Here is a 72,089-nt window from a genome sequence, read left to right on the forward strand (position 1 = left end):
AGTTGTGCGAGAGCACTGAAGGGATAGGGGAGTGAATGAGTTGAGTTGAGTAGAGAGGGTGGAGTTGAGAGCATCAATTTGGTCATCAAGAGTGGGTAGAGTGGGTAAGGAGGCAAGGTGGGGTGTGATGCTCTGAGAGAGATGGATGGGGTCAAGAAAGCAGAGGTCTCTGTGGAGAGTAATGCAGATTTACGGGGAGGGGGCGTGTGAGAGAGGAGGCAGGTAAGAAGGCTATGGTTAGAGAGAGGGATTTCAGAATTGGTGAGGGTGGAGGTAGTGCAGGGTGGAGGTTAGAGATGATGAGATCGAGAGTGTGACCAAGTTGGTGAGTGGGCAAGGTAGAGTGAAGCAGGAGGTTGGTGGAGCCAAGGAGTGATACAAGTGGGCGGCAGATGAAATCACTGGATGAGCCCACTGTTGGGTAGGGACTGTCTCTATATGTTGCCAATTTGTACTTTCCAAGCGCTTAGCACAGTGCTCTGCACATAGTAAGCGCTCAATAAATACGATTGGTGATGATCCTTGCGGATGTTGAAGTCTCTGAGGATCAAAGGGGGCATGAAAAAAGAGAGAAGGAAGGTGAGAAAGGGGTCAAATAAACCCAAAACTAATCCTAACCTGAAAATTAAATTTAACCTTAGCCCTAGGCCTTACTCCAGCCCAAATCTTAACCCTAAGCCTAGCTGAAACCCAAACCTTAACCCTAACCCTAGCCTAAAACCTGCCACTAATATTAACCCTAACTCTAATCCTAGCCCTAATCCTAAACCAAATCCCAACCCTAACCTTAACCTATCCCCAACTCCGACCCTAATGGTAGCCCTAACTCTAACCCTAACTCTAACCCTAAACCCAACTCTAAACCTAACTGTAAAAATAACCCCAACTTCAATCCTAACCCTAGCTTTAGGTTTAACCCTAGCCCTAAACCTAGTCCTAACACTACTCCTAATCATAACCCTAATGCTAACCCTAACCCTAACCTTAACTCGCACACTAACCCTAACCCTTATCCTAATTCTAACCCTAACACCAATTCTATACTTCACTCTTGCCACAGCCCTAACTGAATCCCCAACTCTAGCCCTTACCTTAACCCTAACCCTAAAACCAACCTTAACATTAACTCTAATCTTAAACTTAGCCTCAGGCCTAACCCTAGCCCCAGCCATAACGCTAACCCTAACCTAAACACTAACCCCAACCCTATCCACAACAATAACCTAACCATAACCCTAACCTAAACTCTAACACTAACCCTAACTTTACCTCTAGCCCTAGCACTAAGCCTAACCTCAACCCTAACCCTAGACCTAACACTAGCACTAACATTAGCCCTAGGCATAACCGAAACCATAACAATAAATTTATCAGAAACCATAACTCTAACCTTAACCCTAATCCTAGCCCTAATCCGAACTCAACCCTATCACAACCCCTAGCCTTAACCTAAACCTATTACTAACCCTATCCCGAAACCTAACCCTTATCCTAAACCCAAACCTTACATTAACACAAACGAACTCTGGCTAATCTAACTAATCAAACTCTTACCCTAACCTTTACTTTAAATGGAATCAAAAGACTAACCCCAGCCCTAACCCTAAACCAAACCCTAGGCCTAGCCTTCACCATAATCATGACCCTAACCCTAATCCTAACCCTAGGCGTACCTCTAACCCAAACCCTGGCCTTAACCCTAGCCATAGCACTAAACCTAATCCTAAAAGTAACCCTAACACTAAACCTCACCATTATCGTAACCTTAACCCTAACCCTAAGATTATCTCTAATGCTAATCCTAACCCTAGCCCTGGCATAGTCTGAACCCTAACCTTAACTATAACCGCAGGCCTACCACTAACTCTAATCCTAACCATAAATTCAAACCTAGTTCTAACTTTAACCTTAACCTAGCCTTAACCCTAGACCATTAGACCCTAGACCATAGACTAACGCTAACCATAGCCCTTACCTAACCTTCACACTAGCCATAACCCTAACCCTAACCTAGCCTTAAACCTAGTCCTAGCTCTAACCCTGACCCTACCCTAACCACAAAGCCTTTCCCTAAACGTAGCTGCAAGAAAAGCCCTTGCCCTAAACCTAGCCCTATCCATAAACCTAACCCTAAGCCCAACGCTATCCAAAAACCTAACCCAAGTCTTAGCCACAACCCTAACATTAACCCTAAACCGAAAGCTAATCCTAAATTAAAACTTAACCCTATGCTAAGCCCTGGCCCTAACCCTAACACTAACCCTAACCCCAACACTCACCCTAAACCTAGCCCTAGCTGTAACCCTAACCTTAACCGTAAACCTAATCCAAAACTTAACCTTAACCCTAAATCTCACCATAACCCTATCACTAACCCTAATCCTGATTCTGAACTTTTTCTAGCCCTAACTCTAACATTAACCCTAGCCATACGCCTAGTACTAACTCTAACACTAACTTTGCCACTACACCTAGCCTTGAGCCTAACTTTATGCCTAGCCCTAACCCTAACACTAACCCTGAACCTATCCCTAACACTAACCTACCCCTTAACCTAATCTAACCCTAACCATAACCACAAACCTAGCCCCAACCCTAATGTGAATCGTAAAACCTACGGTACCTCTTACCCTATCCAAAGCCCTAGTGCTAACCCTAACCATAGCCATAACCCTAATCTTAACCCAAATTCTAACCCTAATCCTTACAAAAATCTTACCCTAGGCCTTACCCTAGCCCTAACACTAACCCCAAGGCTAATCCTAAATGTGAAACTAACTCTAACCCTAACTCAGTCCTAGGCCTAGCTCTCAGCCTAGACATAACACTCATATCAGGTGCGATCTCCCTAAAATCTCCTTGCCCCTCCTTAGTCCCTACCCCCACCTTGCCCCCTCTTCAACTCTCCCATCTTTCTCAGCAGTATCTCTAGAGGAGATCTCCTGCCTCCTCTTAAAAACCACTCCTACACATCCAACCCCATTTTCCTTCGCACCTTATCAAAACACTTGCCCCCGCCCTTGTTCCCTCCCTAACAGCCATCTTCAACTGTTGCTTTCCAAAGGCGTCTTCCCCATTGCTTTCAAACACGCCCACGTTCTCCATATCTTAACCTTCTCTTAAGCCACAGCCCCCTCCAGTTATTGTCCTGTCTCCCTCCTACCATTCCTCTCCAAATTTCTTGAGCAAGTTGTCTACATCTCCTGTCTCAAATTCCTCTCCTTGATCCCCTCACAATCTGGCTTCCATCCCCTTTACTCTACAGAAACTGCCCTCGCAATGGTCACAAATGATCTCCTTCTTGCCAAATACAATGGCTTCTACTCCATGCTAAACCTTCTGGAACTCTCAGATGCCTTCGACACTGTCGACCACCGCCTTCTTCTGAAAACATTATAACCTTGGCTTCACTGATATTATCCTCTCCTGGTTCTCTTCTTATCTCTCTGGCCATTCATACTCAGTCTCCTTCATGTGATCCTCTTCTATCTCCTACCCCCTAACTTGTAAGGGTCCCTCAAAGTTCAGTTCTGGGTCCCCTTCTATTCTTCATCTACACCCACTCCCTTGGAGAACTAATTCACTCCCATGGCTCAAATACCACTTCTCTTTGGATGATACCCATCTCCAGCCCGGATCTCTCTCCCTCTCTTCAGCCTCATATTTCCTCTTACCTTCAAGACACCTCTACTTCTATGCCTTCCAGTCACCTTAACATGTTCAAAATAGAACTCCTTATCTTCCCCCTGAAACCATCCTATGACTTTCTCACCACTGTAGACAGGCAGCACGAACATTCATCCTGTCTCACAAGCCCATAATCTTGGTGTTATCCTTGACACACCGCGCGGCCTTGCTGCTCCCGGAAGGACCCTCTCCTAAGAGCACCGCCATAGACGCCGGGGACTCCGTTCCCGAGAGGCCCGCCCGCCCGCCCGCCATCACACCGCGTGGCCCCCGCTGCTCCCGGCAGGATCCTCTCCTCAGAGAGCCGCCATAGACGCCCCCCGGTCCAGTCCTGACTGACTCTCCCCCCCCGCCCCACAACCCCGGGAAAGAGGCCCTTGTTAGCACCAAGTTACATTAACGACAACCTCATTCACACCTACTCAGCCCTCCCATGCTAGTTCGCTGTTCGCTCCTCTCCCCAAGTATCTCTGCTCCCTGACCCCCCTTAACAGGTCCATCCTACTCCAGCACATAATAGTTTGTATCTGCTCTCTGTGACATCATTATATGCCAATTTTATTATTGCCACAGCATATTAATTGTTTAACTACACCCTGTGATGCCATCGCCTTCTTATATCATTGCTACTGTTTTATTGCTTCTGCATCTCTATTGTTAACCTCCCGCTGTACTGCCACTCTCCCTGCTGACCCACCATGAACTTTCAGGTCCCTTGCTCCCAACTGCCATTCCCATTCCTCACCTTCCCCTTCCCCTCACCCACCCAGCTTTTTCCCTCCCTCTCCCCCACCAAGACCACGCCCCCTCACCCCCTACGAAGAATCCTTCTGTACCAGCGCAGGTCCTCCGCTCCTCCCTCCCAGCCCCCTCACTCCCCTCCTCCCCGCCCCCACCCCACCCCAGTTCTCCTTTCCCATTGCCACCCCTCTTTCCACTCTCCCCGCCCAGGCCCCCGCCAACTCATCCCAATCCAAACCCTCCCCACCCCTCGCACCCTTCCCCCTCCCTCCCCTACCTCGACAGATGCTGTCAAGTGTGGCCTCTGGAACCCCTGCTCCGTTTTAAGTAAGATCCCTTTCATCATGGACCTATTCCTTTCCAGCTCTCTACTCCTCCTCGCCCTAACTGAAACATGGCTGTCTCCGGACGACACGGTCTCTTCTGCTGCTCTCTCCAGTGGAGGCCTCTTCTTCTCCCACTCACCCAGACTCACCGGAAAAGGAGGAGGTGTCAGTTTCCTTCTCGCCCCCCAATGTCGCTTTCGCACTATCCCTCTTCCCCCTTCCCTTTCCTTCCCTTCCTTTGAAGACCACATTATTCACCTCTACCACCCCCTCCAGATTATTGTAGCCGTCATCTACCGCCCTCCCGGCCCCACCTCCAACTTCTTTAACGACTTTGCCCCTTCCTCACCTTCCTTCTCTCCTTCTCCATGCCCACTCTGATCCTCGGAGACTTCAACATCCACATGGATATCCCTGATGACTCCTCTGCCGCCCGCCTTCTATCTCTCCTCGACGCTGCCAACCTCTTCCTCCACCCCACCTCACCCACTCACCAGCTTGGTCATACCCTCGACCTCATCATCTCCTATCGCTGCACTGTGTCCACCCTCACCAACTCTGAAATCCCTCTCTCTGATCATAATCTTCTCACCTGCCTCCTCACTTACACTCCTTTCCCCTATAAATCCATATTACTCCCTCACAGAGGTCTCCGCTCTCTTGACCCCACCCATCTTTCGGAGCGCCTCACACCCCACCTCGCCGCCCTTTCCTCTCTACCCAGTCTTGATGATCAGATTACTGCTCTCAACTCTACCCTTTCTACTCAGCTAGACTCACTCGCTCCCCTTTCCCTTCGGCGCTCTCGTACCACTAACCCACAGCCCTGGATCACTGCCACTGTCCGCCTCCTTCGGTCTTATGCTCGAGCTGCCGAACGCTGCTGCCGAAAGTCTAAACACCATGCCAACCGCGTTCACTTCAAGTTTATCCTTTCCTGCCTTAACTCAGCCCTCTCCTCTGCCAGACAAAGCTATTCCTCCTCCTTTATTGACACCCATGCCCATCGCCCCCGCCAGCTCTTCCGTACATTCAACTCCCTTCTCAGGCCCCCGGTTCCTCCCCCTCCTCCTTCCCTCACCCCCAACGATCTGGCCTCCTACTTCATTGACAAAATTAAATCCATCAGGTCCGACCTCCCCAAAGTCACTTCCCCCCCTTCTCCAACCCCCCGGCTCTCAATACTCTCTGCTACTCTCCCATCTTTCCCAGCAGTATCCTCAGAGGAGCTCTCCTCCCTCCTCTCAAGTGCTACTCCGGCCACCTGTGCTTCTGACCCCATTTCCTCTCATCTCATGAAATCTCTCGCTCCATCCCTTCTCCCCTCCTTAACTTCCATCTTCAACTGCTCACTCTCCACTGGTTCCTTCCCCTCTGCCTTCAAACATGCCCACGTCTCTCCCATCCTAAAAAAAACCCTCTCTTGACCCCACCTCACCTTCTAGTTATCGCCCCATATCCCTCCTACCATTCCTTTCTAAACTCCTTGAACGAGTTGTCTACACTCGCTGCCTCGAATTCCTCAACAACAACACTCTCCTCGACCCCCTCCAGTCTGGCTTCTGTCCCCTACATTCCACGGAAACTGCCCTCTCAAAGGTCACCAATGACCTCCTGCTTGCCAAATCCAACGGCTCATACTCTGTCCTAACCTCCTCGACCTCTCAGCTGCCTTCGACACTGTGGACCACCCCCTTCTCCTCAACACGCTATCTGACCTTGGCTTCACAGACTCCGTCCTCTCCTGGTTCTCCTCTTATCACTCCGGTCATTCATTCTCAGTCTCTTTTGCAGGCTCCTCCTCCCCCTCCCATCCCCTTACTGTGGGGGTTCCCCAAGGTTCAGTGCTTGGTCCCCTTCTGTTCTCGATCTACACGCACTCCCTTGGTGACCTCATTCGCTCCCACGGCTTCAACTATCATCTCTACGCTGATGACACCCAGATCTACATCTCTGCCCCTGCTCTCTCCCCCTCTTTCCAGGCTCGCATCTCCTTCTGCCTTCAGGACATCTCCATCTGGATGTCTGCCCGCCACCTAAAACTCAACATGTCCAATATTGAACTCCTTGTCTTCCCTCCCAAACCCTGCCTTCTCCCTGACTTTCCCATCTCTGTTGACGGCACTACCATCCTTCCCGTCTCACAAGCCCGCAACCTTGGTGTCATCCTCGACTCTGCTCTCTCGTTCACCCCTCACATCCAAGCCGTCACCAAAACCTGCCGGTCTCAGCTCCGCAACATTGCCAAGATCCGCCCTTTCCTCTCCATCCAAACCGCTACCCTGCTCGTTCAAGCTCTCATCCTATCCCGTCTGGACTACTGCATCAGCCTTCTCTCTGATCTCCCATCCTCGTGTCTCTGCCCACTTCAATCCATACTTCATGCTGCTGCCCGGATTGTCTTTGTCCAGAAACGCTCTGGGCATGTTACTCCCCTCCTCAAAAATCTCTAATGGCTACCAATCAGTCTGCGCATCAGGCAGAAACTCCTCACCCTGGGCTTCAAGGCTCTCCATCACCTCGCCCCTTCCTACCTCACCTCCCTTCTCTCCTTTTACAGCCCAGCCCGCACCCTCCACTCCTCGGCCGCTAATCTCCTCACCGTACCTCGTTCTCACCTGTCCCGCCATCGATCCCGGCCCACGTTCTCCCCCGGGCCTGGAATGCCCTCCCTCCCCACATCTGCCAAGCTAGCTCACTTCCTCCCTTCAAGGCCCTACTGAGAGCTCACCTCCTCCAGGAGGCCTTCTCAGACTGAGCCCCTTCCTTCCTCTCCCCCTCGTCCCCCTCTCCATCCCCCCATCTTACCTCCTTCCCTTCGCCACAGCACCTGTATATATGTATATATGTTTGTACATATTTATTACTCTATTTATTTATTTTACTTGTACATATCTATTCTATTTATTTTATTTTGTTAATATGTTTTGTTTTGTTGTCTGTCTCCCCCTTCTAGACTGTGAGCCCACTGTTGGGTAGGGACTGTCTCTATATGTTGCCAACTTGTACTTCCCAAGCGCTTAGTACCGTGCTCTGCACACAGTAAGCGCTCAATAAATATGATTGATTGATTGATTGATTGATTGATTGACCTCTCTCTCATTCAACCCACATATTCAATCCATCGCTAAATCCTGTTGGTCCCACCTTCAGAGCATTCCTAAAATCCACTCTTTCCTCTCCATCCAAACTCTTACCACGTTAATACAATCACTCATCTTATCCCGCTTGTATTACTGTTTTGGCCTCCTTGCTGACCTCCCAGCCTCCTGCCTTTCCCCACTCTATTCCATATTTCATTCTGCTGTCCAGGTCATTTTATTTAAAAAAAACGTTGAGAACATGTCTCCCTACTCCTCAAGAAATTCCAGTGATTGCCCATCCACCTCTGCATCAAACAAAAACTCCTCAACATTGGCTTTAAAACACTCCATTGCCTTGCTCCCTCCTACCTCACCCCGATAATCTACTACAACCCAGCCCACACACTTCTCTCCTCAAATGCTAACCTTCTCACTGTGCCTCAATCTCATCTATCTTGCTGCCAGCCCCTTGCCCACATCCTCCTTATAGTCTGGAATGCACTCGCTCCTCAAATCCTATAGACAATTACTCCACCATCCTCTCTCCACTCTTCCCCCGCATTCAAACCCACATCTCCTCCAAGAGGTCTTCCCTAAGCTCTCCTTTCCTATTCTCCCACTCCCTTTTTTTATCACCCTGACTTGCTCTCTTTGTTCATCCCCTCTCAGCCCCACTGCACTTATGTTCTTATCTTTAATTTATTTACTTACATTAATGCCTGTCTCCCCTACTCTGTCCCCTGTAAACTCACTGTGGGCAGGGATTGTGTCTGTTTCTTGTTGTATTGTACTCTCCCAAGCACTTAATATAGTGCTCTACATACAGTAAGAACTCAATAAATATGATTGATTGAATGAATGAATGAATGATAGGGTTAGAGTTAGAGTTAGGGCTAATCCCAAAGCAGGGGTTAGGGTAAGGCCTAGGGGTAAGGTTAGGAGTAGGGCTAAGTTTAGGCTTAAGGTTAGGGACGGGGCTAGGCTTAAATCTATGGTTAGGGTTTGCATTAGGGTTAAGGTCACTGTTACGGGTAGGATTAGGATTAGGGCTAGGACTAAGGTAATGATTATGGCTAGTGTTAAATTTAGGGTTAGGGATAGGGATAGGTCTAGGGCTAGGTTTAGGGTTGTAGTTCTAGTTGGGGTTAGGGATAGGATTAATGTTAGATTTGGGGATAGGGCTAATAGTTGGGGTTGAAGTTAGGGCTATGGCTTTGACTAGGTCAGGGTTAGGTTTAGGGTTATGGATAGGGTTTGGCCTAGGGTTAGAGTTAGGGGTAGGTTTAGAGTTAGCACTAAGGCTAGGTTTAGGATTAGGATTAGGGCTAGATTTAGGGCTAGGATGAGTGTTTGGGTTAGGATTATTGTTCGGATTAGGATTACAGCCAGGTCTAGGTCTAGGGTTAGATTTAGGGTAATATATAGGCTTTGCTTTATGGTTAGGATTAGGTATAGAGTTAGTTTTAGGATTGTGTTTAAGGTTAGTGCAAGGGCTAGAGTTAGGGTTATGGATATGACTAGGCCTAGGGTTAGGTTTAGGGTTAGGGTTATGGTTAAAGTTGTGTTTAGGTTTAGGATTAGGGTTAGGTTTGGATTTAGGTAAAGCGTTAAGGCTGAGGCTCCTGTGAGGGTAGGGATAGGGTTAGGTTTAGGGTTAAGGGTAGATCTATGGCTAGAGTTACAATTAGACTTGGCGTTAGGGTTATGGAGAGAATTAATGTTAGTTAGGTTTGGGGTAAGGGTTAGGATTAGAGTTAGGGTTAGTATTAGGCATAGAGCTCCAGTAAGGGTTAAGGGATAGGTTTATGGTTAGGGTTATGAATAGGGCTAGGGTTAGGGTTAAGGTTGTGTCTAGGGCTATGGTTAGTCTTAGGGTTAGGGCTAGGAAAGGGCTAGGTTCAGGTTTAAGGCTGGAATTAAGGTTAGAGTTAGGTTTAGGGCTAAGGCTAGACCTAGGGCTAAGCTTATGTTTAGAGTTAGGGTTAGTTAGCTTTAGGGTTAGGGTTAGAGCAGGGGCTGTGGCTTCTATAAGGGTTAGGGTAAGGTCTAGGAGTAGGGTTGTGTTTAGGGCTGGGTTAGTATTAGGGGTAGGTTTATGGCTAGTCTAGGGCTAAATTTAGGTTTGGAGAGAGATTAAGGATTAGGTTTAGGTATAGGGTTAGGGGTAGAGTTAGGGATGTGATGAGGGATAACTTTATGGCTAGGGTTATGGCTAGTCTAGGGCTAGGCTTAGATTTACAGTGAGATTTAGGATTAGGTTTAGGTATAGGGTTAGGGGTAGGAATATGATGAGGGATAACTTTATGGCTAGGGTTAGGGCTAGGCTTTGGGTTATGCCTAGAGCTAAGACTAGGTCTAGTGGTAACATTAGGTCTAGGGTTAGGTTTAGGGTCAGGGTTAGTGTTTAGGTGTAGGTTTATGGTTAGGGTTAGATTTAAGGCTAGGGTTAAGGTCAGGGTTAGGAGTAATCTTTGGGTTACAGTAGGATTAGGGTTAGGCTCTGCCACTTGTCACCTGTGTGACCTTGGGCAAGCCACTTAACTTCTCTGTGCCTCAGTTACCTCATCTGTAAAATGGGGATGAAGACTGTGAGCCCCACGTGGGACAACCTGATCACCTTGTATCTCCCCCCAGCACTTAGAACAGTGCTTTGCACATAGTAAGTGCTTAACAAATACCATTATTATTATTATTATTGTTATTTAAGCCTAGGATTAGGTATAGGGCTAGGGTTCGAGTTAGGTTTAAGGCCAAGGTAAAGGGTTAGGGTTAGTCTTAGCTTTGGAACTACATTTATTGGTAATGTTATGGCTAGAGTCGTGTCATGGCTGAAGCAGCATGGCTTAGTGGAAAGATCACGGGTTTAGGAGTCAGAGGTCAGGGGCTCTAATCCTGGCTCCACCACTTATCAGCTGTGTGACTTTGGGCAAGTCACTTAGCTTCTCTGTGCCTCAGTAACCTCACCTGGAAAATGGGGATTAAGACCATGAGCTCCATGTGGGACAACCTGATTACCTTGTATCCCTCCCAGTGCTTAGAACAGTGCTTGGCACATAGTAAGCGCTTAACAAATACCAACATTATTATTATTAGAGTTAGGGTTGGGAATAGGGTTAGGGTTAGTGTTAGGGACAGGATTGGGGTCAGAGTTAAGGTTAGGACTAACTCTAGACCTTAGGCTAGGGTAAAGGTTAGGGTTAGTGGTGAGTTTAGGATTAGGGCTAGGTTTAGGTTTAGGATAAGAGTTTGGGTTAGCATTAGGGTAATGGCCAGGGCTAGGGCTATAGCTAGAGTTGTAGCTAGGATTGGGTTAGGGTTAGCAATAGAGCTAGGAACTTTTTCTGGACCATGTAGAAAGCTCCCAGTGCAGAAGATAGCAGTAGTGTTCTGTAGCGGGTAGATGCACGACACAGATCACTTTTCTGGGTATTGCAGCCTATCTAAACAAATAAAACAGGTACAATCGGCCCAAAGGAGGGGAATGCCAGCAAAGGATGGCTCAGGCTATGCCTTGAGTGGTGAAGCTCTCTGACCAAAGAACTATAAAAGCTATCTTGCGTGGCAGACAAGTTCACTAGGAATCTTCACTCCTTACTATGGGCAGTGAAGATGGAAGAAGGAACATATTTGTTACATCGTTAACTCCCCCAGTAGACACGTTCTGGTCTGGAGTGCTATGGCATAGCAATGTCATGACAGTGGGGTCATTTTGTCTTTAACAGGTCATTTAAGCAGAGCTCTGGGGGCACTTCATATTTTGCCTCGTCCTTGTCTCCCTTCTTACTCGTTGTGCCCAACTTTGGTGGAATACAACTGGCAAGGACAAGAGAGTGTGACTAGAATACTATCAGCAACTTTTTTGTGCAGATTCTCAGTCAGGAAGTCTTGATGACTGAAATGAGGCTCATCCACCATATATGACGGAAGACTCCATGATTGCAATTCACCAAATGGGTTCCTGACATTCAGTATGGCCCTCTAGACTGTGATCTCACTGTGGGCAGGGATTGTCACTGTTTATTGTTGCATTTTACTTTCCCCAGCACTTAGTACAGTGCTCTGCACACAGCAAGTGCTTAATAAATAGGATTGAATGAGTATGATTGAATGAATCTTAGGATACCGAACCGAATTTTCCATCCTTGAAAAGTAGGACCAAGGCTGCCATATCTGCAATTGAGTAAACACAGAATTCACAGCCCTAGAAGGTGTATTTCTTATACCTTCTGTTCCAGATTCTTCTTCTTCAAATGATGTCATTTCCAATCCATAGCGACTCCGTGGACACACCCTTTCCAGAACGGCCCATCTTCTGCCAAAAGGTCTTTCTGGTTTATGTGTCCATAGAGTTTTCTTGGTAAAGATACAGAAGTGGTTTGCCACTGCCTTCTTCCACGCAGTTAAAAACTTAAATCTCTGCCACTGTCTTTGATCAACATTTTTCCACCGTTGACTCAGGTGAAATGAATTTGTCTGATGCTTCAGCTTAGACCTTTCCATTGTGGGTATCTCTATATGGCACAGCTCTAAGCTTCATCAGAATAAACAAACTCACCTTCCCCGATAAGATATCAATTCATAGGAGAGTGTTCCAGATTAGAAGGAACATACTGAGCTCAGGGGAGAATTATTCTAGGCATCAGTGTTTCCCAGTATGTAGATGATAGTTTGTATGGGACTCACATCTCAGCAATTGCATACCATTTTTTTGTACTGGGACATGGTCTTCTTCTCAATATCGTTACAGTTTAGGTTCACATGCTGCTGAAGGAAAACCAAGGAGATGTCAGCTTTGCCACTGGTCCAAGTAGCCGGCCTCTTCCCACAAAATAATAATAGTAACGATGTCATTTGTTAAGCACTTACTATGTGCAAAGCACTGTTCTAAGCGCTGGGGGGATACAAGGTGATCAGGTTGTCCCATGTGGGGCTCACAGTCTTCATCCCCATTTTCCAGATGAGGTAACTGAGGCTCAGAGACGTTAAGTGACTTTTCCAAGGTCACACAGCAGTCATGTGGTGGAGCTGGGATTAGAACCCATGACCTCTGACTCCCAAGCCCGGGCTCTTTCCACTGAGCCATGCTGCCTCAGAAACCTGCGCTGAGGATCCTTTATCTCTCTGGATAACTTTACCAGTAAAGTTATCTTAAATCTTCTCTCTCTCTCTTTCTTTCTCTCTCTCTCTCATTTCTCTCTCTCTCACTTTATACATATTTAGGTAGATGGACAGATAAAGATTCAGATAAATGTTCTCCATTCGTGATCAGTTAATAGTTCCCTTAAAAAAACAATGTTCATTTTGTATTTCTTCTTAAATATTGCAAAGTTCAAATTCATTATTTACGGTGCAGTCTGTGTAAAATAAAGCAAATGGACTAATAGTACCTATTACAAGACAAGAGTTGTTTTGGTTCAACTGTTATTTTCCCTATAATTAGGGGGCACTTCTATGACTGATTTTGGTGTGAAATCATACTTCTAATATACATGCAACTTCCAGCAACATCAGTGTCCTTTTTCATCAGCTCCCTGATCCACTCCTTTCTCTCCAACCAAATATTCATTCATTCATTCAATCGTATTTACTGAGTGCTCACTGTGTGCAGAGCACTGTACTAAGCGCTTGGAAAGTACAAGTGGCAACATGTAGAGACTGTCCCTACCTAACAATGGGCTCACAGTCTAGAAGGGGGGAGACAGACAACAAAACAAAACATGTAAACAGGTGTCGAAATCGTCAGAACAAATAGAATTAAGGCTGTATGCACATCATTAACAAAATGAATAGCATAGTAAATATGTACAAGTAAAATAGAATAATAAATCTGTACAAATATATACAAGTGTTGTGGGGAGGGGAAAGAAGTAGGGCCGGGGGGATGGGGAGGAGGAGAGGAAAAGGGGGGCTCAGTCTGGGAAGGCCTCCTGGAGAAGGTGAGCTCTCAGTAGGGCTTTGAAGGGAGGAAGAGAGCTAACTTGACAGATGTGTGGAGGGAGGGCATTCCAGGCCAGGGGGAGGATGGGACAGGCGAGAACTAGGTACAGTGAGGAGGTTAGCGGCAGAGGAGTGGAGGGGGCGGGTTGGGCTGGAGAAGGAGAGAAAGGAGACGAGGTGGGAGGGGGCGAGGTGATGGACAGCCTTGAAGCCGAGAGTGAGGAGTTTTTGCCTGATTCGTAGTTTGACAGACAGCCACTGGAGATTTTTGAGGAGGGGAGTAACATGCCCAGGGTGTTTCTGCACACAGATAATCCGGGCAGCAGAGTGAAGTACAGGTTGAAGTATAGACTGAAATAGTTATCACGCTGGTTCAAGATCCACCTATCCCTGGGAAGACCTCCTAACTTATCTCCCTGCTGCCAGTCTTTCTTCCTACTTCACTTCGTACAACACACCGCTGGCCGGATGACTTTCCTGGAGCATTGTTTGACAAATATCTCTCCACTCTTCAAAACCTGTAGTGGCTATCCACATTTCTCCAAATCAAGCAAAAACTCTCACCATCCTACAAATGGCATCGCTTCCCCAGCTTCCTTTCTCCTACTTTACTTCACTCCTACCTCACCATATTGTTCTCCTACAACAACCCAGCTGGTACGGTTTGTTCCTCTAATGACAACTTACTCACTGTACCTCCATCTCATCTACCTCCCTGCTGACCTCTTGCCCAAATAATAATAATTATAATAATGGCATTTATTAAGCACTTACTATATGCAAAGCACTGTTCTAAGCACTTACTATTTGCAAAGCACTGTTCTAAGCACTGGGAATCAATCAATCAATCCTATTTCTTGAGCGCTTACTGTGTGCAGAGCACTGTACTAAGCGCTTGGGAAGTACAAGTTGGCAACATATAGAGACAGTCCCTACCCAACAGTGGACTCACAGTCTAGAAGAGGGAGACAGAGAATAAAACAAAACATATTAACAAAATAAATAGAATAGATATATACAAGTAAAATAAATAGAGTAATAAATACGTACAAACATATATACATATATACAGGTGCTGTGGGGAAGGGAAGGAGGTAAGGCGGGGGGATGGAGAGGGGGCTGAGGGGGAGAAGAAGGAGGGAGCTCAGTCTGGGAAGGCCTCCTCGAGGAGGTGAGCTCTCAGTAGGGCCTTGAAGGGAGGAAGAGAGCTAGCTTGGCGGATGTGGGGAGGGAGGGCATTCCAGGCCCGGGGGATGACGTGGGCCGGGGGTCGACGGCGGGACAGGCGAGAACGAGGCACGGTAAGGAGATTAGCGGCAGAGGAGCGGAGGGTGTGGGCTGGGCTGGAGAAGGAGAGAAGGGAGGTGAGGTAGGAGGGGGCGAGGTGATGGATGAGCCTTGAAGCCGTGAGTGAGGAGTTTCTGCCTGATGCGTAGGTTGATTGGTAGCCACTGGAGATTTTTGAGGAGGGGAGTAACATGCCCAGAGCATTTCTGGACAAAGACAATCTGGGCAGCGCCGTGAAGTATGGATTGAAGTGGGGAGAGACAAGAGGATGGGAGATCGGAGAGGAGGCTGATACAGTAGTCCAGCTGGGATAGGATGAGAGCTTGAACAAGCAGGGTAGCGGTTTGGATGGAGAGGAAAGGGCGGATCTTGGCAATGTTGTGGACCTGAGACCGGCAAGTATTGGTGATGGCTTGGATTTGAGGGGTGAACGAGAAAGCGGAGTCGACGATGACACCAAGGTTGCGGGCTTGTGAGATGGGAAGGATGGTAGTGCCGTCAACAGTGATGGAAAAGTCAGGGAGAGGGCAGGGTTTGGGAGGGAAGACAAGGAGTTCAGTCTTGGACATGTTGAGTTTTAGGTGGCGGGCAGACATCCAGATGGACATGTCCTGAAGGCAGGAGGAGATGCGAGCCTGGAGGGAGGGGGAGAGAGCAGGGGCAGAGATGTAGATTTGGGTGTCATCAGCGTAGAGATGATAATTGAAGCCGTGGGAGTGAATGAGTTCACCAAGTGAGTGAGTGTAGATCGAGAACAGGAAGGGACCAAGAACCGATCCTTGAGGAACCCCCACAGTAAGGGAACAGGAGGGGGAGGAGGAGCCTGCAAAAGAGACTGAGAATGAACGACCAGAGAGATAAGAGGAGAACCACGAAGGTTACGAGGTGATCAGGTTGTCCCACAAGGGGCTCACAGTCAATCCCCATTTTACAGATGAGGTGACTGAGGCATAGAGAAGTGAAGTGACTTGCCCAAAGTCACACAGCTGACAAGTGGCAGAGCCGGGATTAGAACCCATGACCTCTGACTCCAAAGCCCGGGCTCTTTCCACTGAGCCACACTGCTTCTCACTGCCTCTGGCCTGGAGCACCCTCTATTTTCATAGCCAAGAGACGATCACTCTCCCACCTTCAAAACCTTATTGAAGGGACATCTCTTCCAAGAAGCCTTTTCTGACTAGGCTCAAAATTTCTTCTTCTCCCACTCCCTTCTGCATCACCTTTGCAGTTGGATTTGCTCCCTTTAAGCACCCCTCCTTCAGCCCCACAGAACTTGAGTACATCTCCATAATTTATTTATATTAATGTCTGTCTCCCCGTCTAGACTGTCCAGCGCTTAGAACAGTGCTTTGCACATATTAAGCGCTTAATAAATACCATCATTATTATTGCTGGTGGGGAATGTGTCTAATAGCTCTATGAAACTGTACTATCCCAAGCACTTAGTACAGTGCTCTTCACACAGTAAACACTTAATAAATACAGTTCCCTGACTGATTGATTTCTTCACTCATTCATTCATTCCATTGTATTTATTGAGCTCTTACAGTGTGCACAGCATTGTACAAAGCACTTGGGAAGTACAATTCAGCAACAAATAGATACAATCCCTGCCCACAATGGGCTCATTCTCCACGGGTTCACCTGCCCTCATCCCTCCTGCTTCTAACCCCTGTTAGGGGAAAATGACACCCTAAAAAGATATGTACAAAAGTTAAGCAGGGCTGAGGGCTTAATGGGTACAGACCCAAGTGAATAAGGAGAAGGGAGGAAGTATAAGATGGAGAAATGAAGGATTAGTTTAGGAAGACTTCTTCAATCAACCGAGCAATCAAACATCTTGGAAGATACGAAGAAGGGGAGAGTGGTGATCTGTCAGATATGAAGACTTTATCTTGAAAGACTTGAAACTTTATCCAACTTTGGATTGACTGACACTGTCGTCTCTTGGTCCTCTTCCTATCTCTCTGACTGCTCCTTCTCAGTCTCTTTTGCTGGCTCCTCCTCTAGTACAGTGCAGGCTCTTAGTACAGTGCTCTGCACACTGTAAGCGCTCAATAAATACGATTGAATGAATGCCACCCACCCTCTGACAGTAGGTATAGGCTCAGTACTAGGTCTCCTATTCTCCCTCTACACCCACTCTTTTGGAGAACTCATTCACTCCCATGGCCTCAATTACCATCTCTATGCAGACGATTTCCAAATCTACATCTCCAGACCTAACCTTTCTTCTTTCCGGCAATCTCACATTTCCTCCTGCCTTCAAGACCGTATCTACTTGGATGTCCCACCGAGAGCTCCAAGTAAACATGTTGAAAACTGAATTCCTTATCTTCCCACCCAAACCCTGCCCTCCCCCATCTTTCTCATCACTGTAGATGATACCACTATCCACCCTATCTCACAGATCCATAACCTTAACATTCACTCTTTCATACCACCCACATATTCAATCTGTCACCAAATCCTGTCGGTTCTACCTTCACAACATTGTCTAAAACCTGCCCTTGGGTCTCCATCCAAACTGCTACCATGTTGATCCAAGGACTTACCCTATCTCACTTCACTGCATCTGCCTCATCACTAACCTCCTAGCCTCCTATCTCTCCCCACTCCAATCCATATGTCACTCAGCTACGTGGATCATTTATTAACAAAAATGTTCTGTTTATATCTCCTGACTCCTCAAGAACCTTCAATGTTTATCCATTCACCTTCTCATCAAACAGAAACCTCTTTACCATTGGCTTTAAAACACTCTGCTCCTCGAGTGCCAGTTTACTCACTGTGCCCCAATCTCGTCTATCTCACTATCAACCCCTTTCCCACATCATCCCCCTAGCCCGGAACTCCCCTCCTCCTCCATATATGCCAGACCACCTCTCTTTTCACCTCTACATTTTCTCCAAGAGGCCTTCCCCAATTAAGCACTTTTTATGTTGGCTCGCTCTCCCCTCTGTGTCAACTATGCACTTGAATCTGTGACTTTTGGACATTTGACAGCCCTACATCATTTATATACCTATCTTTAAATTATATGCTATAAATTATTTATTCATATGAATGTCTGTCTCTTCCTCTAGACTGTAAGCTCGTTATGAGCAGGGAACATGTCCACTAATTCTGTTGTAGAGAAGCAGCATGGCTTACTGGAAAGAGCCTGGGTTTAGGAGTCCGAGGTTGTGGGTTCTAATCCCAGCTCTGCCACTTGTCAGCTGAGTGACTTTGGGTAAGTTACTTCACTTCTCGGTGCCTCAGTTCCCTCATCTGTAAAATGGGGATGAAGACTGTGAGCCCCACATGGGACAACCTGATTACCTTGTATCTCCCCCCCAGCACTTATAACAGTGCTCAGCACATAGTAAGTGCTCAATAAATACAATTGATGATGATGATGATGATGATAGTAAGCGCTTAACAAATACCAACATTATTATTGCTATTATTATTGTATTGTACTCTCCCAAGCACTAATACAGTGTTCTGCACATAGTAAGAGCTCAATTCATTCATTCATTCAATTGTATTTATTGAGCACCTACTGTGTGCAGAGCACTGAACTCTAAGTTCATGGGAGAGTACAATACAACAATAAATAGACATATTCCTCACTCACACTGAGTTTATAGCCTCGGGGGGAGGAGAGGCGGGAATCAATAAATCGATCAATCAATAAATACCATTGATTGATTGACAGATGAAGGGGAAGGGAGTTCCAGGCAAGAGGGAGGACATAGGAAAAAAGTCCATGATCGACAGAAGAGATTAAGGTTCAGTGAGCAGATAGGGATCTTTATTTAAGAGTTGAAGTAACAGGGCACATACAAAAGGGGTTGTGAGTTTATAAATGTGTGATTGGTGCAAATTGGTAGGGAGGAAGTTGGGCGGGGGGCGTGTGTGAATAAGGTAAGTTTCCCTTTTGTTCCCACTGCACGTATTTCATCAAGGTCTGTTAGTTTCCCCATCATATTAGTAGGCTTTGCAAGAGCAGGGACCATGTGTATTGCTTTTACCGTACCCTCACAAGCATTTAGTATAGTGCTCTGCACCAACTAGACACCCAGTACTCTGCACACAGAAGACATTTAGCATACTGACTCAATTTAATGCACGATGATGAAGTTGATGAAAATGGCGATAATGATGATAAGTTTGTCGAAAGAGGGCAAAGTGGTCCAGGTGCAGAAGCCAAGGTGTGAGCAGTAAAGTGGAGGCGAGAGTCAAGAAAAAGGGAGAGAAAGTTTTCTTTTGATGAGCAAAGAGAATTAGATAGGATGTAGACGGAGAGAAGAACATAGAGGTGAAATGGAGGAGGTTGGAAAGCGCTGAAGCTTAATGTTTGAGGTTTTGTTTTATAAGGAAGCCACTGGAGATTTTCTTGAGGAGGTGTGTGACGTGCCCTGATGAGCATTTTAAGAAGGTGATGTATATGTCTCGTGATAGGACAGACCGAAGCAAGGGGAAGCTGGAATCAGGGAGACTATTAAGAAAGCCGTTGAGTGTGTTGTGCTATTCATTCATTCACTCAATCATATTTATTGAGCGCTTACTGTGTACAGAGCACTGTACTAAGCGCTTGGGAAGAACAAGTTGGCAACATATAGAGACGGTCCCTACCCAACAACGGGCTCACAGTCCAATGGAATGGATTACAGTTAACATTGTACATTTAAAATTATAAGTGGATAGAACACAGGCCTGGGAGTAAGAAGGTTACGGGTTCTAATCCTGCCTCTGGCCCTTGCCTGCTGTTTGACCTTGGGCAAGTCACATCACTGGGCCTCAGTTGTCTCCTCTGTAAAATGGGATCGAGACTGCGAGACCCACGTGGGACAGGGATTGTGTCCAACTCAGTTTGTCTGTATCCACCCCAGAGCTTAGTACAGTGCCTGGCACATAGTAAACATTTAACAAATACAATAAATATTATTATTATTATATTAATGGAGTTTGAGGCATTGTATTGTCTTTTGTGAAACAAGTTAATAAGGGTTTAGTGGAAACCTCACAGAAGATTCGTGCCCTCACAGAAGGGCATGTTACTCCCCTCCTCAAAAATCTCCAGTGGCTGCCTGTCAACCTACGAATCAAGCAAAAACTCCTCACCCTGGGCTTCAAGGCTGTCCGTCACCTCGCCCCCTCCTACCTCACCTCCCTTCTCTCCTTCTCCAGCCCAGCTCGCACGCTCCGCTCCTCTGCCGCTAACCTCCTCACTGTACCTCGTTCTCGCCTGTCCCGCCGTCGACCCCCGGCCCACTTCCTCCCCCTGGCCTGGAATGCCCTCCCTCCACACATCCGCCAAGCTAGCTCTCTTCCTCCCTTCAAAGCCCTACTGAGAGCTCACCTCTTCCAAGAGGCCTTCCCAGACTGAGCCCCCTTTTTCCTCTCCTCCTCCCATCCCCCCTGCTACCTCCTTCCTCTCCCCACAGCACCTGTATATATGTTTGTGCAGATTTTTTTACTCTATCTTACTTGTACATATTTACTATTCTATTTATTTTGTTAATGATGTGCATTTAGCTTTAATTCTATTTATTCTGACGACTTGACACCTGTCCACATGTTTTGTTTGGTTGTCTGTCTCCCCCTTCTAGACTGTGAGCCCATTGTTGGGTAGCGACTGTCTCTATATGTTGCCGACTTGTACTTCCTGAGCACTTAGTACAGTGCTCTGAACACAGTAAGCACTCAATAAATGCGACTGAATGAATATGTACATATTTATTATTCTATTTATTTTAATAATATGTATATATGTATAATGATATCTATAATTCTATTAATTTATTTTGATACTATTGATACCTGTCTACTTGTTTTGTTTTATTGTCTGTCCCCCACTTCTAGACTATGAGCCCATTGTTGGGTAGGGATTGTCTATATCTGTTGCCTAATTGTACTTTCCTAGCACTTAGTAGTGCTCTGCACACAGTAAGTGCTCAATAAATATGACAATGAATGAATGAATGAATTCGATAGACAGAAAAGCATGCTGAGGCATATGGCCTTTGCTTAAAATACTTAGTGCCCTGAGAAGACTGAGCCAAGAAGATAAATTCTAGAGTGCCTACTTTCTCATTTTAAGAAATACGCAATTCTAGTGACAGAAAAAACTCAGGATGGAGCTATTCAACCAACCAATAGATGGCATTTATTGAGCACTTACCATGTGCAGGGCACCGGGAGAGCACAATATAGTAGATAGACATGATCTCAGCCCTCAAGCAGTCTACAAAATCCAAGCAAAATTTAAGCAATGAAATAGTACAACTTCTCCGAACAATCTGTGTTACTCCAAAGGTCCCAAGCAGGAAGGCCACTAATGAGAAGTGTGTGGAGTGGGGTCAAACAAATACAGAAAGAAACTGGGAGAAAGTTAAAAAGAAAACATCAGGTGATTCCATTAACTGAGTTGAACTGAATCATTCATGACATCATTAAAGACGATATCTTACCTGTTTCCATACTATATTTTCCATTTAAAAATGGACCATCAGACCACCACTCTCCCTATCTTTAGAGTCCTACTAAAATCATATCTAATAATAATAATGATGATGGCATTTAGGCGCTTACTATGTGCAAAGCACTGTTCAAACCGCTGGGGAGGATATAAGGTGATCAGGTTGTCCCACGTGGGGCTCCCGGTCTTGATCCCCATTTTACAGATGAGGTAACCGAGGCACAGAGAAGTTAAGTGACTTGCCCAAAGTCACACAGCTGACGAGCGGCAGAGCCGGGACTAGAACCCATGACCTCTGACTCCCAAGGCGGGGCTCTTTCCACTGAGCCACGCTGCTTCTTCCCTGACAAACCTCTCAAACTTCCCCCAACCCCAACCCCATTCTCCTCCTCTGTGTCACCTAAACACTTGAGACTGAACCCCCTTAGCACTTTGATTCTCAACCCACCTTTCATACCCAGAACATTTACATACATATTCTTTTACTCTTTGGATACCCCTATCTGTAATTTACATTATTGTTGTCTCTGTAACTTATAATCTCTTTAAGGGCAGGGATCTAGTCTACCAACTCTATTGTATTGTATTTTCCCAGGTGATTTCACTCATTAATTAATTAATTCATTCAATCATATTTATTAAGCTCTTACTGTGTGCAGAGCGCTGTACTAAGTGCTTGGGAAAATAGAATCCAACAATAACCAGTAACAATCCCTGCCCACAGTGAACTCACAGTCTAGGAGGAGACACAAATAAATAAAATAGCAGATATATACATAAGTGCTGTGGGGCTGGATAACAATAATGACAATAATAATAATGATGGCATTTATTAAGCACTTACTATGTGCAAAGCACTGTTCTAAGCGCTGGGGAGGTTACAAGGTGATCAGGTTGTCCCACATGTGACTCACAGTCTTAATCCCCATTTTACAGATGAGGTAACTGAGGCACAGAGAAGTTAAGTGACTTGCCCAAGGTCACACAGCAGACAGGTTTTATAGACAGGATTAGAACCCATGACCTCTGACTCCAAAGCCCAGGCTCTTTCCACTGAGCCACGCTGCTTCTCTGATTATTAATCTCATTAATTAATTCATTCAATCACATTTATTAAGCTCTTACTGTGTGCAGAGCACTGCACTAAGTGCTTGGGAAAGTACAATCCAACAATAAACAGTGACAATCCCTGCCCACGGTGAACTCACAGTCTGGGGGGGGGGCGGGGGGGGAAACAAATAAATTCATTCATTCATTCATTCATTCAATCGTATTTATTGAGCGCTTACTGTGTGCAGAGCACTGTACTAAGTGCTTGGGAAGTACAAGTTGGCAACATATAGAGACGGTCCCTACCCAACAGTGGGCTCACAGTCTAGAAGTCTAGATCTAAAATAACAGATATATACATAAGTGCTGTGGGACTGGACGGGGAGGGGAAGAGCAAAGGGAGCAAGTCACGGTGATGAAGAAGGAAGTGGGAGGTGGGGAAAAGTGAGGCTTAGTCTGGGAAGCCGTCTTGGAGGAGATGTGCCTTTAATAAGGCTTTGAAGGGGGTGGGGGTTAGTAATTGGCGGATTTGAGGAGGGAGGGCATTCCAGGCCAGAGCAGGACATAGACCAGGGGTTGGCAGCGAGACGGGCGAGACCGAGGTATGGTGAGAAGGTTAGCACCAGAGGAGTGAAGTACGTTGGTTAGGTTGTAGATGGAGAGAAACGAGGGGGAAAGGCAGTGGAGTGTTTTAAAGCCAATGGCGAGGAGTTTTTGTTTGACGTGGAGGTGAATAGGCAACCACTGGAGACTTTTGAGGAGGGGGTGATATGTCCTGAATGTTTCTGTAGAAAGATGATCCGGGCAGCAGAGTGAAGTACGGACTCGAGTGGGGAGAGACAGGTGGTTGGGAAGTCAGCAAGGAGACTGATGTAGTAATCTAGGCAGGATAGGGCGAGGGACTGTATTAATGTGGCAGAAGTTTGGAAAGGGTGGATTTCGGCAAGGTGGTGAAGGTGGGACTGACAAGATGTGGTGACGGATTGAATGTGTGGGTGACAGAGTGACAGAGAGAGGAGTCGAGGATAATGCCAAGGTTACGGGCTCCTGAGACTGGAAGGATGGTGGTGCCCTCTACATCTTGTCATCCTTGACTCCGCTCTCTTCTCATTCACCCCACACATCCAATCTGTCACCAAAACCTCTCTCTCCCCCCCTCCAGGCTTGCATCCCCTCCTGCCTTCAGGACATCTCCATCTGGATGTCTGCCCGCCATCTAAAACTCAATATGTCCAAGACTGAGCTCCTTATCTTCCCTCCCAAACCCTGTCCTCTCCGACTCCCATCAGTGTGGACGGCACCACCATCCTTCCCGTGTCACAAGCCCGCAACCTTGGTGCCATCCTCGACTCGGCTCTCTCGTTCACCCCACACATCCAGTCCGTCACCATAACCTGCCGGTCTCACCTCCGCAACATCGCCAAGATTCCCCCTTTCCTCTCCATCCAAACCGCTACCTTGCTGGTTCAGGCTCTCATCCTATCCCTACTGGATTACTGCATCAGCCTCCTCTCTGATCTCCCATCGTCCTGTCTCTCCCCGCTTCAGTCTATACTTCACCCTGCTGCCCCGATTATCTTTGTACAGAAACGCTCTGGGCATGTCACTCCCCTCCTCCAAAATCTCCAGGGGCTGCCTGTCAACCTGCGAATCAAGCAAAAACTCCTCACCCTCGGCTTCAAGACTCTCCATCCCCTCGCCCCCTCCTACCTCACCTCCCTTCTCTCCTTCTCCAGCCCAGCCCGCACCCTCCGCTCCTCTGCCGCTAACCTCCTCACTGGGCCTCGTTCTCGCCTGTCCCGCCGTCGACCCCCGGCCCACGTCCTTCCCCTGGCCTGGAATGCCCTCCCTCCACACATCCACCAAACTAGCTCTATTCTTCCCTTCAAAGCCCTACTGGGAGCTCACCTCCCTGTATGTTACCGACTTGTACTTCCCAAGCACTTAGTACAGTGCTCTGCGCACAGTAAGTGCTCAATAAATACGATTGAATGAATGAAGGAAGTGGCGGAGCAGGATTAGAACCCACGACGTCAGACTCCCAAGTCCGTGCTCCTTCCACTAAGCCACGCTGCTCCTGTTGTACTCTCCTGAATGCTTAGTACAGTGCTCTGCACACAGTAAATGCTCAATAAATACCATTGATGATTGACAAAGGACTACTTGCAGTCACACCTCCTAATCCCGATAAAAGGATTATATCGTTACATGCACAGTGCTGAAATGCATATCTCCTCTACTCTCTTACTTCCTCCTGTCCGTAATTTACTTGAATACCCAGCTCCCCAGTTATGAGAGTGTAAGCTCCTTGAAGTCAGGGATGTCAACTAATTCAATCACATGATCCCAAGCGCTTAAATCACCTCACACTTTGCTCCTCTAATGACAAGCTACTCGCCATATTTCAATCTCTTCTCTCTTTTCACCAACCTCTTGCCCACATCCTGACGCTAGCCTGGGACGCTCTCCCTCTTCATAACCGACAGACAACTACTCTCCCCACCTTCAAAGCCTTACTGAATACCTCCTCCAAGAGGCCTTCCCTGTCTAAGCCATCTCTTTATTCAACTCTCCCTCAGTCCCACATTTATGCACATATCTGTAATTGATTTATTTACATTAATATCTGTCTCCTGCTCTAAACAGTGTCTTGGGGGCAGGAAGTGTCTACTAACTCCGTTATACTGTACTCTCCCAAGCACTTATTACAGTGCTCTGCACATACCAAGTGGTCAATAAATTTGACTGATTGCTCTGCACATTATAGGCACTCAATAAATATTATTGATGGATTGATGGGTCAGTTGCAATGCAGATTGCTACCATTCCAAACGCCTCTATACATCAGTAGTAGTAGTGATGGTAATTTATTGATATTCACCCCACCTAATGTTTCCCTCCCCCTAAAGACTGTAGCTTTCTGGTGAGCAGGGAACACATCTACCAACTCTGTGGAACTGTATTCTCCCAGGAGCTTAGTACAGTGCTCTGCGCACAATAAATGCACTGACTGATTGATGGAATGATTGACTACAGAGCGCAGACCACAGCGCTAAACGCTCAAAGAGAAGACAGGTGGGATTTAGATACTGTCCCTGGACCTCAAAGGACTCAAAATCCATGAAGATAACTGGAGATAGACACTAAAACACTAAACCAAAAAGACACAAACAAATCCATTATTAAAGTAGCTATGTGGTCCAACACCTATTTACCATATAACCTCAAGAGTGAAGATGGATGAAGCTCATTTCCCGCCAAGAAGGAATTCTGCCAAAATGGCAACAGTGAACGCTGCTATCCCACCCCTAATCCTGCTAAAATTGTACTTGTCCCAACTACTGAGGAAATCACTAGGACAGGGCCCTGGAAAAGAGCAACCAGCCTGAATCTGGAGGTATACCCACTCAGATCTACAAGCAAGTAGGGAGACACCCAATGCTTAAGTACTTACCGACACTTTTCCGCGAAAGATGGAATACTGAGCAGATGGCATAACCTCCATCGCCTTCAAGAGGGAAAGCGATAGGTTAGATTACAGCAACTATATAAGTTCTGCTAATAGAGTCCTAGACAGAGTCTTTCTCTACCAGCTACTATTGATTAGATGTTCTCAGTCCCACTAGAGGTTGCAACACAAGGACTTGCTTCCAATTTTCCAGAAAAGTCCTTCAACTCCACAGGCTACACAAGTTCTCAAAAGACCTGCAGTCATTGAAGAATTGCTATTTTCAGGTGGCAGGCATGCACACGCCAAGGAAAGACATGCAGATGATACTGAGTCACTCAACCCAAAGGACATAAAATGTACCATTCTAGCCCAGGAAAAATCCTACATAGGTAAGGATCTTCAACAACAGAGAACTAAGTGCGGTCATGGAATTCTGCTACCTAGGCAGCATTCTGTCCAGTAGTGCTGAAATGCACTGGGAAGTAGAAAATCGAATTGAGAAAGCCAGCACGTCCTTTGGGACACTGTCAATCAGCATGGAGATTATCAATGTCAGATCTGATTCCCTGAATAGTTACAATACCTCACCTGTGGGTTGTACTCAAGTCGAAAACAGTGAAACTTGTCTCCTGGCCTAGCTCCTAAATATGCTCCGTGAAACTACACTGTTTATGTATAAGGGGGAAAATAGACAATTGGATGTAGAGTTAAAGTGGGGCAACTGAATACAAGAGAATAAGACGAAATGGATGCATTAAAGTACATCGGAAATAGGTGCCAACGCTATAGAGGCAATGGAGGCTGGGGTTTCCAGCTGTGACAGAGAAGCAGCACGGTGCGGTGGTTACAGCACGGGCCTAGGAGTCAAAAGGTCATGGGTTCCCATCCCAGCTCTGCCACTTGTCTGCTGTGTGACCTTGAGCAAGTCACTTCCTTTCTCCGAGCCTCGGTTACCTCATCTATAAAATGGAGATCAAGACTGCGAGCCCCACGTGGAAAAGGGATGCGTCCAACCCAATCCGCTTATAACCTCCCCAGTGCTTAATACAGTGCCTGGCATATAGTAAGCACTTGGATACCATTATCGTTATTATTATTAAGTCGTTGTTTTCCTCTCCATAGCTTTTGGGGCTAGACATCCCAGGCCCCTAACAAGACCTGACTGAAAAGACCTAAGAGTCTTCCGGCAGCTCCAAACCCAATGAGATCTGACTCATCACATGCCACTCCAAAATCCTGCTCCTTTTTTCACTCCCAAATGCACACTGAACAGTTAATTCCACCAAGAGGCAATGTGGTCTGGTGGCTTCGGGAGCAAGGAGGCTGCTTTTGGATCTTGGGCAAGTCATTTTTAACCCATGTTTCCGTTTTCTCCACATCCAGCAAGATCTCTAAAATCGGCCCCTTCCTCTCTGTTCAAACTGTTACTCCATTGATTCAAGCACTTATCCTATTCTGCCTTGATTACTGTACAAGCCTCCTCGCTGAACTCCCCGCCTCTCCCCACTCCAGTCCATATCCATGCTGCTGCCTGAATCGTTTTCCTTCAGAAATGTTCAGACCGTGTTTCCCCACTCCTCAAGAAACTCCAGGGGCTGCCCATCCACCTCCACATCCAACAAAAACTCCTCACCATTGGCTTTAAAGCACTTAATCACTTCGCCCCCTCCTACCTCACCTCGCTACGCTCCTACAACCCAGCCCGCACACTTCGTTCTTCTAACGCTAGCCTTCTCACTGTACCTCGATCACGTCTGTCTCGCCACCGACCTCTCGCCCACATCCTAACTCTGGCCTGGAATGCCCTACCTCCTCATATTAGACACATAATTGTTCTCCTGCACTTCAAAACCTTATTGAAAGCACATCTCCCCCAATTAGTGTTCCCTAAGCCCCACTCTCCTCTTCTTCCACTCCCTTCTGCATCGCTCTTACTTGCTCCTTCATTCATCCTCCTTCCCATCCCCACTGCACATATGCATATCCGGGCTCTTGCCACTGAGCCACGCTGCTTCTCTACTTGTACATATTTACTACTCTATTTTGTTAACGATGTGCATATAGCTTTAATTCTATTTGTTCTGACGGTTCTGACACCTGTCGGCATGTTTTGTTTTGTTCTCTGTCTCCCCTTTCTAGACTGTGAGCCCGATGTTGGGTAGGGACCGTCTCTCTCGGTTGCTGACTTGTACTTCCCAAGCGCTTAGTACACAGTAAGCACACAATATGATTGAATTAATGCATATATCAAATATAAATCAATAAATTGCAGTGTCTCTCTCCCCTCTTGACTGTGAGATCATTGTGGGCAGGAATGTGTCTATTTGTTGTTGTATTATACTCTCCCAAGCTTTTAGTAATAACAATAATGATGGCATTTATTAAGTGCTTACTATGTGCAAAGCAATGTTCTAAAGCGCTGGGGAGGTTACAAGGCTATCAGGTTGTCCCACGGTGGGGGCTCTCAGTTTTAATCCCCATTTTACAGACGAGGTAACAGGCCCAGAAAAGGGAAGTGACTTGCCCAAGGTCACACAGCTGACAAGTGGCGGAGCCGGGATTTGAACCCATGACCTCTGACTCCAAAGCTCGTGTTCTTTCCACTGAGCCACGCTGCTTCTCTTAGTACAGGGCTTTGCACACAGTAAGCGCTCAGTAAATACAACAATGAATGAATGAATGAATCCAAAATGGAAATAATCATACCTGTCTACGCCACAGGGCTGTTATGGGAGAAAAAAAAAAGAGATTAGCTAAATGACGTGAAGGCACTTTGGAAAATAAAAGTGCTATGCAATTTCACGACATTATAATAGTAACAGTGCCTCAAAACGAAGCTCTGCTCTGAAAACTGGGAGACAACTGTGTAGACAGACCAGCTTGGTGCACAAGAGAAGCAGCGTGGCTCAGTGGAAAGAGCCCGGGCTTTGGAGTCAGAGGTCACGGGTTCAAATCCCAGCTCCGCCAACTGTCAGCTGGGTGACTTTGGGCAAGTCATTTAACTTCTCTGGGCCTGTTACCTCATCTGTAAAATGGGGATTAAAACTGAGAGCCCCCACCATGGGCCAACCTGATCACCCTGTAACCTCCCCAGCGCTTAGAACAGTGCTTGGCACATAGTAAGCGCTTAACAGATACCATCATTATTATTATTACCGCAATTAAGCCACTGCCTCCGTCTCAAAGCACCAGCTCAAAGAGGCATAAACAAGCCGCACCTTGGCTGAGCAGAAAGAGCACAGGAACAGGTGTCAGGAGACCCGGATTCTAATCCCAGTTCTGTCACCGGCTTGCTGAGTGATCCTGGGCAGCTCTCTCGATCTCGCATCTGCTCTCCATCCCTCAGACTGTGAGCCCCACGTGGGCCAGGGACTGGGCCTGATCCACTATCTTGAATCGACCCAGAGTGCCGAAAGTGAAAGACATTTCTAAACGGACCCCCGGTGGCAAGCGGTCTTTCCAGGACGGGGAAGCTAGGCAGGCGGACACGCAGCCTCAGAGCAAAGCGAGATGCGAGCGGCAGAGCGGTGGTGGTGGGATCAGAGAGACGGCAGGGGCAGGGGCGGGCAGCCAGCACATCCCCGCCCCAGCCCAGGCCCACTGCTGCAAAATTCCCGTTCGGAGACTTCTAACACCGGAGCTGAATTCTGGCGCTTCCAGCTTGCTACCAACAAAGCCACCCCGGGATCTGCACAGAGTAAGTACCCGATCACGGCTGTGATTTTCGTATACTGATTTTTGAAAAGGGCTATCTCTGAACTAGTTTCTACGGGCCATGCTATGCTAAGGGATTAGTTCCAAACACTATATAATCACCCCAACGCCGGTCCTCCTCATTTGCACGGCAAGTGTTTGGATCTGCCCCCTTTATTCACCTGCCCTCAGCCCCACAGCGCTGATGTACATATTCATAGTTCATTTATATTAATATCCGTCTCCCCGTCTAGACTGTGCGCTCGCTGTGGTCAGGGAACGTGTCTGCCAACTCCGTTATACCGTAGACTCCCGAGAGCTTAGTGCAGCGCTCTGTACGCAGTAAGCACTCAATAAATAACATCGATTGATAGGCTGATGTACGGAAATAGCTCTGTGCTTTGAAAATATTGAAAAGAAGTCAGAGGAAGCCTGTTTTGTCATTTGGTGGAAGGTAATGTTCATTTCAGTCTGTTTATCACCAGTGCAGAAATAAAGCATTTTATTTTCATAATTGAAATTGTCGTTAGTGCAGTAATTGGGTGGAAAATGCAAAATTAAAAATCTTTACAATTTTACAGTTTTAAATCAAAAGAAACCACTCTGGAATTGAATCTTCTTTCTGTGAGCAGCCTTACATTCAAAAAAGGAAAAAAGAGGACGAGAGGGAGAGAAAGGGACAGAGACGCTATGGTTCTTGGTCCAGCATAAATCAAACTTTTAAAAAATTAGATTGTCTCTACACAGCATTTTAAAACAACAACTTCTATTTCCAGACAAGCTCTGAAACAAACTCACTGTACCGCAAAACCCAGTCATGGAATAATCCTTTTTTAATGAGCTCAGCGGTGTCAAAACGCTGCCAGGTTTCCATTTCTCCGGGAGATGTTGATTTCAGTAAGCTGCTGTTCAGTGATGGGAGATACACTTCCTTCGTCATTACTATGGCATTCATACAGGCCGGACAACCCACCATTCACCGCCCGTTCCTCTTTCCGAAAGGACACGGCCAGGCTGGCTAAGCTAATGCTGACATCTTTAAAGGCATGCAGTAAAAAGATTCCCACAATGATCGTCAGGAAGCCACTCAATGTGCCGATTACGTCATCAGCAGCCATATGTTGCCATTCTTTGAAGAGAATGGCTGAGCACGTTAAAACAGACGTAGTGAAGAACACATAGTATATCGGCGTCACGATTGAGGTGTTGAATATATCCAGGGCCCTGTTTAAATAATTAATCTGTGTGCTTACACAAACGATAAGACTCAGCAGCAGAATCCAGGCCAGTGGATGGCTCAGCACGGGCTTCCCGGCAAACAGTTCCTTCACGGCAATGCCCAGGCCTTTCACGCAGGAGACGGACAGGGCTCCGATCACTGAGCAGATCGTTATGTAAACGAGGATATTGGTCTGTCCGTGGCGAGGTCCCACCACAAAAATTAATATCAGGGACACGATGACGACAAGGGTGGCGAAGACCATAAAACCTGGAAGAGCGGAGAAGAGTGACGTTTCAGCCCCCCGGTCCGTGGCTCCGGGGCAAAATGCCCCAGGGAGAATGTGATAGAAAAATGGAAGCAGCACAGTCTCAGGGTAACTAACGGCTCCATGGGCAACCCCAAGAAATCACCCCAAAATACCGCAACTGCGGATACCTCCTCCCCAAGAGGAATCGCTGGCCACCCTCATCCCCGTCTGACTTTACATGCCTGGCAAATAGCAACTGAATACTAGCTGGGTACCAGGCAGGTGGCCTTGCCGAGAACCTCGGCAACAGGAAGGCAAAGCTAAACCACGGGCCTTTCCTCTCCTTTCCGCTGGAAGACACACGCACCCAGCCTCACACCTCTGCAGCCACGCAGCCCAGCAACCCGCTTCACTCCTGTCGATTATTATCATCACTGTATTTGTTTAGCTCTTACTATACGCCAGGCACTGTACTAAGCGCCGGGGTGGATACAAGCAAAGCAGGTTGGACACGGTCCCTGCCTCACATGGGGCTCACAGTCTCGATCCCCGTTTTCCAGATGAGATAACTGAGGCGCAGAGAAGTGACTTTGCCCACGGTCACACAGCAGACGTCAACAAAATGATCAAAATGATACAGGTTTTTTTCTTTTTTTTTTTAATTGGTCTAGGTACCTTTGACCGAGAAGCTTCGTTTTTCAAATGGTGCCGGAAACGCTGCAATAATGGCCAGAGCAGATTATTTGAGAGCTCCAGGAATTTAGCAGCGGGGCCTCGTGGATAGAACACAGCCCTGAGAGTCAGAAGGATCTGGGTTCAGATCCCGACTTTGCCACTCGTCTGCTGTGTGATCTTGGGCAAAGTCACTTAACTTCTCTTCCTCAGTTACCTCGCCTGTAAAATGGGGATCGAGACTGTGAGCGCCACGTGGGACGTGGACTGTACGTAACTAACCTACTTAACTCGTATCTACCCCAGCATTTAGTAAGCGCTTAACAAAACAGCCTTGAAAAATGTTCCTGTGGGTAGGGATTTGGGTCAACCACAGAAAATAATCTGGCCTTCCTATCCTGCCCCAAATTAGCCCATTCTACTCTATACAACGATGCAAAAAACGGGACGAAAATACTCTTAAACGAACAGCACAATCAATCTTTTCTTACCTGGATCACCTAGTTTGTGGGACATTTCATTTAATGTTTCTAGATCATCTTCTTTTGGAGCATGGATGACCATAACAGTTGACCCCAGAATACTTAATAAACACCCAATTTTTCCATGGAGATTGAGTCTTTCGGTTAGAAAGTATGAGGAAAGAATGGCACTGGAAGTTGGAGGGAAACAAAAAACAAACATCACGGGTGGGTTAAGAAAGCAGGATAATTGGCAATTTTCCCCCTGCAACTTATAAAGAATAACTAAACAGTCTAGGAATTTAACTTTTAGTGCAACGAAATTCACCTTACCAGGCACTTCCACCTATAAATGCTGTCAATAACAAATCCCTTCCCTTAGCCCAATTAATTGATTCAATCTGTTCATTTCTTGGGCACGAATTACCATTCTGAAAAGTGTCTACGGATCCGGGATCAGCCTTTAAGTCAAATTTCATTTCAAATTAAAATATGTTAAAATTCTCCACGAAAGGAAACCAAAGTGGAAGTAGCTCAGCGAAGAATAACTACGATGATTAAAAGTGTTAGAAAACGGGGGTCATTAAGGGGGAGGGAATTCAGATTGCTCAGGTTGAAGAGGATGACTGAAGAGGCCTTCGTGTTTTACCAGGACGAGACTGAACACTTGTTCTTTGAGTCTACTGAGCAGTGAGCCAGAGGAAAAGAGTTAACTTCAGGAAAAGAGATTTTGTTGGCAATTTCAACAGGCAGGGTGTTAGAAGACTGGAACAAGCTAGAAGCTGGAAGGAACAAGGAGAAGCAGCGTGGCTCAGTGGAAAGAGCCCGGGCTTTCGAGTCAGAGGTCACGGGTTCAAACCCCAGCTCTGCCAATTGTCAGCTGTGTGACCTTGGGCGAGTCGCTTAACTTCTCTGTGCCTCAGTGACCTCATCTGGAAAATAGGGATTAAGACTGCGAGCCCACCGTGGGACAACCTGATCACCCTGTAACCTCCCCAGCGCTTAGAACAGTGCTTTGCACATAGTAAGCGCTTAATAAATGCCTCAGTGACCTCATCTGGAAAATGGGGATTATTCACTCATTCAATCGTATTTATTGAGCGCTTACTGTGTGCAGAGCACTATACTAAGCACTTGGGAAGTACAAGTTGGCAACATATAGAGATGGTCCCTACCCAACAGCAGGCTCACAGTCTAGAAGGGGGAGACAGACAACAAAACAAAACATATTAACGAAATAAAATCAATACAATAAATATGTACAAGTAAAATAGAGTAATAAAAATGTATAAACATATATACATATATACAGGTGCTGTGGGGATGGGAAGGAGGTAAGGCGGGAGGGATGGAGAGGGGGAGAAGGGGGGCAAGAAGGAGGGGGCTCAGTCTGGGAAGGCCTCCTGGAGGAGGTGAGCTCTCAGTAGGGCTTTTAAGGAGGAAGAGAGCTAGCTTGGCGGATGTACGGAGGGAGGGCATTCCGGGTCGGGGGGAGGATGTGGGCCGGGGGTCGACGGCGGGACAGGCGAGAACGAGGCCCAGTGAGGAGGTTAGCGGCAGAGGAGCGGAGGGTGTGGGCTGGGCTGGAGAAGGAGAGAAGGGAGGTGAGGTAGGAGGGGGCGAGTTGATGGACAGCCTGGAAGCTGAGACTGGGGAGTTTCTGCCTGATGCACAGGTTGATTGGTAGCCACTGGAGATTTTTGAGGAGGGGAGTAACATGCCCAGAGCGTTTCTGCACAAAGACGATCCGGGCAGCGGCGTGAAGTATAGATTGAAGTGGGGAGAGACAGGAGGATGGGAGATCAGAGAGGAGGCTGATGCAGTAATCCAGTCGGGACATGATGAGAGATTGAACGAGCAGGGTAGCGGTTTGGATGGAGAGGAAATGGCGGATCTTGGCGATGTTGCGGAGGTGAGACCGGCAGGTTTTGGTGACGGATTGGATGTGAGGGGTGTACGAGAGAGCGGAGTCGAGGATGACACCAAGGTTGCGGGCTTGTGAGACGGGAAGGATGGTAGTGCCGTCAACAGTGATGGGATAGTCAGGGAGAGGGCAGGGTTTGGGAGGAAAGATAAGGAGGATTGGGATTAGGACCGTGAGCCCCCCAAGGGACAACCTAATCACCTTGTAACCTCCCCAGCGCTTAGAACAGTGCTTCGCACATAGTAAGCGCTTAATAAATGCCATCGTTATTATTATTATTACCAAAGGAGACTAAGCAGAGATGCCGTTAAAAGTAAATAAAAAAAAGCGTGACATGGGTTACCCAGCCTAAGGGCAGGCAGCTGGACCAGGTGCTTTTTTTAAAGGCTCTGAGATTCAGGCTTGTTCTTGGTCTCGTGGGAAGAGCATTCCTCTGGGAAGCAGGAGACTGGAATTCTAATCTCAAAGAACTAGCTCATGCGCTCCGCGAGGTGGATGGCCCCAGGGACATCCTTGAAAAAAAGGGGCTCACATAGGTGGAGGCGAAATCTACAGCATTTACCAAGACCACCTGCTACTGAGCCCTGGCACCGGGGCACAGTGTCAGGACTGTGCTCTGCTCTCGCGGTAGCACTGGCGTTGGGATTCACTGAGCTTAAGATGGGGAACGCTGTGAATTTAGTACACCTCGGTCTTTCAGAGCATTCTGAATTCTTGCTCCAAACTGGACTCAAAACCCCAAAGTGGCGACATCATTGTAGAATAGTAGTCACTCTCCGTTAAATTCAGGGGGAACCCAGGTTCCCTCCCCTCGCCATAGGAGGGGAATACTCCTACCAACTAGAGAAGCAGCGTGGCTCAGTGGAAAGAGCCCGGGCTTGGGAATCAGAGGTCATGGATTCAAATCCCTGCTCCGCCAATTGTCCGCTGCGGGACTTTGGGAGAGTCGCTTCGCTTCTCTGGGCCTCGGTGACCTCGTCTGGAGAATGGGGATGAAGACTGTGGGCTTCCAGTGGGACAACCTGATCACCTTGTAACCTCCCAGGAGCTTAGAACAGTGCTTTGCACATAGTAAGCGCTTAATAAATGCCATTATTATTATTATTAAAATGAGGATTAAGACTGTGAGCCCCCCGTGGGACAACTTGACGATCACCTTGTAACCTCCAGTGCTTTGCACATAGTAAGCGCTTAATAAATGCCATTAAAAAAATTCTGGAGAAGTACGGCAAGGCCAAGAAGACAGGCAATATAACCATATACTCACATGCCACCTCACAATATAATTTTGTACGGGCAAAATTTTTAATGGCTAATAAAACTGCTTCCACAGGTGCCCACTTCAAGGAGAATGATGGGGCCATCTCCGCCATGGGCTTAGAACTCGGACTGGCTTCGGGGGAGGAGGGAGTGACTTCATTAGCTTTGCCTTCACAGCTTTTGAGGGCTTTCGGAGGACCGTAACTAGCCAACCCCACCCTCTGGAGTCAGGAAAAGACCGAACAAAACAGACTGTTGGGCGACTCTGAGGACACTGGTGTCTCCAAAACGTTTACACTGGAAATTTTTCTTTATCTTTCAAACGGAAAATGCCGTCTTACCTTACAAGGACGCTGAGAGCTCCTAAAGGAGTCACCAATGTAGCAGGAGCAAATGCATAAGCAGCAAAGTTGGCAACTTCACCGGTTCCCACTGCAAGTCAAACAAATAAGGGGGAAAGATGAGCAAAGAGGATACGCCCCAATTTTTTTTTAAATGGTACTTTAGCATCTACTACGTGCCAGGCACTGAACTAAACGCTGGGATAGATACCAGCTAATCAGGTTGGACACAGTCCTTGCTCCACATGGGGTCACAAACTTAATCCCTATTTTACAGATGAGGTAGCCGAGGCCCAGAGAAGTTAAGTGACTTGCCCAGGGTCCCACGGCAGCCAAGTAGTGGAGCCGGGATTAGAACCCAGGTCCTTCTAACTCCCATGGCACTAGGCCATGCTGTTTCTCCTTAGATTATTGGATTGAATTCTTTACATTATAATCAGCTTTCAATGAGCACCTATTCTGGGTAGAACACAGTACTAGGTGCTGGGAGCACATAATAAAAATAGAAATCACCACTTCTGCCTGGAGGAGTTAATCTAATCCTGCATTCTTTTCCACTGAAATAAGGCAAGGGCTTCTTCATTTTAATATGTTCAGTGATACTGACTAAGAATCCATCAACCAGTGATGTTTACTGAATGCCTATTCAATAAATCCCATTTTTTGAGCACTTACTGTGTACAGAGTACTGTGCTAAGCACCTGTGGGAGTACAGTATAACAGAGTTCGTAGACATGTTCTACGTTAATGTGTCTGTTACACTGTTAATATTGTGCTCTCCCAAGCTCTTAGGACAGTGCTCTGCACACAGTAAGTGCTCAAAAAATCTGATTAACTGATGTTCCCTGCCCACAGTGAGCTTACAATCTACAAGGGGAGACAGACATTAATATAAATTACTGATTTGAACATAAATGCCGACAGAGGGGGAAAATAAAGGGTTCAAATCCAATACCAAGGGTACTACAGATGGGACTAGGAGAAGAGGAAATGAGGGCGTTGTCAGGGAAGGCCTCTTGGTGGAGATATATTTTTTAATTAATTAATTCACTCATTCGTATTTATTGAGCAGAGCACTGTGTGCAGAGCACTGTACTATGCGCTTGGGAAGTACAAGTCGGCAACATATAGAGACGGTCCCTACCCGACAACGGGCTCACGGTCTAGAAGGGGGAGACAGACAACAAAACAAAACATGTGGACACGTGTCAGGTCGTCAGAATAAACAGAAATAAAGCTAGATGCACATCATTAAAAAAATCAGTGAGTAAGTAATGAGGTTTGCAAGTAGGGGAGAGTGACACTGAGACAGGAAAAGGGAGGGCATTCCAGGCTAGTGGCAAGATGTGGGTGAGAGGATGGCAGTGAGATAGACGAGTACAGTGAGTAGGTTGCACCGGAGGAGCAAGGTGAGTGGGCTGGACTGTAGTTGGAAATCAAGGAAGCAAGGAGATGGGGGGCAAGGTGATCGAGGGCTTTAAAGACAATGCTAAGGAGCTTCTGTTTGATGTGGTGGTGGATGGGTCCTGGAGGAATGGGGAAATACGGGCTGGACTCTTTGGTAGAAAAATGACCCAGAGACTGAAGTATGAACTACCATGGGGGTAGAAAGGAGGCAGGGAGGTCAGCAAGGAGGCTGATACAGCAATCAAGGCAGGACAGGATAAGTGCTTGGATTAACGTAGCAGCAGCATGGATGGAGAGGAAAGGGTGGATTTTAAATTGTGAAGATTCAACAGACAGGATTTGGTGACACAACGAACATGTGGGTTGAATGAGAGAAGTGAGATGAGGATAATGCCAAGATCACGGGTTTGCGAGACAGGTGCTGCCTACACTGATGGGAAAGTCAGGGGGATAACAGTTTGGGCGGGAAGATGAGGAGTTCTGTTTGGGGGAAGTTAAGTTGGCGGTGTCAGCGGGACATCCAAATAGAGATGTTCTGAAGGCAGGGGGAAACGTGAGACTGCGGAGAAGGAGAAAGATCAGGGCTGGAGATGTCGATTTGGGACTCATCTGCATAGAGACGGTACTCGAAGCCACGGAAGCGAAGAAGGGAGTGGATGGAGCTGGAGAATAAGAGGGGACCCAGAACTGAACCTTGAGGGACAACCACAGTTAGGGGCTGGGAGGGGGAGCCCGCAAAAGAGACAGAGTGAGTGGTCAGAGTGATAGGAAGAGAACCAGGAGAGGACAGTGTCAGTGAAGCCAGGTTTGGATAATTTTTCCAGAACAAGTGGGTGGTAAACAATGTTGAAGACAGCTGAGAGATCGAAGAGGATTAGGATAACAATAATATACTGATAATGGCATTTGTTAAGTGCTTACTATGTGCAAAGCACTGTTCTAAGTGCTGGGGAGGATACAAGGTGATCAGGTTGTCCCACGTGGGGCTCACGGTCTTCATCCCCATTTTCCAGATGAGGGAACCGAGGCCCAGAGAAGTGAAGTGACTTGCCCAAAGTCACCCAGCTGACAACTGGCGGAGCCAGGATTTGAACCATGACCCCTGACTCCCAAGCCCGGGCTCGTTCCACTGAGCCACGCTACTGCCAAGCACTTAGTACAGTGCTCTGCACACAGTGTGCGCTCAATAAATACGATTGATTGAACGAATGAATGCTACCACATTAATGGAGTAGAGGCCACTGAATCTGGCAAGGAGATCACTGGCAAAAGAGTGTCGATTCAAAATGATCACATTAGCTAGAAGGTATTCTTGTTCAAGAGTCTAAGGTTCTAAGCACGGACTATAGGGGTTTTGTGCAGGATTAGAGTTTTGAGAAAAGAAAAAGATAAACAATCAAAGCAGCGTGGCTCAATGGAAAGAGCCCGGGCTTTGGAGTCAGGGGTCACGGGTTCAAATCCAGGCTCCGCCAACTGTCAGCTGGGTGACTTGGGGCAAGTCACTTCACTTCTCTGGGCCTCAGTTACCTCACCTGGAAAATGGGGGTGAAGACTGTGAGCCCCACGTGGGACAACCTGATGCCCTTGTAACCTCCCCAGCGCTTGGAACAGTGCTTGGCACATAGTAAGCGCTTAATAAAATGCCCTTATTATTATATCTTTGGGAATCATCACATCACGTTTAATACGTACTTGACAGAAGTCCAGCCCACCACAGCCACTCCTTAAGATAGGCATGGCCACCTTGACCTGGAAACGGAAAGACAGTTTATATTCAGAGTCTGGGCAAAATAAACGGACAGTAAAAATTGTGACCGCTCTGAGTCGAGAGAGACAGCCCCGGGGTGGCTGTTTCCTTTGTCTGCCTCTCCTTTGGCACAGGCTTGAACTTCCTGATTGCTCGTTGCCAATTATGTAGAGAGCTCAGGTCTCGGGGGAAGGCAGCAGCTGCTCTCTCTGCTGCTTGCGGGGACCCAGGTTTCCTCTCCAGTTCACAGAGCCGCGAACCTGGCAGTCACGTAGTCTTCCCCCAGATATTCCTGAAAACGCTCTCGGCTCTAGCCTCCCAGATGGGAGAACCAAATACGTCTTTGGAAAGTGGTTAAAGAAAAAAAAAAAAACGTTACATTACCTGCTCGCATCGATCCTTTCCTGGCTAGCCGGAGGAGACCTTTCTTTTTCAAGATGAAGCTCCCTCCGATGAAAATACTGGAGCTCATAGCCAACCCCAGGCCGATATAGAAGTCATACTTCCCCCGGCCCTGGCTCATTTCGTAAACTCCCGAAGACTTCAGGTGAGACACATCAATCAGAATGCAGAGACGCTGGGGGCCCAATCGTCAAATCTAAACACGTGATTCAGAAACATAACGGGGCTTCAGAAATCAACAGAAACCACAAGAGGACTTGAAAATGGAATTTAAAAAGCCATTCCCTTTTAATTGCGTGGGAAATATAATTGCAGGAAATATGCTGATAAATGTGATAAATGTGCTAGACTGTGAGCCCACTGCTGGGTAGGGACTGTCTCTATATGTTGCCAACTTGTACTTCCCAAGTGCTTAGTACAGTGCTCTGCACACAGTACGCGCTCAATAAATACGACTGAATGAACGTGCCTCAAAGGTGCAACATCAGATTTAAAGGGATCGTAAGCCTCTATGAATTTAAGATTTGGGGTAATAGTTTTGGTACGTCCTAGGCATATGTCTAGGCGTTCAGCATGGTGCAAAATAATCACAGCAAGTCCAGGATTCACTCACAGTCCAAGAGATCGATTAGGAGAGCAGCTTTCCTATCCCCATTTTTTATCAAGGAAGAAACTGAAGTGTTAACTGGGTGTTAACTGTCTTGCCCACTGTCACGGGGCAGGCCAGTGGCAGGGCTGGGACTAAAACCCAGGCCTTCTGATGCTCTGAGGAGCTGGGTGTCAGGGTTCGAAGGTGTGAAATACCTCAGTGCCAGAGTGTGACCAGAACTGCTGTCCAAAAGAGATTCTACTGCTAACCTTCTCACTGTGCCTCGAATTCGCAGCAAACCCCTCGCCCACGCCCGGCCTCCGGCCTGGGACACCCTCCCTCCTCAACTCCGACGGACAATTACTCTCCCTCGCTTCAAAGCCCAATTGAAGGCCCATCTCCTCCAAGAGGCCTTCCCAGACTAAGCCCCGCTTTTCCTCTTCTCCCACACCCTTCGGCATCGCCCTGACTTGCTCCGCAGTTCTTCCTCCCTCCCAGCCCCACAGCACTTATGTATATAGAGAAGCAGAATGGCCCAGAGGAAAGGGCCTGGGAGTTGGAAGATCACGGGTTCTAATCCCGGCTCCACCACGTGTCTGCTGTGTGACCTTGGGCGAGTCGCTTTACTTCTCTGGGCCTCAGTTCCCTCATCTGTAAAATGAGGATTAAGACTGTGAGCCTAATGTGGGACAGGGACTGTGTCCAGCCCCATTACCTTGTATCTACCTCAGTGCTTAGAACAGTGCCTGGCACATAGTAAGCGCTTAAATACCATTATTATTATTATTGTGAGAAGCAGCGTGGCTCAGTGGAAAGAGCATGGGCTTTGGAGTCAGAGGTCACGGGTTCAAATCCCAGCTCCGCCACTTGTCAGCTGCATGACTTTGGGCAAGTCACGTCACTTCTCTGGGCCTCAGTGACCTCATCTGGAAAATGGGGATTAAGACTGTGAGCCCCCCGCCATGGGACAATCTGATCACCTTGTAATCTCTCCAGTGCTTAGAACAATGCTTTGCACATAGTAAGCGCTTAATAAATGCCATTCTTATTATTATTATTACATATCTGTAAGTTATTTATTTATACTGATGTCTGTCTCCCCTGCCCCCAGACAGTAAATTCACTATGGACAGGAATGTTTATTGTTGTACTGTACCCTCCCAAGCGCTTAGTACAGTCCCCTGCACTCGAATAGGACTGAATTGAATTCTTGATTATCATACTGACTAAATTCAATTCAACGGAGAGTAACAGTAATAGCATTCATTGAACGTCCATTTAGCGCTCCGCACTGTACACTGAGCACCTGGAAAGTACCGAATCTAGTTTTGAATATTCCACGTCTTCTCTTGGGGGAAAAGTCTGGCCAAACTCACGCTGCTGCACAAATAAACCCTTGCCAAGAGAAAGCAACAATTACTCTCGGTGATCCTCAGGTTGGGAGAGGGAAGACAGAAGCAAGGCATTGAACAACCAATCTCTCTCCCCATACAGTCCACTGCAATGCCCAGAAAGCCTGACAAAATGACAAAGACGTGAGGGGGAGTGATGTAGTTTGCAGTTTGGATAAAACAGTATGCCCTGAAGTTCTACAGGGGCTTTCGCCAGGGCCCAGAGTTTTCTTGGTGCTAAATGATTCAAGCTCAGTATCCTTAGAGAGCAGGCCAAAAGTCATTTCGGCTTAGATAATGCCAGACGTGAACAATTACTTTTCCACCAAATATAAACCCTCCTCGTTATCTTTCTTCCCTTATTCCTTAAGAACCGTAACTAGACATTCAGCTACTGAAATTAACAGAGGGACTTTCTTTCATTAAATCATTTCAACCAGTTGTCCAAAAATGTCCCAACCACTTTAAGTTCAAAGGTAACTCTAGGAACCTCAAGAGGGTTCTCAGCTCCAAATGTCAAGATGAGCAGAAGACACCAATGTGGGGTACAGTGGAATAGATGGATCCCCAAACTAATCCCAAGTCTACAATAAATCCAGAGGGTGATGGAGAAATAGCGTGTCCTAATGGCTACAGCACAGGCCTGGGTGTCAGAAGGACCTGGGTTCTAATGTGCCTCTGCTTCCTCATCTGTAAAATGGGGATTAAATCTGTGAGCCCCTGTGGGACACAGGGACTGCTTCCAACCTGATTAGCTTTTTACATACCCCAGCACTTAACACAGTGCCTGGCATACGGTGAGCACTTGAATATTATTATTATTGATTATTATGGAAGCTCTAGACTGTGAGCCCGTTGTTGGGTAGGGACCGTCTCTATACGTTGCCAACCTGTACTTCCCAAGCGCTTAGTACAGGGCTCTGCACACAGTAAGCGCTCAATAAATACGACTGAATGAAAGCTCTGGGAAACGAGGAGAAGAGTTAGGGAAAGACAAACTCTTGTTTTCCACTGCACATTTTAATTAAGGCAGAATCTATTCATGTACTTGTAGTGATGTCTGTCTCCCTCTCTACACTGCAAGCTCCTTGTGGGCCAGGAATGTGTCTACAATTTTTGTACTGTACTCTTCCCAGCGCTTAGAACAGTGCTCCAGCACTTGGAACAGTGCTTTTCACATAGTAAGCGCTTAATAAATGCCATTTAAAAAAGTGCTTAGTACAGTGCTCTGCACAGATTAAGCGCTCAAGAAATGCCACTAAAAAAGAACACACTGATCAAAGCAGGCTGGCAAAAACAGGCTTTTAAGGACTAAAGAATGAACAGAATGGGACCAATAGGTTCCACAGATAGAGGAGAATGAATTTAGATTTCATTCTCAATGCATCTCCAAAAGACTGAATCAGTTACAAAAAAGCATTTAAAAATACGTGAATAGGGTTAAGGAAAAAACTCTTCCATCTCTCAGAGGCAGGGTCTAGACGACAAGGGTAATTTTATCCTTCATCCCCTGATGTTGCTTCTACACACATGCACACACACAATTACACAGTTTCTTTCTTGTTATTTAAAGAGGAAAACGGTAGCATTCCTAACCACCAATGCAGGTATCAGCCCAGTCAGGCCCAAGAAGAGCGTTAAGCAGGGCTGGGGTGGTACCACCTCGAAGACCACGATCCCACCACTCACGTGAGATGCACTGAACTGTCACCCTCCTCCCATCAGGGCAGGGTTGGGTCCTTATTTTGGCTTAGCCAACTTCACAGACCCACAGCTCTTCCTGGCTGACGCAGAACACCGAAGGAGAAGAAAGAAGACTTCAAATGAAGGCGCAGCTAGCTACACTTTCAGCAGAAGCGGCTCCAACCGGCTCCCAAACCTGCCTCAGGTGCGTAGACAGTGCGGTTCTCTGCACACAGTAAGCGCTCAATAAATACGACTGAATGAACATAGCGGGTTGCTAGCTGTAACCACGGATGGTTACACGCAACTTCTCTTCTCCAGGTAGCAGTCACATGCTCTTTGCTCCACTATTCTGCCCGCATCATTTTCCTTCAAAAAGGCTCAGACCGCGTTTCCCCACTCCTCAAGGAAACTCCAGTGGTTGCCCATCCAACACCACGCCGAACAAAAACTCCTCGCTACTGGCTTTAAAGCAATCACCTGCTGTGTGCAGAGCACTGTACTAAGCGCTTGGGAAGTCCAAGTCGGCAACATATAGAGACGGTCCCTACCCAACAACCGGCTCAGAGTCTAGAAGGGGGAGACAGACAACAAAATCAATCGTATTTATTGAGCGCTTACTGTGTGCAGAGCACTGTACAACAAAACTGCAACAAAACATTCATGATGTTTGTTCATCCCCCTTCCCAGCCCCAGAGCTCAAATGTGTATATCTGTAATTTACTTACATATATTAACGCTCGTCTCCCCCTCTTGACTGTGAACCACTGCGGGTAGGGAACGTCTGCTGTTGTCGTGCACTCTCCCCAGCTCTTAGTACAGTGCCCCCTTTTAGACTGTGAGCCCACTGTTGGGTAGGGACTGTCTCTATATGTTGCCAATTTGTACTTCCCAAGCGCTTAGTACAGTGCTCTGCACACAGTAAGTGCTCAATAAATACGATTGATGATGATGACGATGATGCTCTGCACACAGTAAGCACTCAATAAACACAAATGAATGCTTTCTCTGCCCCAGGGAACGGCGGAACTCAGGGTAATGACCTATATTTTGAAAAACCTTCAGAACAAACACCTTCTTACTCTTTCATCTGACAAGATTTCCCCTAGATGGCCGCGCCAAACTATACACTCACTCATTTTTCCAAAACGAAAACTTTCAGTCAGTCGGTCTGGCTGGGCAATTTTGCTCCCAAAAGGTCTTCCTGAATCCAAATACAAACTTTTTTAGGAACCTGACCGTGAGAAGCTTTCAATTTATTTACTTTTAATTTTCCTATCAGAAATTGAACTGTCCCGGAACTAGCTGTTTGCCAACTCAGAGGTTCTTTTATCCAAATACTACAAATCAAAGAAGTGATGCCGAGAAGGGGGAGGATCCTTCTCCATATGCTTTTTTGGGGGGATGCTTAAGTACGATGAAGGACGGCTCTGGACGAGTAGCTCAGAAAGGTAAAATAGGAGAAGTTAGGTGGGGAGAAGGGCCTCCTCGGGCAGGGCCAAGACGCGGGCAGCAGACTTGGTCTTTGTGTCTCAGGTATCACTTCTGTTGTTCACTGCATTCAATTGCCCACAGTGGGAATTCTGATCTCCTGAGCACCAGGTGTGGAAGACGCGGATAGTTCCGACTAAAGACCAAAGCTTACATACGTCACGACGGTCGAAATTCAGGCAGCCAGAACCCGGATGATCAAACGTTTCCCTATTCTCCACCTTCTCGTACCACAGGTCATATATGATCGCATATTGGCCCCCCCAAAAAGGCATCTGAAGGAACACGGCTGCATGAGGGAGGTACAGTCCCTGTTAGATGCGACTACAACCTGGGGCGAAGATGTACAGTGGAAAGAGGACGGGCTTTGGCGTCAGGAGCCAGGGGTTCAAATCCCGACTCCGCCAACTGTCAGCTGTGTGACTTTGGGCAAGTCACTTCACTTCTCTGTGCCTCAGTTCCCTCATCTGTAAAATGGGGATGAAGACTGTGAGCCCTCCGTGGGCCAACCTGATCACCTTGTAACCCCCCCGGTGCTTAGAACAGTGCTTTGCACATAGTAAGTGCTTAATAAACGCCATCATCATTATTATTATTACTAAGTGTAGCTCAGTGGCAAGAGTGAGGGCTTGGGATTCAGAGGATGTGGGTTCTAATCCCGACTCCGCCACCTGTCTGCTGTGTGACCTTGGGCAAGCATCTTAACTTCTCTGTGCCTCATCTGTAAAATAAGGGTTAGGACTGTGGGGCAACCTGCTTACCTTGTATGCACCCCAGCGCTTAGAACAGTGCTTGGCACACAGTAGACGCTTAATACTATTTTTTTTTTTTTTACAAGCGGCTACGCAAAGTCTGCTATTAGAAGGATGAGGCGTGTTGCAAGCAATTGAAGAGGCGAGGACTAAGACTCGGCCTTTAAAGTGAGCAATGGGTGTAGCTGACTCCCTCCCCGCCCCACGGGCCCCAGCCGGGCCGGCTACGAAAAAGCCACGAGGGCATCGCAGCAATGGCAATCAAAGGCCCGCGCGGCGGCGGTCCCTTCCCGTCATTCATTCAATCGTATTTACTGAGCGCTTACTGTGTGCGGGGCACTGGACTAAGCGCTTGGGAAGTACAAGTCGGCAGCCGAGAGAGATGGTCCCTACCCAACAACGGGCTCGCAGTCTAGAAGGGGGAGACAGACAACAGAACAGAACATGTAGACCGGAGTCGAAACCGCCAGAATAAATAGAATTAAAGCTATAGGCTCATCATTAACAAAATAGAGTGGTAAATATGTACAAGTAGAGAAACAGCACGGCTCAGTGGAGAGAGCCCGGGCTTTGGAGTCGGAGGGCGTCGGTTCAAATCCCGGCTCCGCCAATTGTCAGCTGTGTGACTTTGGGCACGTCACTTCTCTGTGCCTCAGTTCCCTCATCTGGAAAATGGGGATGAAGACCGTGAGCCCACTGTGGGGCAACCTGATCACCTCGTAACCTCCCCAGTGCTTAGAACAGTGCTTTGCATATATTAAGGACTTAACAAATACCATCATCGTTATTATTTATTACGGGTTCAAATCCCGGCTCCGCCAATTGTCAGCTGTGTGACTTTGGGCAAGTCACTTCTCTGTGCCTCGGTTCCCTCATCTGTAAAATGGGATGAAGACTGTGAGCCCACCGTGGGGCTACCTGATCGCCTCGTAACCTCCCCAGTGCTTAGAACAGTGCTTTGCATATATTAAGGACTTAACGAATACCATCATCGTTATTATTACGGGTTCAAATCCCGGCTCCGCCAATTGTCAGCTGTGTGACTTTGGGCAAGTCACTTCTCTGTGCCTCAGTTCCCTCATCTGGAAAATGGGGATGAAGACCGTGAGCCCCCCGTGGGGCAACCTGATCGCCCTGTAACCGCCCCAGTGCTTAGAACAGTGCTTTGCACATATTAAGGACTTAAATACCATCACCGTTATTATTTATTAGGGGTTCAAATCCCAGCTCCGCCAATTGTCAGCTGTGTGACTTTGGGCAAGTCACTTCTCTGTGCCTCAGTTCCCTCATCTGGAAAATGGGGATGAAGACTGTGAGCCCCCCGTGGGACAACCTGATCGCCTCGTAACCTCCTCAGTGCTTAGAACAGTGCTTTGCACATATTAAGGACTTAAATACCATCACCGTTATTATTTATTAGGGGTTCAAATCCCAGCTCCACCAATTGTCAGCTGTGTGACTTTGGGCAAGTCACTTCTCTGTGCCTCAGTTCCCTCATCTGGAAAATGGGATGAAGACCGTGAGCCCACTGTGGGGCAACCTGATAGCCTCGTAACCTCCTCAGTGCTTAGAACAGTGCTTTGCACATATTAAGGACTTAAATACCATCACCGTTATTATTAGGGGTTCAAATCCCAGCTCCGCCAATTGTCAGCTGTGTGACTTTGGGCAAGTCACTTCTCTGTGCCTCAGTTCCCTCATCTGTAAAATGGGGATGAAGACCGTAAGCCCCCCGTGGGGCAACCTGATCGCCTTGTCACCCCCCGCCCCCAGTGCTTAGAACAGTGCTTGGCACATAGTAAGTGCTTAATAAATGCCACCACCATCATCATCAAGTAAAATAGAATAATAAATCTGTCCAAACAGATATACAAGTGCTGTGGGGAGGGGAAGGAGGTAAGGCGGGGAGGATGGGGAGGGGGAGAGGATAAAGGGGGCTCAGTCTGGGAAGGCCTCCTGGAGGAGGTGAGCTCCCAGGAGGGCTGTCCGGGCCGCGCCCCCCGCCCCCAGCCAGCTCTGCCCGCTGCTCAGGCCAAGGGTCAGGAACAGCGTGGCTCAGTGGAAAGAGCCCGAGCTTGGGAGTCAGAGGTCATGGGTTCAAATTCCAGCTCCGCCACTTGTCAGCTGGGGGACTGCGGGCAAGTCACTTCGCTTCTCTGGGCCTCAGTTCCCTCATCTGGAAAATGGGGATGAAGACTGTGAGCCCCATGTGGGACGACCTGATCACCTTGTAACCTCCCCAGCGCTTAGAACAGTGCTTTGCACATAGTAAGGGCTTGATAAATGCCACCATTATTATTATTATTCAATCGTATTTATTGAGCGCTTACTGTGTGCACAGCACTGTACTAAGTGCTTGGGAAGTCCAAGTTGGCAACATCTAGAGACGGTCCCTACCCAACAGTGGGCTCACAGTCTAGAACGGGGAGACGGAGAACAAAACATATTAACAAAATAAATAAATAGAGTAATAAATATGGGGATGAAGACTGTGAGCCCCCCCACACACACACACACCAACAGCGGGCTCACAGTCTAGAAGGGGGACACAGACAACAAAACATATTAACAAAGTAAAATAGAACAAATACGTCCAAATAAAATAAAGAGTAATAAATATGGGGATGAAGACTGTGAGCCCCCCCACCCCCAACAGCGGGCTCACAGTCTAGAAGGGGAAGACAGACAACAAAACACATTAACAAAATAAAATAGATAGAGCAAATACGTCCAAATAAAACAAATAAAGAGTAATAAATATGGGGATGAAGACTGTGAGCCCCCCCACCCCGAATTGTGGGCTCACAGTCTAGAAGGGGGAGACAGACAACAAAACATATTAACAAAATAAAATAAACAGAATACGTCCAAATAAAATAAAGAGTAATAAATATGGGGGTGAAGACTGTGAGCCCCCCCCACCCCACAGTGGGCTCACAGTCTAGAAGGGGGAGACAGACAACAAAACATATTAGCAAAATAAAATAGAGCAAATACGTCCAAATAAAATAAAGAGTAATAAATATGGGGGTGAAGACTGTGAGCCCCCCCCCCACCCCACAGCGGGCTCACAGTCTAGAAAGGGGAGACAGACAACAAAACATAGTGACAAAATAAAATAAATAGAACAAATACGTCCAAATAAAATAAAGAGTAATAAATATGGGGATGAAGACTGTGAGCACCCCCCCCCCCCCCCACCAACAGCGGGCTCACAGTCTAGAAGGGGGAGACAGACAACAAAACATATATTAACAAAATAACAGAGCAAATACGCCCAAATAAAACAAATAAAGAGTAATAAATATGGGGATGAAGACTGTGAGCCCCCCCCCCCCCCCCACCACCAACAGTGGGCTCACAGTCTAGAAGGGGGAGACAGACAACAAAACATAGTGACAAAATAAAATAAATAGAACAAATACGTCCAAATAAAATAAATAAAGAGTAATAAATATGGGGGTGAAGACTGTGAGCACCCCCCCCCCAACCAACAGCGGGCTCACAGTCTAGAAGGGGGAGACAGACAACAAAACATATGTTAACAAAATAACAGAGCAAATACGCCCAAATAAAACAAATAAAGAGTAATAAATATGGGGATGAAGACTGTGAGCCCCCCCCACCACCACCAACAGTGGGCTCACAGTCTAGAAGGGGGAGACAGACAACAAAACATATGAACAAAATAAGATAAACAGAACAAATACGTCCAAATAAAATAAATAAAGACTAATAAATATGGGGATGAAGACTGTGGGCCTGCCCCCCCACCAACAGTGGGCTCACAGTCTAGAAGGGGGAGACAGACAACAAAACATATGAACAAAATAAGATAAACAGAACAAATACGTCCAAATAAAATAAATAAATAAAGAGTAATAAATATGGGGGTGAAGACTGTGGGCCTCCCCCCCCCCCACCCCCGGGGGGACACCACCTGATCGCCTCGTAACCTCCCCAGCGCTTAGAGCGGTGCTTGGCACGTAGTGAGCGCTTGACAAATGCCGTTATTATTATTATTAATTATTGTTATTATTATGATTATTAATTAGAGGTGCCCCTCCACCCGCCCCCGCCCTTTTGCCCCCGCGAGCCGCCTCACATCCCGGGCCGGGCCGGACCCCTCGCCTCCGCCTCAGCCGCCGCCGCCGCCGCCTCAGCCGCCGCCGCCTCGGCCGCCATGGCGGGCTCCTCCATGAGGCGCGCAGCCAACGCGCACGCGCGCGCGCCCCCCTCCCTCCCTCCCGCCGCAACCGGAACCGGAAACGCCGGCGGCGACGGTGACGTCACGGAGCGCGCGCCCCCCCCCCTCCCCTCCCCTCCCCTCCGCGGCCGGCTGCAGGGGCCTGGCGGGCCCGGAACCAAAGGCGTGCGGGCTCGGGCCGGGCCGGGCGCTTTAAGGGGGAGCACCGCGGGGGGCGGCTGAGGCGAGGGGAGGGGAGGGGGAGGGGGGAGCCCGCCAGCGCCGCCTAGCGGCTCTTGGTCACCGCGGCCCCAAGGCGGGAGCGCGGGCCGCCTCAGGCGGGTTGACGCGCAGGCGCAAACCTGTGGGCTGCTTGCCCATCAATCAATCAATCAATCAAACAATCAATCAGTCAATCAATCAATCAATCAGTTGTATTTATTGAGCGCTTACTATGTGCAGAGCACTGTACTAAGCGCTTGGGAAGTACAGATTGGCAACATACAGAGACAGTCCCTACCCAACAGTGGGCTCACAGTCTAGAAGGGGGAGACAGACAACAAAACAAAACATACTGACAAAATAAAATGAATAGAATAGATATGTGCAAGTAAAATAAATAAATAAATAGAGAAATAAATATGTACAAGCATATATACATATATACAGGTGCTGTGGGGAAGGGAAGGAGGTGAGATGGGGGCCTTCAATAATAATAATAATAATGATGGCATTTATTAATCAATCAAGCAATCAGTCAATCGTATTTATTGAGCGCCTACTGGACTAAGCGCTTGGGAAGGACAAGTTGGCAACACGTAGAGACAGTCCCTACCCAACAGCGGGCTCACAGTCTAGAAGGGGGAGACAGAGAACAAAACCAAACATACTAACAAAATAAAATAAATAGAATAGATAGGTACAAGTACAATAAATAAATAAATGGAGCAATAAATATGTACAAACATATATACATATATACAGGTGCTGTGGGGAAGAGAAGGAGGTGAGATGGGGGCCTTCAATAATAATAATAATGGCATTTATCAATCAATCAATCAATCAATCATATTTATTGAGCGCTTACTGTGTGCAGGTCACTGGACTAAGCGCTTGGGAAGGACAAGTTGGCAACACGTAGAGACAGTCCCTACCCAACAGTGGGCTCACAGACAGAGAACAAAACCAAACATACTAACAAAATAAAATAAATAGAATAGATATGTGTAAGTAAAAGAAATAAATAAATAGAGTAATCAATATGTACAAGCATATATACATATATACAGGTGCTGTGGGGAAGGGAAGGAGGTAAGATGGGGGGCCTTCAATAATAATAATAATAATGGCATTTATTAATCAATCAATCAATCAATCGTATTTATTGAGCAGTTACTGTGTGCCGAGCACTGTACTAAGCGCTTGGGAAGTACAAGTTGGCAACATATAGAGACAGTCCCTGCCCAACAGTGGGCTCACAGTCTAAAAGGGGGAGACAGAGAACAAAACCAAACATACTAACAAAATAAAATAAATAGAATAGATATGTACAGGTAAAATAAATAGAGTAATAAATATGTACAAATATATATACATATATACAGGTGCTGTGGGGAAGGGAAGGAGGTAAGATGGGGGGGGCCTTCAATAATAATAATAATAATGGCATTTATTAAGCGCTTACTATGTGCCAAGCACTGTTCTAGGCACTAAGGAGAATAATAATAATAATAATGATGGCATTTATTAAGCACTTACTATGTGCCAAGATCAAAGAAAAAGGGCCAGAGAAACTTTGTATTTGAACTTATGGGCTAGATCAACACAATAGGTTTTATGTGTTGCCAGAGGACGAGCAAAGACCCGAATCATTTAGATTTATCTTTCGTCCAATAAAAAAAAGAAAAAGTTTACTCAAAACATTTCTTTACTGCAGCTTTAATTGTCTTTAGTGAGGCAACAGAAACGTACCGAGACACAAATAGAACAGATTGTGGCCGAGAAAAAAATGTGGAAGGTGATTTGGTTTAGAAAAAAAAAAAGGATACGTATTTTAAGGCCTCAAGAATACTCAATTTCTGAGTGGGAAAATAGTCTTAGTGGTGAACATCCATTTCTTCCTCAGACTTAGCTGAACTGGTCTCAACAGGATGACTTTGTTTTCAAGACTTTTACTGCTATGTCTCCTAGATTTTTTCAACTCGTCCTGAGCTGATCTCTGAGTATTGAGTTCTGACTGAAATGAGATTATTTTTTCCTCAAATCTTCAGGGTCCCAGTTAAAGTGGTGGAAATTTGGTACGCCACCCCTAGTTTCATGTTCACCACCTTCTCTGAGACCCTTCCCATAAGCCTGAACTTCACTGGTAGCAAGAAGACTGTAAACTCATTGTGGGCAGGGAATGTATCTATTTATTTTTGTATCGCACTCTCCCAACATGTACTTCCCAAGCGCTTAGTACAGTGCTCTGCACACAGTAAGCGCTCAATAAATACGATTGATTAGCGCAATGCTCTGCACACAGTAAACGCTCAATAAATGATTGAATGAATGAAAGTTGGGAAGCAGCATGGCCGACTGTGAGCCCACTGTTGGGTAGGGACTGTCTCTATATGTTGCCAATTTGTACTTCCCAAGCGCTTAGTACAGTGCTCTGCACATAGTAAGTGCTCAATAAATACGATTGATGATGATGATGATGATGTAAGAGCACTGGCCAGGGAGGGAGAAGACCTGGGTTCTAATGCCGGCTCTGCCATGTGTCTGCCTTGTGACCTTGGACAAGTCACTTGACTTCCCCGTGCCTGTTATCTCATCTGTAAAATGGAGATTAAATTGCCTACAGAGATCGCGTCCAAGTCTGAATCAGTTGTATCTACCTCATCATCATCATCATCAATCGTATTTATTGAGCGCTTACTGTGTGCCGAGCACTGTACTAAGCGCTTGGGAAGTACAATTTGGCAACATATAGAGACAGTCCCTACCCAACAGTGGGCTCACAGTCTAAAAGGGGGAGACAGAGAACAAAACCAAACATACTACCAAAATAAAATAAATAGAATAGATATGTCCAAGTAAAATAAATAGATAAATAAATAGAGTAATAAATATATACAAACATATATACATATATATATATATATACACATACCTCAGTGCTTAGAACAGTGCTTGGCACATAGTAAGTGCTTCTCGAGTATGATTATTATTATTATGGAGCTAAAGTAGGGTGTAAAATGTGAGTGGACTCGGTCAGTAATAGCTTTTCTGCAGCTGAATGGCGTTGACCGTGACATCAGCCAATTGGTGTGCGTTCTCCAATGGCAGCATGGCATAGCGGATAGGACAAGGTCCTGGGAATCAGAAGGTCTTGGGTTCTAATCCCAGCTCTGCCACTTGTCTGCTGTGTGACCTTGGATAGGTCACTTCGCTTCTCTGGACCTTATTTATTCATTCAGTCAGTCAGTCGTATTTATTGAGCGCTTACTGTGTGCAGAGCACTGGACTGAGTGCTTGGGAAGGACGAGTCGGCAACCTAGAGAGATGGTCCCTACCCAATAACGGGCTCACAGTCTAGAAGGGGGAGACGGACAACAAAACAACACATGTAGACGGGTGTCAAAATCTTTAGAACAAATAGAATGAAAGCTATAGGCACATCATTTACAAAATAAATAGTATAGTAGATATGTACAAGTAAAATAGAGTAATAAATCTGTACAAATATATATATATATATATATATATATATATATATATATATATATATATATATACAAGTGTACAAGTGCTGTAGGGTGGGGGGGGATGGGGAGGAGGAGAGGAAAAAGGATGCTCAGCCTGAGAAGGCCTCCTGGAGGAGGTGAGCTCTCAGTAGGGCTTTGAAGGGAGGAAGAGAGCTAGCTTGGCTGATGTGTGGAGGGGAAGGACGTGGGCCGGGGATTGACGGCGGGACAGGCGAGAACGAGGCCCGGTGAGGAGATTAGCGGCAGAGGAGCGGAGGGTGCGAGCTGGGCCGGAGAAGGACAGAAGGGAGGTGAGGTAGGAGGGGGCGAGGGGATGGACAGCCTTGAAGCCCAGGGTGAGGAGTTTTTGCCTGATGCGTAGGTTGATTGGTAGCCACTGGAGATTTTTGAGGATGGGAGTAACATGCCCAGAGCGTTTCTGAACAAAGACAAGCCGGGCAGCAGCATGAAGTATGGATTGAAGTAGGGAGAGACACGAGGATGGGAGATCAGAGAGAAGACTGATGCAGTAGTCCAGCTGGGATAGGATGAGAGCTTGAACAAGCAGGGTAGCGGTTTGGATGGAGAGGAAAGGGCGGATCTTGGCAACGTTGCGGAGCTGAGACCGGCAAGTATTGGTGATGGCTTGGATTTGAGGGGTGAACGAGAAAGCGGAGTTGAAGATGACACCAAGGTTGCGGGCTTGTGAGACGGGAAGGATGGTAGTGCCGTCAACAGTGATGGGAAAGTCAGGGAGAGGCCAGGGTTTGGGAGGGAAGACAAGGAGTTCAGTCTTGGAGATGTTGAATTTTAGGTGGCGGGCAGACATCCAGATGGAGATGTACTGAAGGCAGGAGGAGATGCGAGCCTGGAGGGAGGGGGAGAGAGCAGGGGCAGAGATGTACATCTGGGTGTCATCAGCGTAGAGATGATAGTTGAAGCCGTGGGAGCGAATGAGGTCACCAAGGGAGTGCGTGTAGATCGAGAACAGAAGGGGACCAAGCACTGAACCTTGGGGAAACCCCACAGGAAGGGGATGGGAGGGGGAGGAGGAGCAGCCTGCAAAAGAGACTGAGAATGAACGACCGGAGAGATAAGAGGAGAACCAGGAGAGGACGGAGTCTGTGAAGCCAAGGACAGATAGCGTGTTGAGGAGAAGGGGGTGGGCCACGGTGTCAAAGGCAGCTGAGAGGTCGAGGAGGATTAGGACAGAGTAGGAGCCGTTGGATTTGGCAAGCAGGAGGTCATTGGTGACCTTTGAGAGGGCAGTTTCCGTGGAATGTAGGGGACGGAAGCCAGACTGGAGGGGGTCGAGGAGACAGTTGGTGTTGAGGAATTCGAGGCAGCGCGCGTGTAGACAACTCGTTCAAGGAGTTTGGAAAGGAATGGTAGAAGGGATATGGGACGACAAGTAGAAGGTGAGGTGGGGTCAAGAGAGGGGTTTTTTAGGATGGGAGAGACATGGGCATGTTTGAAGGCAGAGGGGAAGGAACCAGTGGAGAGTGAGCGGCTGAAGATGGACGTTAAGGAGGGGAGAAGGGATGGAGCGAGAGATTTCATGAGATGAGAGGGAATGGGGTCAGAAGCACAGGCATTTATTATAAATGCCAATAATATGGCATTTATTAAGCGCTTACTATGTGCCAAGCACTGTTCTAAGCGCTGGGGAGGATAATAATAATAATATGGCATTTATTAAGCACTTCCTATGTGCCAAGCACTGTTCTAACTGCTGGGGAGGATAATAATAATAATGATGGCATTTATTAAGCACCTACTATGTGCCAAGCACTGTTCTAACTGCTGGGGAGGATAATAATAATAATGATGGCATTTATTAAGCACCTACTATGTGCCAAGCACTGTTCTAAGCGCTGGGGAGGACAATAATAATAATGATGGCATTTATTAAGCACTTACTATGTGCCAAGCACTATTCCACGCGCTGGGGAGGACAATAATAATAATATGGTATTTATTAAGCGCTTACTATGTGCCAAGCACTGTTCAAAGCGCTGGAGAGGATAATAATAATAATGATGGCATTTATTAGGCACTTACTATGTGCCAAGCACTGTTCCAAGCGCTGGGGAGGATAGTAATAATAATGATGATATTTATTAAGCACTTACTATGTGCAAAGCACTGTTCCAAGCGCTGGGGAGGATAGTAATAATAATGATGACGTTTATTAAGCACTTACTATGTGCAAAGCACTGTTCCAAGTGCTGGGGAAGATAATAATAATAATGATGGCATTCATTAAGCACTTACTATGTGCCAAGCACTGTTCTAAGCACTGGGACGGTTACAAGGTGATCAAGTTGTCCCACGGGGGGCTCACAATCTTCATCCCCATTTTACAGATGAGGTAACTGAGGCCCAGAGAAGTGACTTGCCCAAAGTCACCCAGCTGACAAGTGGTGGAGCCGGGATTCGAACCCATGAACTCTGACTCCAAAGCATGGGCTTTTTCCACTGAGCCACGCTGCCTTAATCGTATTGAACACTTACTGTGTGCAGAGCACTGTACTAAGCGCTTGGCAACATATAGAGACTATCCAACTTGTACTTCCCAAGCGCTTAGTACAGTGCTCTGCACACAGTAAGCGCCCTATAAATATGATTGATGATGATATAGAGACTATCCCTACCCAACAATGGGCTCATATATGCGTGAAGCACTGTTCTAAGTGCTGGGGAGGATACAAGGCGATCAGATTGTCCCACAGGCGGCTCACAGTCTTCATCCCCATTTTCCAGATGAGGTAACTGAGGCTCAGAGAAATGAAGTGACTCGCCCAAAGTCACCCAGCTGACAGTTGGCAGAGCCGGGATTTGAACCCCTGATCTCTGACTCCAAAGCCCGGGCTCTTTCCACTGAGCCGCGCTGCTTCTCATCAAGGTAATGATGCTAATCAACATTCCCCCCCCCCGCCCCCGAGGGCCTTTAATAATAATAATAATAATAATAATAATGGCATTTATTAAGCGCTTACTATGTGCAAAGCACTGTTCTAAGCGCTGGGGAGGTTACAAGGTCATCAGGTTGTCCCCCCATGGGGGTCCCAGTCCTCATCCCCATTTTCCAGATGAGGTAACTGAGGCCCAGAGAAAGGAAGTGACTTCCCCAAAGTCACCCAGCAGACAAATGGCAGAGCTGGGATTTGAACCCATGACCTCTCACTCCAAAGCCCGGGCTCTTTCCCCTGAGCCAACTTGCTTCTCTAATAATAATAATAATAATAATAATAATAATAATAATAATAATAGCATTTATTAAGCACTTACTAAGTGCCAAGCACTGTTCTAAGCGCTGGGGAGGTTACAAGGTTATCAGGTTGTCCCCCTGGGGGGGCTCACGGTCTTCACCCCCATTTTCCAGATGAGGGAACTGAGGCCCAGAGAAGGGAAGGGACTTGCCCAAAGTCACGCAGCAGACAAGTCGCAGAGCCGGGATTTGAACCCATGACCTCTGTCTCCAAAGCCCGGGCTCTTTCCACCGAGCCACGCTGCTTCTCTAATAATAATAATAATGGCATTTATTAAGTGCTTATGTGTGAAGCACTGTTCTAGGTGCTGGGGAGGTTACAAGGTGATCAGGTTGTTCCCATGGAGGGCTCTCGGTCTTCATCCCCATTTTCCAGATGAGGGAACTGAGGCCCAGAGTAGGGAAGTGACTTGCCCAATCTCCCCCAGCTGACAAGTTGCAGAGCCGGGATTTGAACCCATGACCTCTGACTCCAAAGCCCGGGCTCTTTCCACTGAGCCACTCTGCTTCTCTAATAATAATAATAATGGCATTAATTAAGCACTTATTATGTGTGGGAAGCACTGTTCTAGGCGCTGGGGAGGTTACAAGGTGATCAGGTTGTCCCCCTGGGGCGGCTCACAGTATTCATCCCCATTTTCCAGGTGAGGGAACTGAGGCCCAGAAAAGGGAAGTGGCTTGCCCAAGGTCACCCAGCTGACAAGTAGCAGAGCCAAGATTTGAACCCATGACCTCTGACTCCAAAGCCCGGGCTCTTTCCACCGAGCCACGCTGCTTCTCTAATGGCATTCATTCATTCGATCGTACTTATTGAGCCCTTACTGTGTGCAGAGCACTGTACTAAGCACTTGGGAAGCACAGTACAGCAATAAAGAGAGACCATCCCTGCCCTCGACGGGCTTACGGTCTAGAAGGCGGGGAGACAGACATTCATTCATTCATTCATTCAATCGTATTTATTGAGCGCTTACTGTGTGCAGGGCACTGTACTAAGCGCTTGGGAAGTACAAGCTGGCAACCTATAGAGACGGCCCCTACCCAACGACGGGCTCACTGTCTAGAAGGGGGAGACGGACAACAAAACAGAGCATGTAGACAGGTGTCAAGTCGTCAGAACAAATCGAATTAAAGCTAAATGCACATCATTAACAAAATTAATAGAATAGTAAATATGTCCAAGTAAAATAGAGTGATAAATCTGTGTGAGCCCCCCGTGGGACAACCTGATCACCTTGGAGAAGCAGCGTGGCTCAGTGGAAAGAGACCGGGTTTTAGAGTCAGAGGTCATGGGTTCAAATCCCGGCTCCGCCACTTGTCAGCTGGGTGACCTTGGGCAAGTCACCCAACCTCTCTGAGCCTCAGTTCCCTCATCTGCAAAATGGGGACAAAGACTGTGACCATGGCTCGGCTGGCATCAGCCAACCGTTTATATTCTAACACCTAACAGAGGGGGCTCCTTTTGTTTACTGAGGGTATTTAAGCGCTTACTATGTGCAAAGCACTGTTCTAAGCGCTGGGGAGGTTACAAGGTGATCAGGTTGTCCCACGGTGGGGGCTCACAGTTTTAATCCCCCTTTTCCAGATGAGGTAACTGAGGCACAGGGTAGTTAAGTGACTAGGTTGTGCCACGGGAGGGCTAACAGTTTTAATCCCCATTTCCAGATGAGGGAACTGAGGCCCAGAGAAGTGAAGTGACTTGCCCAAAGTCACACAGCTGACAGTTGGCAGAACAGGGATTTGAACCCGTGACCTCTGAATCCAGAGCCACTGAGGCACGCTAAATACTATTGACAAACTAACCAATCAGGCAAGACTGTGAGCCTGTTGTTGGGTAGGGACCGCCTCTATATGTTGCCGACTTGTCCTTCCCAAGCGCTTAGTACAGTGCTCTGCACACAATAAGCGCTCAATAAATACGATTGACTGAGTGAGTGCTTCTCATGGATAGAGCAGGGGAAACTCTGCCAGATCAACAAGTCTTCCAGGCAATCGCATCACACAATTTAAAATACAATACCCTTTTGGGCTACCTTTATCTATTTTATCTTTTATTTTATTTTATTTATATTATTATATATTAGCATTTTTATACATGCTGTATATCTATAGCATTATATTATATGTATATATATTTATTTATATTTTACCTTTATCTATTTTAGCTCCCACCCTTCCTTCCTCCTGAATTCATCTTGCCCTCGACTCTCCCACCTCCAATCCCTCACCCACATGGTTCCCTCAGCTTGGAACTCGTCCATTCCTCACCAAGCCCAGGCCAAAACCCGCTAAGCTACAGCCACATTCATTCATTCATTCATTCATTCATTCATTCATTCATTCTTTCAATCGTATTTAGTGAGCCACATCTTCAAAGCCCTCCTAAAATCCCACCTCCCCCAGGAAGCCTAGCCCAATTAATTCACAAAACCAAGTGGCCACAACCCAATGCCCTTAGCAATTGTATATTTTGTTCCTATCTTCAGTGCTTGTGCTCATCCGAATAATTTTAATTATATATTTTATTTGCCAGTTGATCTGGACACGTATTTGTTCAGTTGTTCAACCTTGATAGGTTGATTCTTCTTCCAGGGTTCCTTGCTGTAAATAATTTTGCTGTAAATAATTTTTGACCGCCTTAATAATACTAATGGTAATGGTATTTGTTAAGCACTTACTACGTGCCTTCCCCATTAAGGGCAAGCTCCTTGAAGCCAAGGGATGAATTATAATTATTGCGCACTCCCAAGTCCTCAGAACAGTTTCTAGCTCTCAGGTGCTCAATTATAGCCACTGATCGATTGATTTTGTACATATCGGTTTAAGTACATATCAGTTTAATGGTATTTGTTAAGCGCTTACTATGTGCCTTCCTCATTAAGGGCAAGCTCCTTGAAGCCAAGGGATGAATTATAACTATTGTACACTCCCAAATCCTCAGAACAAGTTTCTACCTCTCAGGTGCTCAATTAAAGCCACTGATCGATTGATTTTGTATATATCGGTTTAAGTACATATCAGTTTAATGGTATTTGTTAAGTGATTACTATGTGCCTTCCCCATTAAGGGCAGGCTCTTTGAAGCCAAGGGATGAATTACAATTATTGTACACTCCCAAGTCCTCAGAACAATTTCTAGCTCTCGGGTGCTCAATAAAAGCCACTGATAGATTTTGAACTTATCAGTTTAAGTGCCCTATTAACTAAACACTCGTGTATTTACTTATCCAGCTCCTTATAAGCGGTTGTTTCTTTTTCCCACACTTTACTGTAAATAGCTTTGTGTCTGTTTTGTTAGATTGTAAACTCCCTGGGAGCAATCACTGTGCCTTTTCCTTCTATTATAATTACCCATATGCTTAAGCAGGGCTAAATGTGACTAATCTTGGTTTTTTTTCCAGTGGTATTTGCTAAGCACTTACCATGTACTCCGTACTACAACCTAAGTGTGGGGTAAATATAAGTCAATCAGGTTGGACAGAGTCCATATAATAATAATGATGGCATTTGTTAAGCGCTTACTATGTGCGAAGCACTGTTCTAAGTGCTGGTTGTGGCAGGGGGGGGGGGAATACAAGGTGATCAGGTTGTCCCACCTGGGGCTCGCAGCCTTAATCCCCATTTTCCGGACAAGGTGTCTGTTTTGCAGGTGAGGGAAATGAGGTAGAGAGAGGTGAAGTGACCTGCCCAAGTGACATGGCAGAGCTGGGATCAGATCCCAGATCCTCTGACTCTCAGAACCAGGCTTTCTACTAGACCACGCTGCTTCTCGGGAAAGGCATATCGTTATTGATTCAGACTCAGTCCCTGCCCTCTCAGGGCACAGACTCTCAAGGGGCACGGGGAAGACAGTTGCACGGGGAGAGAAATAAAGATTCAACAACCGCAAGAAACGAAGCACTCACCCCTGCTGAAAGGGAAAAGTCCTTGGGACTCCTTACTGCTCCAGGCGGGGCCATCCCATGTCGAAATGGGCACAACCAGCCCCATACGCCCGTCTTTCCTGCTCCCAAAGAGTCACCTTCCCCGGCAGGGCTGAGGGGTGGCAGGGGAGGTGCCGTTGCCACGGGGGCCAGGGACCTCAGACTCTGAGGTCAGAGGTCAACCAGCCTCTCTTGGGGATAGTGAGGTAGAGCTGAAGTCCTACAGCCCAGCCTGAGCTGTCACCCCATTTCTAGGTGGGCCACGTGTGCGCACAACACTCGCAAGGCTGGCCAACCCCTTGGGCTCCTGGAACTTTTAAAGCCCAGCAACCCACGAGGTCATCGGTATTAAACGACCTATGTACTTGCTATGAAGTCACTATTCTCATTCATTCATTCATATCATCCCCACCCCAGTCAGAAGAGGTCTGAAATGGGACCCCAGCCCAGCCTCGGCGGAGTTCTACCCTGTCTTTCCCCCTGGTCCCTCTCCCTTCTATATTGTCTGTTCACTCGGCCTGTGACCTTTGGGCATTTGATATTTGCCCCACCCTCAACCCTACAGCACATGTGCACATATCTTTAAATTACATATCATAAATGATTTAAATTAATGTGTCTTCCCGTCTAGACTGTAAGCTCATTTTGACACCTGTCTACATGTTTTGTTTTGTCGTCTGTCTCCCCCTTCTAGACTGTGAGCCCGTTGCTGGGTAGGGACCGTCTCTATATGTTGCCGACCTGCACTTCCCAAGCGCTCAGTACAGTGCTGTGCACGCGGTAAGCACTCAATAAATACGATTGAATGAATGGATGAATGAGGTAACTGAGGCCCAGAGAAGTGAAGTGACTTGCCCAAACTCACCCAGCTGACAATTGGCGGAGCTGGAATTCCAACGCATGACCTCGGACTCCAAAGCCCGGGCTCTTTCCGCTGAGCCACGCCGCTTCTCTGGATGAATGTGTTTCATTTTCTTATGTGCACAGGTGAAATAATTACTCACAGTAAAAGGTAAGATTTTATAGTCTACAAAACAGAGAATTCTCATGGTGGAGTTAAAATTTGGTGGTATATGACTCTAAATAAATATTCCACTGGGCAAAAAGAATCTCAGAACAGGCATTCGGCTAGGAACAAATCATTTTATTTTACAACACGTACAGATTAATAAAGGAATTATTGAAAAACGTAGTAGCCTTTTTATAATTTACAAAAGGCAAGTACAACATGCCGAGACTATATTTAATAAGCAAAAGCTTATGCAAGAACACTTAGCCATTAACAAATGTGTATGTACATTCGGAAGCTAATAAAATAGACCATCTTCATAGGCAAGCAAATCTTCAATCTGGGCGTTCCAGGTGTTCTGATCGTCTTTCCTCTCCACCGCATTTCCCTTTTAAAGGTCTTATTTTAATTAAAAACGGTGACAACCCTAAATCATTTCCCTCATAATAGCTCCCCTCCCCACCCGCCTCACCATATCCTCACCAAAAAGTAAATGCCGAAATGGGAAATACATTTCATTTGTCACTTCCTGAGATAAATGAAATTTCCTGAACCTTGGCACTGATAGCCAGGGCGCTTCTGACGCTGTGAGTGAAGAATGTACTCGGAATAAAGACCGTGCGGTGATTGATTGGCTCCAAACTATTAATTATGAGGAGAATTCTTAAGCTTCCTGAAGGGAGGCTTTAAGGGAAGAAGGGAGGCTGTATTTAACCCCTCTAGAGAACTTCAGCAGTTTCACTCATTACGATCTTTCCAGAGATAGAGTCATTCCATCACGGAATGCAGTAAGCAAGCAAACAGATGGCAGGGTGTAGCAAAATGCAGATTTGTTCAGGCAGTACAGGCAAAATTGCTCTAGAAATGGAAACCAGGGACTCCCAGAGTACTGCCACTGTCCAGGGCCCAGTAATACAGGCAGGGAAATAGAGGTTCATCCTGAAAACAGAGTCTGACTTTTCAGTGCGATTCAGAAGTAGTTCCTGGATTCAATTTCTTTCACTTATCGAGAACATATAAAGCACCTCCTTTTAAAATAAAAAAGGGAAATGAAACGCTGCTATTTTAGCCGGGCTTTGAATGTGGTGCTGTTGGTTTTTTTACTTCGGATGTTCTAACCTCGGTGAAAACCCCAAGAGCTTCAGTAGGAAACCTTGCTAGTCAAAGTGGGGCTTATCTGGTTCCTGATCAAATTGGTAACGGAAAATGATTTAGAACTCAATGAGCCAATTTCACCTTTGGATATCGAGCACAAGTCATATGAGCCCGCTGTGGACAGGGATTGCCTCTCTTTGTTGCTGAATTGTGCTTCCCAGGCGCTTAGTACAGTGCTCTGCCCACAGTAAGCGCTCAATAAATACGATTGAATGAATGAATTCCTGAAACACCTAAGAGAAGACTTCACTTTCAGAGAGGGAAATTGACTCCCAGGGAAATCAGATAATTAACTTAGGGACAGGGAATAGGTCTCTAGAAAGAGACGTCAGTATTCTCCCTGCAACCTTTGGCTCTCAATAGAAGACTGCAATTATTCCCATGCTGAGTAGTGGCTTTTCATCTACACGCTCTTGGTTCTAAAAGATGGAATTTGAGAGATTTTTTGTTCTATACACAGATTTTTTAGGATGTCACGTGTTTTATTTTACCACACAAGAGTTTTTGGTTCTTGTACTGGTACGGGGATAAGAGAAGTCAGTATTCTCCCTGCGACCTTTGGCTCTCAATAGAAGACTGTAATTATTCCTCCCAGGGAAATCAGATAATCAACTTAGGGACAGGGAATAGGTCTCTGGTAGAAAGAGACGTCAGTATTCTCCCTGCAACCTTTGGCTCTCAATAGAAGACTGTAATTATTCCCATGCTGAGTAGTGGCTTTTTATCTACATGCTCTTGGTTCTAAACGATGGAATTTGGAATTAGAGAGATTTTTTTTCCATATACAGATTTTTAGGACGTCACGTGTTTTATTTTACCACACAAGAGTTTTTGGTTCTTGTACGGGTACACGGATAAGAGAAAGAGAAAGAGAGAAGAGAGAAACATATGTTCGGCCAGTTTTACGATTCTGACCTAATCTTTTTTAAAAGCAGAAGTAAGCATTTCATTTAATTGGCATGCGTGTGAAAATCCAATTTACATCGGAGGATTCGCTAAATTCATTTCCCTCAGGAGAAAGTAGGTAAATTTGAGAAAAACACAGTATGCCAGATATATTGAAATCTATATTATAAAATGATTTATGCAGGGTTGAATTCATTTTAATGCCCCACAGTACGCATGGAGAAGCAGTACTGCCTAATGGAAAGAACCCAAGCCTCCAAGTCAGAGGACCTGCGGGAGTCAGAGGTCATGGGTTCAAATCCCGGCTCCGCCAATTGTCAGCTGTGTGACCCTGGGCAAGTCACAACTTCTCTGTCCCTCAGTTACCTCATCTGTAAAATGGGGATGAAGACCTGATCACCTTGTAACCTCCCCAGTGCTTAGAACAGTGCTTTGCACATAGTGAGCACTTAATAAATGCCATCATTATTGTTATTATTAATGCTGTGGATGGGCAAGTCACTTAACATCTCTGTGCTTCAAACTCCTCAACTACAACACGTTCTCCCTCCTACTCAGACCGCGAGCCCTGTGGGGGGCAAGAACTGAGTCCAACCTGATGAACTTGTATTCACCCCAGTGCTCACCAAAATATCATGATAAGAATACGGCTTCACCTAATTTTAAAATTTAGAATTGCTGCCTTTGACTTCTGGACTGGAATTTGACTGGTTATAAATCCTCAGCCCAGCACATAAATAAAACATAAATCCTAGTTATTGCCGGTGGAAATCGAGGTGATCGATAGAGACCGGGGTAGGAATCACGTCTGCCAAGGGCTTGGTAGAGTGGTCCGTAACCAGTAAAAGCTCAATAGATAGCAGCGAATAATCACATTAAAGACCTCCAAGTTGTTACAACTTAAGCCTATTACTGAATCGGATTCTGCTAAGTTGGTAAAGTATCTCCTGGGTGTCAAACACCTTAGTTAGGAGGTACATTAATTACTTTCAGGCTCCCACTATACCCTTTCAAACAACCACGGGAAAATCATTAAAGCATTTTCTAACCCGGCTTGATGATTTAGGAGAAGCAGCATGGCCCAGGGGAAAGAGCCCGGGCTTTGGAGTCAGAGGCCGTGGGTTCAAATCCCGGCTCCACTAATTGTCAGCTGTGTGACTTTGGGCAAGTCACTTCACTTCTCTGGGCCTCAGTTACCTCATCTGTAAAAGGGGGATTAAGACTGTGAGCCCCCCGTGGGACAACCTGATCACCTTGTAACTTCCCCAGCGCATACAACAGTGCTTTGTAAAGAGTAAGCACTTAATAAATGCCATTATTATTATTGTTTAGGAGACAGTGAAACCAAGTCAAAAAATGTTAGGGTGCTAAAAGCATCAAAGGAGAATCAGGTGGATTAGAAGCTCTTTCCCTCTGTGCTCCCAAATACAACTAATAATTGAGTATAGAAAATACTGGCCACCGTGAAACGTTCCCTAAGTGATTTGGAGGTCCATACTCGAATAATAATAATGATTATGGCATTTGTTAAGCGCTTTCTACGTGCCAAGCACCGTTCTAAGCGCTGGGGAGGTGACAAGGTGATCAGGTTGTCCCACGGGGGGCTCACGGTCTTCATCACCATTTTCCAGACGAGGTAACTGAGGCCCAGAGAAGTGAAGTGACTTGCCCAAAGTCACACGGCTGACAAGCGGCGGAGCCGCGATTTGAACCCATGACCTCTGACTCCAAAGCCCGGGCTCTTGCCACTGAGCCACGCTGAGACTGTCCCCTGGAACTGTAACTAAACAAATTATTCTCAAGTTGTCTTTAAACGGTACAGATGTCTCAAAACAATTCGCAAGTTGTCTTTAAATGGTACAAATGCCTCAAGTACAGACTGCAATCCCAGAGAGTGATTTATTCATTAGACGAGATAAGTTTTATTACGGAATTACTTATTTGTTTGAGGAAAAGAAGATGAACACCAACGTATAATTCAATAGTCTGGTCTACCAGAAAACAGACAACGATATACAAAGAACAAGAATCAGAGAAAGAGCGATGAATGATGAAAATGACGGAAACGTCCCTCCAGTGTCAGCACGGTAAAAATAATGCCTCCGCAAAGGCTCCAGAAGGGGAGATAGGAATTTTCAGAATTCCAGAGTCTAGCGGAAAGAGCATGGGACTGGGAATCGGGAGAACTGATTAACAGAGTCTCAACTTTGCCTCTTTGTGGCTGTGGGAACCAGGGCCCGCCACGTAACTTCCCTGGGCCTCAGTTTCCTCACCTGTAAAGTGGGGATAAAATACCTATTCCCTTCCCGCTTAAAACTGTGAGCCCCATGTGGGACACGGCCCAGGGATGAACCGATCATCTTGTAACTACCCCAGGGCCTGGCACATAGTAAGTGCTGAAAAGAGTACGTGCTTAATAATCACTCTCAACATTGCTGCAAAAATACACTTTTCTGTTTTTCCGAGCGGGAAAAGGAGGAGGTGCAAGGCCCCTGGGAAACTGTGAATCTCTTTCCCCGGTCTTCTCAGGGATTTGGCATTCCCATTGTCTTAATGGGGCTTGGCCAGGATCGGGTCGCCTGATATCTGTAAAACTAAACACAAAGCCTCTCCCAAGCACGACAGAGTAGGAAACCAGAAAAATCTCTAAATAAGATCCATTTAGGGATTCTGCGTTGGCCTTTGCTCCCTTTATTTAGCCCTCCCTCAGCCCCATAACACTTAAATACATACCCATAAGTTATTAATTTCTATTAATGTCTGTCTCCCCCTCTAGACTGTAAACTTCTTGTGGGCAGATAACGTATCTACCAACTCTGTTATACTGTATTCTCCCGAGTGCTTAGTACAGTGCTCTGCACACAGTAAGTGCTTAATAAATATGATTAAATACTTAATTAAATTATAATTATGTGAACACATAAAACTTGAGGTTTAAAATGATGTTTTTTGGTCTTTACTTAAAGGAAGAAAGAAGTGCATGCTATACAATACCAATCTGCTGCAAGGGATTCTTGTTTATTTATTGTAGTCACACCTTGCCGACTGCAGATTTTACTAATTGTGGATGGTTAATATTCATATTAACGTCAGTCTCCCCTCTAGACTGTAAGCTTGCTGTGAGCAGGGAATGGGTCTGCCAAGTCGGTTGGGTTGTATTGTCCCCAGCGCCCAGTACGGTGGTTGGCATGCAATAAAAGCGCTCAATAAATACCACCGATTGATTGGTGTCTTGTTATTTCGTGGGTTTTTGAGATATAAAGGTGAAACCAATGGCTCACCTGAATCTCAGTTTCCCCATTTCTGAATTTAGGTGGGCTCTCAAGTCAGACAGTTAACTAATTGTTGTGGGGCCGTACACGTCATTTAGAGGTAATGCAATCTGTGCAGTCTGCAGGACCGTCAGGAAGCAGCTATTTCACGTTTTCCTTCTAAAATGTGAATTCAGGAACAGTAGTGAAATGTAGCTGATAATTATCACACACTTCTGGAAAAACTCCCTATAAGGAGAATTCCCACAATAAATCCCAAAGGTTCTGGGTCAGCTGAGAGCCTAAATCACCTACCTTTTTCTCTTCGTTTCTGTTCGGTTAATTAATTTCGAGAATGTTACCTATGACAGAAGCTCTGCTCCTGAGTGGCAGGTTCACCTGAAAGTCTGTAATTTATGAGATTCAACTAATACCTATTCTAACTTGCTTTGCCAAAGAGCGTTTCTTAAACCACCGAAGACATACTCAAGGGAAAGCTTGAGCCTTACCTGGAATGTTCAAAAATCCGCAGTCTAACTTGTTCCCACGGAGTTGAGATTTTTAACCACTCCTTAAAAACAACTGAAGAAATGACCTTCAACAGACCATTTCCTATTCGGGGTCAAATTTTACACTAAATCCCAGTGTTATCAAAAAGACCCAATTTCTAAATAGGCATGCTACTTGTTGGTTTTGATGTGAGTTAATTCAAAGAGAGAATTCTACTGAGCCCTCGTCTATTCCTCGTGCTTTAGTGTTTTCATCTTTCTTCATTACGCATCAATAACGAAGGCCATAATCAAGCACGCTGTCAGACCAATGGTTCACTCAGGCCAGAACTGACTCCGAAAGCACCAGAGAACACACAAAGGACAAGTTTCATGATCACCCTCTTAGATTGCGAGCCTCACCCACCTCCCCAACCCCCGAGGGTAAGTGCTTAATAAATACTCTTACTACCTATATTCATTCTCATGGCCAGGGAAATATCCTCGAGCCCTCATTTTTTCTCCAAAAACCGATACCGGTCCCCTCATCCGAGCCTTCCTTAAACTTACTGAAATTTCCACCTTCAGAATTTCCTAGCATTCCACACGCTCATCATCGTTGTAAAGTTCGCAACCTATCAACTTCACGCATCAGTGGATGTTCCCTGGCCCTACTGCCGAAGCCTTCAGCAGACATCAATTCTGTTTGTCTTCTTTCCATCCATCGTGACTTGGTACAATTCAAACAAGCCTTCCCTCGGCCTTTCCACATTTCAGGTCTGACACTAAACCAAAGAGGACTGCCGTGAAACGTAGCCGGCTTAAGAGATGTGATATCTATACCGACGGCCACTTTCAACCTCAGGATGTTTTTTCCCCTTAAAAAAACGGACATTAAACTGATTTAACAGCCACTAGTCATACAGATCAGTGCCTTTAAAATCTTTTTTAAAAATTTTCTTATAGTCACTTGCACCAGACTGAGTTGTTGATCGGTTACAATAAATGTGAATCGACATCCCGGTTCATTTAACACACTTTCCCTCTGGGCAAAACTTATACGGTTTTGGCAGTATAGAAATTTGTGTAGGGTCTGTGTAGAAATCTGTTTTTTTCTGTAGAACTCCGCTTTCCCCCTTCCCTGCCTCCATTTTTGTGCTTTCCGGTTTAATTAAAGATCCCTACTAAACTTTTAGCAACATTACGGTGACCTTTTTTAATTATTTAGGCTACATTCACAGACTTTTAGGTTCCACTGAAAGTACGAAGGTATTGCGTTAAAGAATGCAGAACAGCCTTCACTGAGACGCTTATTCGGTTTTGGCCATTGAGATTGGTTTTGGCAAAACCAAACGCTAGCCAATACCCAGGAATACTAAGGAGGGGTTAGGAAAAGAATGTTCTGGTACATAAAACAAACAAGAATAGTTACAGAATTGTTCCCATTCCTGTTATGAACTCCGTGGTAAAATTACGGATCGGAACCCTTCATTATAAACCAACACCCTAATTTAAGAAAAGTAAATTTCATGTAGACTTTGACTTACCTTCAGTCCTTTCCCTAGCCCTGAGTCAGGCAATTGTTAATTCTTTTCTCTTTTGGCAATCTGTTTGGAAGTTACTCGATAATTCTAAGTTATTAAATGTACTGGATAATTCTAGATGATGGTCTAGCCAAGGACCGTGCCGTTTCCTGCAGAATAATTTACTTTGATATATCTGAAAAGGGGAATTTCAGTGTGATCCATGTAACTTTAACCTATTTGCGGAAACGTAATGTGTCAAATTACCGTAGTTTTAAATTAACTTCAGCTGATGGTCTTTCTTAGAAATATGCTCTCATTTGTTACTTCATGAATTCATCAGTAGAAATCGGCCAAAAATTAGTTAAATATAATCAGAGTTTGTGTTCTTTTAACTTGGAGAGGGAGGAATACACAAGATAGAGTTAAATTAAGGTGCAATTAAATTTAGAGTACAAAGTCACTGAAGCAAAATAACCCACCACAGAAAGACATCCCTGCTTCCTTGGTTTCTTCTCTAATAATAATAATAATAATGATGGCATTTATTAAGCACTTACTATGTGCAAAGCACTGTTGTAAGCACTGGGGGGATACAAGGTAATGAGGTTGTCCCACGTGGGGCTCACAGTCGTCATCCCCATTTTACAGATGAGGGAACTGAGGCACAGAGAAGTGAAGTGACTTGCCCAAAGTCACGCAGCTGACAAGTGACGGAGCCGGGATTCAAACCCATGACCTCTGACTCCAAAGCCCGTGCTCTTTCCACTGAGCCACACTGCTTCTCTACCTCTGTCTAGGAGGAATGCTTGAATCAACTAAAATTCTCCAGGAGAATCTGAACAAATTGGGATGTACCTGGACAAAGGGCTTCAATTACTAGCTGTGCGCTCCCAATCTGAAATAAATAGCCAGGGAGGATCAGAGGTTCTTGTTCGGTGGGCCATACCAAGTCAGAATGCCCAATGCAATTTTCTGCTAAATGACAGCAATCCTTTCTTAAGATTAACCAAAGAGTCCCTCCGGTGATTTTTTTTTTTCTAAAAAAAATTTAGAAAAGCTTTTCTAACATTTGGGACTTTAGAGTTTTAAACGGTAAAAAGAAAAAAAAAATACAACTTTAGCCCTCAAAAGAAACGTTCGGATTAAGAACCACGGGGACGGAAGACTCTCCGCGCCGGAGGGTAGCGCCTGGGTTTTCCAGGGATGCACCCGCCCACGCCCCCGGAAGCGTTTTGCGGCCAGGGAGCGCGAGCTTCTCAAATCTGCTTCGGTTCCGCACCCTTCTGCCGAGGAAGCCCACTGAGACGTTGGCGAATGCCCTTCCGGGTTAGGGATCTGAATCCCGGCCGTGCCCACCGGGAATCCGTCGGAGGCCCGCGATGATTCCGAAGAGGTCGGTCGGTGTGATTCAGGTGGTAACCCGTTCTGGTCTCCCTTACATCGGGTCAGAGTGAGACCGGTAACTCGGAGGGGAAAGTTTCCATAGCCCGTCAGCGGTTCCCGGAGCCACCCTAGGCCCCGTTCTGATTTTAATCCGTCTTCACGTTCGGCTTATTCACCTCCCCGAGGTTGAAATTGAACTCTTTGAAGACCTGAATGAGTACGATCCCGATAGAAACAGTAGTGAACCCGCAGGCCATGCCCAAGAAATCTACCAGGCCGACATTATTCCACTCCCGGAACAAGATGGCGGAAGCCAGGAGGACTAACGTAGTGAATACCACATAATAGATAGCCCCGAACACGGAAGAATCGAAGCACTCGAGCGCCTTGTTGATGTACCTAAACTGGACGATGATGCTACAACCCAGCACGGCCAGGAGGACCAGACAAAGGCAGAGGGCCCTTTGGCTCGACGGGTTATTGTGCAGGATGTCGTGAGCCGCCAGACCGATCCCTTTGGTGCTGGGTACGGTGAAACTCCCCAGCAAGGAGCAAATACTGATGTACACCATGATATTGGTGGGCCCGTGGGCTGGCGCGATCCAGAAGATCAGCAGGAGAAGCATGAGGAGCACGATGCAGAGATAGCCGACGAACACTGGAGGGAAAAACAAATCGGAATGGAGAGAGAAGATTATACGGGACCACGAAAGGTCCTAAAAATGCTCTAAAGCCTAACTGTCGCTCGCAAACTGACTAAAGTAGAATGTAACATTCTACTTCCGTAGGTGCCAACTGCCCAGGGGTATCACTGGTACGCTTATCACCCGTCTCTACTGATATTATCAACATTACTAACATCCGTTAAGGCCTAACTCGGGACAAAGCACCGATGCCAACTTGTCCTTCCCAAGCGCTCAATACAGTGCTCTGCACACAGTAAGCGCTCCATAAATACGATTAAGCACTGGGGTGAAGTGAAGAAAAACTTGAAGCCCAGGTGCCAAGCCCACCAGGGGCTCACAATCTAGGCAGGTGAGAAAAGGCACCTGACAAAACTTAATAATAATAATGGCATTTATTAAGCGCTTACTATGTGCAAAGCACTGTTCTAAGATATAAATAGAACGAAAATGTTACATTAACCAGTAAAACGATGAAATACGCTGCGAAATAGTTTTTGTGGGGGACTAGTCAGGCTCTGCTTCAAGCAAGATACCCTTCGTTTACAAAATGTCAAGACTGTCTTGTTTTTGAAGCCAGGAAGGGAGGGGTAGGATGGTTACCCCAGATGGTCACCTCTTGGCCCTGAAGCCCAGATGGAAAGGAGGCAGGCTGCCACATCCCACTCAACGTCATCACTGTCACTTACTGAGCGCTTACTGTGTGCACAGCATTGCTTCGGGGGATTAGGGGGTAGGCTGAGGGAAACGTCTTTAAATCCACCTGATCGCTTAAATCACACGCAGCTACACCTCTAAAAAATACGCCACGCGTTTCCGAGATGTCTAAAAAATAGGTAAAATGTTTTATTACATTGATTTTAGTTAGGATCACTAGCTTGCGATCACAACCATCCTGTTGAAAATTCAGAGTTGGCATTAACAGCGCTTAAGAAAACAGTTCTGGTTACATTAAATTGGGGGTATCTGTTGGAAGGCTGCCCCCGACCTCACTGGTTACGAAATGCGAAGGGACCAGTTTGAGAGTTATCTTGGCTTTGTTGTTTTTGCCGTTTTCGTTTTAGCTCCCGGGGCGTACCAATCTAATATTCTTCTTCCCAGCTCAAAAACTGCCGGCGGCGGTGGCCGTCCCCTGCCCTGCTGGGCAAGATTCAAAAAAAGAAAGATATCTGAATGCCAAACAAAAGCCAAGCGTATTTCCAAAATCTGGTGTCAGCATTACGGTCTGGGCTACCAGTGGAAATCTCTGGTTGTCCGTAGGTCTTCCCAGGGGT

The 72,089-nt window shown here is 46.4% G+C and overlaps 2 protein-coding genes across 2 annotated transcripts in view; both read right to left on the bottom strand.

Moving 5' to 3' along the window:
* Positions 1 to 30,195: 30,195 nt before the first annotated feature.
* On the bottom strand, positions 30,196 to 49,466 carry NIPA2 (NIPA magnesium transporter 2). Its single transcript, XM_038760643.1, has 6 exons — positions 49,416 to 49,466; positions 39,387 to 39,600; positions 38,948 to 39,004; positions 35,849 to 35,939; positions 32,354 to 32,514; positions 30,196 to 31,210 (listed from the first exon to the last, which is right to left on the bottom strand). The coding sequence occupies exons 2-6, from the start codon at positions 39,523 to 39,525 to the stop codon at positions 30,573 to 30,575; spliced, it is 1,086 nt and encodes a 361-aa protein (XP_038616571.1). The 5' UTR covers positions 39,526 to 39,600; positions 49,416 to 49,466; the 3' UTR covers positions 30,196 to 30,572.
* A 20,005-nt stretch (positions 49,467 to 69,471) lies between these two features.
* Positions 69,472 to 72,089, bottom strand: part of NIPA1 (NIPA magnesium transporter 1) — a gene marked incomplete at its 5' end in the record, with an annotated part of 42,753 nt that continues 40,135 nt past the window's right edge. The window contains one exon of the mRNA XM_038760644.1: positions 69,472 to 70,790. Within this exon, the coding sequence (XP_038616572.1) occupies positions 70,279 to 70,790 (512 nt within the window). The remainder of the gene's footprint in view (positions 70,791 to 72,089) is intronic.

This window comes from Tachyglossus aculeatus, chromosome 18, assembly GCF_015852505.1.
Source record: "Tachyglossus aculeatus isolate mTacAcu1 chromosome 18, mTacAcu1.pri, whole genome shotgun sequence".
Classification (NCBI taxonomy): domain Eukaryota; kingdom Metazoa; phylum Chordata; class Mammalia; order Monotremata; family Tachyglossidae; genus Tachyglossus; species Tachyglossus aculeatus.

Coding starts and splice junctions, on each gene's coding strand:
- NIPA2 (XM_038760643.1), bottom strand. CDS start 39,525: ATGAGCCAGGGCCGGGGGAAGTATGACTTCTATATCGGCCTGGGGTTG. Junction 39,005..39,386: donor GAAAGGATCGATGCGAGCAG/GTAATGTAACGT, acceptor TTCCGTTTCCAG/GTCAAGGTGGCCATGCCTAT. Junction 35,940..38,947: donor GTGGGCTGGACTTCTGTCAA/GTACGTATTAAA, acceptor TTTGACTTGCAG/TGGGAACCGGTGAAGTTGCC.